The sequence below is a fragment of the Mustela nigripes genome, chromosome 4 (assembly GCF_022355385.1).
Source record: "Mustela nigripes isolate SB6536 chromosome 4, MUSNIG.SB6536, whole genome shotgun sequence".
Taxonomy (NCBI): Eukaryota; Metazoa; Chordata; class Mammalia; order Carnivora; family Mustelidae; genus Mustela; species Mustela nigripes.
The window spans coordinates 178,101,546-178,173,634 of record NC_081560.1 but is presented as its reverse complement, the minus strand read 5'-3'; the positions used below and the strand labels follow the sequence as shown (position 1 = coordinate 178,173,634).

The 72,089-nt window shown below is 41.9% G+C and overlaps 1 protein-coding gene across 1 annotated transcript; it reads right to left on the bottom strand.

Annotated features, from left to right (window-relative positions):
• Window positions 1–28,902: 28,902 nt before the first annotated feature.
• Window positions 28,903–56,170, bottom strand: PNLIPRP3 (pancreatic lipase related protein 3). Its single transcript, XM_059397727.1, has 12 exons — window positions 56,152–56,170; window positions 52,434–52,588; window positions 47,585–47,704; window positions 46,775–46,906; window positions 44,640–44,748; window positions 41,076–41,195; window positions 40,870–40,992; window positions 37,528–37,646; window positions 34,284–34,416; window positions 32,088–32,199; window positions 29,453–29,620; window positions 28,903–28,966 (listed from the first exon to the last, which is right to left on the bottom strand). The coding sequence occupies exons 1-12, from the start codon at window positions 56,168–56,170 to the stop codon at window positions 28,903–28,905; spliced, it is 1,374 nt and encodes a 457-aa protein (XP_059253710.1).
• Window positions 56,171–72,089: the final 15,919 nt, after the last annotated feature.

Genomic DNA, 72,089 nt, shown 5'->3' with positions numbered 1-72,089 from the left:
TGAAACTTGTTTTGTTTCCTCTGTGAAATGGAAACAAGGATGGTAACTTCATTGTGAGAAATATACAAAACAATGCCGGAAAAGTCTTAGCACAATTTTTGGCACAGAGTAAGCTCATCAAACGGCAACTGTTGCAAATACTTCAGGATGCCTGTCTGGGAGGATCCGGGGTTTCCTGGGGGAATTGCTAAGATCCTACAGCTCAGCTGTGATGGGAAACTTCTCTCCAGCAGATAAACCTGGTGGAAATTTCAAATACCAGATTTCTCCTCTAGGACATTTGAATACAACCAGATTTCCTTAAGTATTGATGAAAGCCAAACAAAGAGGAAGTTACAGGGAGATGGTTGGGTGTTTCCTGAGATGCTCCTGGTCTCTCTGGGGATGTGGAACTAGCTAGCACCCATGTGATTGAAATCTACAAAGCTGATGTTGTGCATCATCAAGGTAACAAGAGCATCCCAGCCTTAAGATGCGGCCCACCTGAGGTTTAACTGATTATCCAGCAAATATGACCTGGAGAGTCTGACTTCCTTCTGTGACTACTGTGGGAAAATGCACACTATCTGGGGGCAGGCCTGCCTCAGTGGGGGATTGCAGTGGAACCTGGCAGTCCTTAGTTATGCAGTTTCGAGCTGTGCAAAGTTAACTCCACATGCTTTGCAGTATGAATCTGGGAGATTGGGAATGGCCAACTGAACGAACATGAATGTGAATGAGGACTCTCTGTCAGGTAAATCACTTATCTCTGTTTCATGAAGGTGTATTTCTGGAATTGTATCTTGTTCCTTTGTTTGTAACGGACTCATCTGTTTTTGTTTTATTTTGTTTTAATTTCCTTGACTCTCTGTGTTGGTTTCTGTGCATTAGACAAACAGTTACCTCTTCTGGTCTTTTTTTTTTTTTTTCTTTTATTTTTTTTTAAGATTTTATTTATTTATTTACTTAGCAGGGAGAGAGAAAGAGACACAGGGAGAGAAAGAATACAAGCAGGGGGAGAGGAAGAGGGAGAAGCGGGCTCCCCACTGAGCAGAGAGCCCAATGTGGGGCTCGATCCCAGGACCCGGGGATCATGACCGAGCTGAAGGTGGACACTTGAGGACCGAACCATCCAGACACCCACTCTCCTGGTCTTGACCAGAGCGGAGATAGGCTTTCTCCTTCAGCTGGAACTTCGTTTTGGTTGTCCCTCAAACCTTTGTGCTTATCCAAATTTCTTTTTTGTTCTTAGTGGCCTACAGTCACTGAGGGTGTGCCAGATCCGTCTCCACGTGGGTTTTTCCTCATTTCCCCAATGTGTAGGAGTTGCTCAGCGAGTTTTTGGCTATCTTTCAGAGGGAATTGCTCTGTATGTAGCTGTAGATTTGGTGTGTCCATGACAGGGAGTGGGTTCAAGAGTGTCCTCTGTCACCTTCTTAAACCAGAACCTCCTGAATGAGGTAACAAAAGTGCCTGAGAACTGACTTTTGAGTCTCAGGTAAAACTTACAAGTGGAACATGATCTGCCAACTCCAAGGTTGTATCAGTAAAAATAAAGTCCTACTTACCCCTAACCTCTGTGGAATTTCTAATCATGTGGTTTCAGACTGAAAACCCTTGGGAACTGCTCTCCCAGGCTAATGTGGAACTATTTGAAGTTCTCTCTTAAATGTGTTGCCCATCCTACCAACTTTTGCAGGATAGACAGGCTGTGATTAGCCTTATGGCCCCATCTACCCTCTTCGCAGCCTCCCCAGGGGAGTAGGAGCCCAAGAGTGTCCTCTGATGAGAATCTCAGGAAAGGAATGCCCACTCTGGGAAGACTAAACTGCTTCAGAATGTTCTGGAATGAGTCAGCAATAAAATGTGTATCTAATGGGACTCTTGCCAAGATACCATGACAATAACATCTAAAGAGAGACAGTGGGATTTGGGCCCACTTAGGGAAGATATGAAAGCATTCCAAATTTTTATTAGTCACAACTTTTTTATAGTTATGTAAGAAAATAAGAGTACATCTAACCCTTCAGGTAATTAATTGTCATGAGTCATGATCCTGCCCCTCTATGAAAAGAAACTAAATTTAATGATGAGTCACTTTAGGAGCTTGCAACTAGGAAAAAAATGCATTAAAAATTAATAATGAAAGTAATTACTTAACCTCATGAAAGGTAAGCCTAAGGTGATTTTCATATCTAAGTAAGTTTAGCTGTTCATTCATCCATGAGGTTATCTGTAGATAACCAATTTGATGTTTTAGATGAATTATAGCAATTTCTTAAAATCAAAACTGATGATACTGATGATAGATGAAATTCAGGCCAGAGTAATTGCTTGATTAAATTGTTTCATATATATATATATATATATATATATATATATATTTTTTTTTTTTTTTTAAGGACAGAATTAACCAACAAGTGAAGTCAAGCTGGCTTCTGATGAGGTTGTTTTTTGTTTTTTGCTTTTTTTTTAAAGATTTTATTTATTTGACAGAGAAAGAGAGCACAAGCAGGGGGAATTGCAGGCAGAGAGAGTGAAAAGCAGACTCCCTACTAAGCAAGGAACCAGTTGATCCCAGGACCCCGGGATCATGACCTGAGCCAAAGGCAGAGACACTCAAAACCTGAGCCAACAAGTTACCCCACAGCGAGAAGTTTACTTGTCATTCATAGTGCTTCTCTGTTTAGTTAAAGGGAGAAGCATCTACATCCATTATGCTGATGCCATTGTGTTAAAACAAATTCTGCAGAGCAGAGCCTGTGGGATCCTTTGACTCTGGAGATTTACCTGATCAACACCCACAAAAGGTTTATATCAGCTTCCAAGGCCTCTCTGTGGGACCTGAGTTTATCTCCTTCCTGTGCTTTCTCTGTGGTCAAGACAGATGAAAATGCAGGAGCTCTAGGACAGAGGGAAATCAATCAGGACCCAAGTGCCTTCTCTTTTTAATACATTTTAGAGCATAAAATGATGTTTTTTCTACTTTATAGATCCTCATGCACATTGATAATCTAAAGGCAATAAAAACTCATTGGGATAGAAGAAAATTTAAATGTTATAATCCAATATATGGACTCTCTCCTTGTATTTTAAATTTGAACCCAAACTAGAAGTTTAATCCGGGTGGTAACTTGAATCATGAGAATTTTATTATAGGCATAGATGTTTTATTTTTTAAATATACAAATGCAGTATCATAGGAGGTTATGCAATGTCCAAGCCCTGATTCCTGTAGTGCTATATGCAGAACCTTCCACTAGAGGGCCCCTCAACTAAATATATTGAAGGGAGATGAAAAAGGATTTTTTTCCATGATGAAAAGTCCATTAGAAAAAAATCAAAAGGCTTTTGAATTTCCCATCATTACTGTATATTAATGGAAGGTTATTTTACATGAAAATATACAGATATTCAATGAGAGCTATAAGCTGGGCGTCTATGGTCAGAGGAGAATATCATAAAAAAAATAAAAAAATAGAATCTTAACAATCTTAGTGCCGGATAGCAACTTTTAAATGATAACAAAATAATTATTTTAGAAATACTCTAATTTCATTACAAATATTGTTTTTTTAAAAAGGAAACAATCTTAGAAATAATCTCTAGCATTCTCCATTTTATTGAAATTGGAGAAATCAAGGGCCAGAGTTCAAGTCTGGACAAGATGTCAGAGTCCTGACCCCAGTTCCAGGCGTTTCCCATTCTTCTCCAGTAAATGATATTCTCTATTCAGTCTACCTGTATCTGTATCTGTCTAGAATAAATGTCCTTCTGATTCTCAAGTCCTGGAAAATATTCCCCGATTCCACGACTTTCAGGCTGAGCATTAGGTAATACTGTGGTTAAGTCACTGGCATTGTGGTCCCGTTGCCACATGCCTCTGGTCTTAAATTATACCCAGGCTCTCCACCGGGTTTTGCTGTGTCATTTTCTGGTAATGTAAATTCACTGATTGTAATCACTACAATTTGATTTTAATTTCTCTACTTTTAAAAAAAGATTTATTTATTTGAGAGAGAAAGAGAGAGTGCATGTGAGTGGGAGACACAGGGAGAGAGAGAGTCTCAAGCAGACTCCCCACTAAACACAGACCCTGACCTGGGGCTCCATTCTTGGGACTCCATCCCAGGACCCCTGAGATCATGACCTGAGCTAAAATCAAGAGTCAGAGGCTTAACCGACTGAGCCTCCCAAGCGTCCCTAGTTTCTCTACTGTTTTCTAACTATACTTCTGTACGTTATATTTTTAGTGGTTTTTCTAGGGACATTTGTATCTCAGTGTATATGCATACATACACAATATCCTTATGTATATACTATACCTAGATCGTATATCTTTTATACTCTAGTTGTCCTATCTATTACATCTGTATAACATTACATATCTCACAAGACTATTAAAATTAGGTCACAAAGTTTTAAAAAATGAGAGTAAAAAGTCATCTTTTTTATTTGCCTACATATTTACCATTTGCAATGTGCTTCATTCCCAGTCCCCTTTAGGATCCTTGCCTGATGAACTTTCTTTCAAGATTCTAAAACTATTTTATGAATACAGGTCTCCAAGCAAAAATATTTGGCATATCCCAAATTTTATCTATTGTGTAATTTCAAAGCACATGATTTTATCACTTTACAAAAGTTTCGTATGACATTTCTTTTAACACAGAATTTGTATTTATCTGTCATTACGCCCAAAAACAGCATCTACAAAAAGACCAAAAAAAAAAAAAAAAAAAAGTTGAGTGTAGCTTTAAAAGAATGGGAAAAAACTGAAATAACTTAAAAATCGTGGTAATACACGCATGACATATCATCTATCATCTTAAACATTCTTAAATATACGGTTCAGTGACATGAAATGACATTAAGTGACATTCCCACTGCGCAGCCGTCACTCCCATGCATCCACAGATTTTTTTTCATGTTGCTAAACTGAGACTCTGTGTCTGGTTAATAATAACTCCACACTCTCCCCTCCCACAGTCTCTGGCAGCCACCATTCTACTTCCTATCTCTATGAATTTGACTACTCTAGGGACCTCATATAGATGGAATCATACAATATTTGTTCCTTGGTAACTGGCTTATTTTACTTACTATAACATCCTCGAGTCTTATCCATGTCGCGGCATATTCTAGAATTTCCTCCATTTTTAAGGCTGAGTAATATTCTATAGTGCGTATATGCCACATTCTGCCTATCCATTCATCCCTCAGTGGGCACTTGAGTTCTACCTTTTAACCATCATGAATAGTGCTGTTATGAACGTAGTTTTATAAATTTCCATTCAAGCCCCTTTTCAATTTCTTTGGGTATATAGAAGTGGAGTCACTGAATCATATGGTAATTCTACTTAATAATTCAGTTTTTTAAAAAAATTTTAAAACACTTATAATACTATTGTATGATCCCTATTATAGGAAGGTCAGGAACAGGGAAAACTGTTAAAGTGATAAAGTGGGTGCCTGGGTGGCTTGATGGGTTAAGCCTCTGCCTTCAGCTCAGGTCATGATCTCAGGGTCCTGGGATCGAGTCCCTCATCTGGCACTCTGCCCAGCAGGGAGCCTGCTTCCCCCCACCCCTGCCTACTTGTGATCTCTCTCTGTCAAATAAATAAATAAAATCATTTTAAAAAGTGATAAAGTCACAGAAGTAATTACGTCTATGTGGGGGAAGGCAGAGTGAAAGGACCGGAAGGAAACTCTCTGGGTGATGGAAACATTTTACATTCTGATCTGGGTAAAGGTTACACAGTACACATAAAAATGTATCAAACCATTTAAGATATGTATATTTTGCTAGATGCAAATTATACCTAGAAATCCTCAAAGATGTTTAACAGTGATATTTTTAAGTAAATATGACTCAGTGAACTCAGAGCCATGATATATTTAAATTTGATTTAAATATAGATGGATAGCTAGGAAATCAATTTTACATGTTTAAAAAACCATTTGTAATATCTCATTAAACAGGGCACATTTTCCAAACTCACCAGGCAGTTCTAGGAAATTCTACATGTCATGCTAGAGTATAAATGCCATTTAATAGGTAAATGTTTCCTTTTCCCTAGAGTTCCACAGAAAAATAATAAGAAAAGAGAGGGTTCAAAGGCTATGTTTCCAATTTTAACCATTTTAAAAGCTTACATCAGTAGTACCTGAGGGAAATTCATAAACATACACATAAAATTTATCTTGAAATCTGGGTAATCAATGTTTAAATAAGTCACCCTTTTAATGTTTAAAGAAAATATTTATTTTTTTTTATTTCACAATTCTGAGTAGATATGTGTTTATGGTTGAACAAGCTTTGTTACCATAGAGCTTGTTGCCAAACACTAAAAATTACCTGCCCACATACTTATTTTCTGCGAATAGCTTGTCTAAGTCACTGCAAATTCAGAAACAGAAAATAAAGACACTTCTGCATTGAGCAAGATAATTCACTTTTTCTAGGAAAAGGGGAGTTAGGATATGCATGCCTGGCTGATGGACCACTCAATAATACAGCAGAAAAGTGAGCTAATGGAAGGCGTTGTGGTTAAAGCCTGAGGAAAGAGTAAGTTACAGGGGTACCTCATGAAGTTAGGAGAAAGGAAGCTGAGATTCAATTTGGAAAATTCTATCTAGAGGAAGGAGTCAGGAAAGATCTGTGGGGGAGAATCTGAGATTATGTGTTCAGTGTCTACTGACTCCTAAGCTCCCTGTGGATGGGAGTGGGGTCTCGCTGTACATCACGGAGCTGGTACCACTGAGTCCTGATCACACGTCCCTAGGAAAGATGATTCAGTGCCCAGATGAGGCATGAGGTGTGCAAATAAGAAAGATAGAGGGATAGAAGACCAGAGAACTTTGTATGTAATGAGTGATCAAGAGGCTTGATGAGTGGCCGCTGGCGTCGACAGTGTCGAGGAAAGGACTAGCTCGGATCACATCTGACTTTAAGAACAGAGGGAGTCAGTTATCTGGGACGGTGGGACCAGTCTCAAAGACGCCTGCAAAAATCTTACGCTGGGATTTTAACGAGCTCTTTTTAATCTCAAAACTAGGGTAGAACATCTGAGGACAGAAACTTCTAAGAATCAAATTCCTAATTCTTCAGGGGATTGGGTCATGCGAGGCTCCAGCCAAGCTCTCCACCCAGGCCAGAGCCCAGTCTGCACTGGTCATGAAGGTGAGTCTGCGCCCGTCTCTTGGCTGCCATTTAGAAAACACAGCATCAAATCCCCACGGCAGCCTTTCTTACTTATAACTGTGTTGCAAGCCTATCTACTAACTGAAACATTTAAATATAAATTTTAAATTTAAATATTTAAATATAAATTTAATTTAAATTTATTTAACTAATTTAAATTTATTTAATTTATTAAATTAAATATCAATTTTAAATTTAAACATTTAAATATAAATATATTCACTTATTTCCTTGTGAAACGGAGAGAGAGAGAGAGAGAGAGAGAGAGACTCACTTTGGGCCTTGAATCACTTTTTGAAAAATTAATATTGAATCGTCAGAAGAATGCTTACAGGATGTATGTATGGTATAAACAGTCACGATCAAATGTCTGGTCATTCTTCGCTCAAAAACTCCATTTCGTGTCAGGTCTCCCTCACAGGAAAGCCAGTGTTGACCACTGCCCTCTGACCCTGTCTCCTCCTCCCCGACCGCTGGGCTCCCACCACCCCAGCTGCCCGCTGACTGCTCCCTCTCCGACCTCTGTCCCTCTTCTGCCTGCCACTCACCTTCCCACAGGGCCACAGGACCACAGGGCTGGGCCCAATTTCCTTCCAGGCTTCACCCAGATGCCCCCTCCACAGGGAGCCCGTCCCTGGCCAGCCTGCATATAATTTCAACATCTACCCGAGGCAACACTTCCTCTGTGCTCCATTTAAAAAATCCCTTAGCATTTATCACTATATAACATATATTATTTATTAATCACAGTCATTGCCCATCTCCAAGCATCAGAAATCCAAAGGACAAAATGTCTACTTTGTTCACTGCCGTCTCTGTGATGCACAGAGGACTTCAAAGAAATATTTGTTGAATGTGTGTGTGAGTCAACATGCTTGTATCTACCAGGCAATGGAAGGCCTAGGACGAGTCCCCTGCATGACCCCCCTCTATTCTGTCTTCCTCCCTCCCCGAGCAGAGGTGGCCACACATCTAAACGCATCCCTCCCCTGCTTTGCTTTAAGCCTTGTGTATTTGAAACGTAGTCTGTGTTTGTCTCCCAAAGATTCGCTTTATAGTGTTGCATCGTCTTGACTTCCTGTAAAGGGTGATCATACTATAGGCACTCTTCAGCAATGTGGTTTTTCTTACCCAACATCATGTTTCAAAAATTTGTCTGTGTTTCGTATACCTTTGATTGAGTTTTCATCATCGTATGATAGTCTTTTTTTTTTTTTAAGGATTTCATTCATCCATTTTTGTGAGAGAGGGAAGGGGAGAGAGAGTGAGAGGAGGGGAGGGCCAGAGGGAGAAGCAGGCTCCCCACTGAGCGGGGAGCCCGATGTGGGACTCCATCCTGGGATCCTGGGATCCTGACCTAAGGCAAAGGCTTAACGACTGAGCCACCCGGGCACCCTGTATGATATTCTGTAACATGATTTCACCACAATTAATTTATCCATCTTGCTCTTTATTGATATCTGGATTGTATCTAGTTTTGGTATTACGAAAATTGTCGCTACAAACCTATGCAATTATGCAAATTCTTTCAGATTTCCTATCTAGGAGTGGACTTGATAGGTTGTAAGATCTTTTGTCCTTAATCTTCTTAGCTAGTGTTAATTATTTCCAAAGCAGTTGCTGCAATGTACATTTCCTGCAGGCTACGGTTAACTGTTCTGGTTGTTCAACATCCTCCTGTAATCGGAGGTTATCAGATTTTTACATTGTCGCCAATCCGTTGGCAGTAAAACAGCCCAGTGGTTTCAATAAGCATTTACTCAATTATCAATGACATTGAGCTTTTTTTTTTTTCCTTGTGTTTGAGCTTCTTCTTCTGTAAAGTCTCTCTTGACTGTTTTTATTGGGTTATTTTTCTCTTTTTATTTGCAAACTTCCCTTATATACTCTGGATAGAAATAACTTGTCAGTTTTACATGTTGCAATATATTCCCCTAGTCATGAGATTATGGGCTTTTTATTTTCTTTATGTTTTCTTTTTCATGAATAGGAAATTCTTTCTATTTTAGTGTAATTGAATATATATATGTATTTTCCTTTATGGAGTACTTATTTTTATATTTTTTCAAAGAAATCCTTTTAAATTCAGAAGTTATAAAAATATTTGATACTGTCTTTTGTTTTATAGTACTTCTTTTTACATTTAAGTGTTTAATCCACCTAGAATTGAATTTTTTTGAAACTATGGTATGAAGCTAACTTCAGGTGTGTCCTATTTGTTGAAAAATTCAATCTGTTCCCACTGGTCTGCATCTGCAGTGTTCATATTTGTATGGGTCTCTGCCTTTTGTTCTCTTGGTTTCTTTGTCTTTCCTTTCACTCAGAATTTGTTCTATCTCTCTTTTTAAAGATTTTATTTATTTCAGTCTTCCTACTGTGCGGGGAGCCCCACATGAGGCTTGATCCCAGGACTCTGGGATCATGACCTAAGCCAAAGGCAGACCCAAGCACGCCTCCCCCCCATATTTGTTCTATTACTTTAATTTTTATTTTATTGTGGCAAGAACACTTTATATGAGATCTAAGTGTACAATACAGATGCTTATCTGTAGGCACAAAGTTGTACAGCAGATCTCTAGAACTCACTCATTTTGCATAAGTGAAACTTTATACCTTTTGATTAACAATACCCAATTAAAAACACTTTAGAAAGTACGAATAGAAAGCTACTTCTTTAATGTACCAGGGACACTTCTCAGGAGCCCATGCTTTAATGGTGAAGGGCTACAGATATTCTCATTTGTACTAGATAAGACAAGTCTGTTCATTATTTATTATAATTTATATTGTTTTAAAAGTGCTAAATAATGCGAAAATCTAATAACAAGCAGGATGCCAGTTGGGAAGGAGAGGAGCAATATTCTTTTATTTCCAGATGCTATCACTATAGTTATGAAAAATCACCGAAAACGGCAAGAGAATGTAAGGTGGTCGGTTGGAATTTACATCCAAAGGCAACAAATTCTTTTTAATGGAAACAATATCATGAAAGAAGAGATTTTGCTCACCAAATCAGTAAGATACAACGTATCTAGGAATCCCAATATATCTAAGAACAAAGGCCGGCTGAGGGTGGGGGACTTTTCCTCAAAACAAAATACAAGTAGGCATTGTTGTTGCTGTTGTTATAGCCATCATGTGATGGAAAACACTGAGCTTCAGGAAGGTTCCATAGTTTCCCAAGGTCATTCACAGAATATGGCAGAATCAGGATATTAACTGTTAGGCAAGGTTCTGCCTTTCCAAAGAAAACCATAGGACTCTACTAAGGATTCATAAAACACCCAGCTCAGTAGAGATAAGTCTGGAAGAGGATGGCAGCGTGTCGTGAAGGATGGCCATTCTTACCGGGTCACACTGGAGTTAAAATCACACCCAGTGAAGATCCTGCCAGAATTTTGTTTTTAGGCAACAAACTTATTGATACATAATTAATTTTTCACAGCAGGATTTTTCTGTTAATTCATGAAGCGATTCTAATTTCTGCAGTCTAAACACAGAAATTCTTAAAAAAAAAAAAAAGTGGGGGGCGCCTGGGTGGCTCAGTGGGTTAAGCCGCTGCCTTCGGCTCAGGTCATGATCTCAGAGTCCTGGGATCGAGTCCCGCATCGGGCTCTCTGCTCGGCAGGGAGCCTGCTTCCCTCTCTCTCTCTCTCTGCCTGCCTCTCCATCTACTTGTGATTTCTCTCTGTCAAATAAATAAATAAAATCTTTAAAAAAAAAAAAAAGTGGGGGAGAATTTGCTTTAGCTGAGACTAAAATATATTATAAAGCTCTGGTCATTAAAATAATGAAGTACCGGGATAGAAATAGAGCAGCATTCTCTATCTGGGGCAATTTTGCCCCTCAGAGACCTTTGACAATGTATGGGGACATTTTTGATTGTTATAATTGAGGGATGAATTGTCACTGTCACCTGTGGAGGGCGCGGATGTCATGAAACATTCCCACAATGTACAGAATGCCATATTCCTCCCACCCCCAGCAGTACTCTGGCCCCCAAGATGTCAAAGGTGCCAAGTCTGAGAAACGAAAACAGACAAACAAATAGAACAGAGTAGGGAATGTAGCATAAATCTTGGTATCTATTGAAATATAATTGAATATAACGGTGTCATTAAAGCAATGGAAAATGATGAATTTTAGATAGTGAATGATTTGAGGAACAAAGGGAAAGCTAATTCTAACCTCATTTCTCGTACCAAGTCTGAGAATGCATGAAAATTAAAAGCATGCCCACCGTATACAGAAAAGACAAAATGCAAACCGCAACCTGGGGAAAATATCTGCACTACATTTGTCAGACCAAAACATTACTACCCCTGATATACAAAGAGTTTTTACAAACCAATAAGGAAATGTCAGCCCATACAGATAAAACAGGCAAAGCACACAAACAGGATACTCAGAAGTTAAAACATATATAAAATACAATAATGAAAATTATCTATATAATGCAAAACATATAAAATGTAATGATAAAATAGGATAATGACAAATGCAAATTCAAATGAAATATCATTTTGACAAGAAAAAATATGAAAGCCCTCAGACTCTGAAGGCAGAGTCTTGAGTCCCATCGCCTGGAAATGAATCCTGCCGTGCCTTCCCTTACCGTCAGCGTTAAGTATTACTAGCAATATAAGCTTTCTCCTCTCCACTCTCATCGGAAAGCTACAAAGGGCACTCACCGCAGATGCGGTTACATAATGAATAGTCTAAATTTATGTTGCCCCAATGCTGGCTAAACAGCATTCTTTTATATAGACTGACCTTATTTGACTGTATAAATCTGTACAAATTCAATATTCCTGGTGCAAATCCACTAGAGGCAATATCAGGAAATTTTATTAGCTGTAATGATTTATTCAGGCCTCTCGAGTGTGATTTATTTCCCAGTAGAAAAGTAGTTTGAGTATTTCAGTATTTCATTATTCACTGATTTCCCCTTAAAGTCCATTAAAAAAGTTCAAGTTAAAAAAAAATCTCGTACTGGGCTACAAACATCTCTAATGTTTCAGGCAATAGCTGTGAATATTTCTGAGGAAATAATATTTGTACATAACCCTAGTATCTTGAAAGGAGCTATTCTATATTAGGAAAGAAAATTATTTTCCATTTGCTGTCCCTGACTTGCCTGGAATTCATCATTTGGTACAGCCCTTGAATAGGACTGTCATTATTTATCATGGCTAAGGAAATTGGGATTCCCAGGCAGCCTGAGGTCAAGCAAAACCCCAGCTCCCAGTGCAGCTTTGCCCTGTGCTGCCCGCCTCCCTGGAAACCGTTTCTGTGGCACTGAAGCTCCCATGGGCCAGCCCACAGAGGCACTTGGACGCCACAGGTGGGCGGCTTGGTCTTGCAGCAAAACCTGTCCTTCTGTGGCACATCACGCCTCGGGATCGCCCGGCCATGTCACCCTTGCCCAGCTCAGGTCCCTGCCAGCCACAATTGCTGATGGCGGGGGGCGGGGGCGGGGGGGCGGGGAAGATGGTTCTCCTCACTGAACGCAGGGATCCTACTGAGGCCTGTGGGTTGCGTGGGAAAAAATGACTCAGAACCAAAGTGTTTAGGAAAGGAAAGAAGTTCCACGAAGTCATTCTTCAGAAGGAGAATAAATAAAACACCCAATAGGAATTTAATGGGAAAAAAACCCACGCAAGATTACGAAGCTCGCATCCGTTAATGGCAAGCCCATTCACAAAACTTGGGACATCTTGAGCCAACAGCTCTGCAAACGTGAAGTAAAGTTATTCTGTTAGGCAACTAACTTACGGGAGATGCTCAGAATCTTCCACTGGTTTCTCAGCGTGCTTGGAACGATTTCCCAGGTCTTCTCCATGTCTTTTAGGGCAGGTCTCTGCTCCCTGACATGTCCTCTCACTTTTTGCTTCCGCTCTGGCTCTGATCACACTAGATCCTTTGCTGTCCTCCAAACCCGTCATGCAGGCCGCTGCCTCAGGCAAATATTTATTGAATGAATAAACAAGCCTGAGTCTAAAAGTCTTACAAACGAGGTCATACAGAAGAAAACCCAACAACTCTTCCCGTGTCTTTCCCTGTGGCCGCCAGGAAGGTGCGGTGAGGATGTTGCCACGGGTGCTCGGCCGAGCGGTGGAAATCTCCCAGGGCCGTGTGGACACACGTTGTTCCAGCAGAAGCATCACGTCTTACCTCCTGTAGGCCTGGCAGCACCCGGGAGCCTCCGGTGTCAGGGCCTCACAAGGTGACGTTGGCAGACAGTGGCTTCTGTACAGTAACTATTCTGGGCACAGAATTTTCCCTGGATGTTCCTCCAGCCCAGCACGCTCACCCCACCCCCACCCATGCTATTGCTCCCCACAGACCTCTTTAAAGTTTCCTCTGACCGTTTAGCTGGCTATTTAAGGAGTCTAACATCCTGGCACACTCAGGACTCCCTAGGGCTGGGGTGGGGGGCAGGCAGATCTCAAAGGTCAGCTGCACTTCGATGAAGCTGGTCCATCCAAGCATCCGAGAATGGTGGTCACAAGACTTCGCAGATGTCACTAGGTAGCAGAAAGGATCAAAAAGGAAAGAGGTCAAGTTCCTCTGATTCAGTGAAGGTAACTTGGTTGTTATGAGTTATGAAGAAGAAGAAGGATGAGGAGGAGGAGGAGGAGGAAGAGGAGGAGGAGGGGGCAAGAGGGGGGGCGGGAGGATGGAGGAGCTGGGGAAGGGGAAGGGGAAGCGGAGGAGGAAGAAAAAGAGGAAAAAGAAATCTAAACTAGCTAATAATTTGTGCCAAACTATTTCTTTGGTCCCCTCCCTAAGATAGCCTTGGGATCAAGCTTCGTTTCCCAACCTTGGCTGCCCATAGCAATCACTTGGGGATCCTTGAAGAAAGTATTGATGTCTGGGACCCACCCCCAGTGAGGCTGGTGTAATTGGGCAGGAGGGTGGCCTGGATGTTGGGCTTTTTAAAGTTCCCCACTTGAGATTCTGGTCTCTACTTTTATATCAGCAATTAAAATGATATGTTATCATCATTTACAATGATTTTGGCATCGTGTTTAATTAAATCACTTATCTCTATTAACAAATACAATTGGCAGATATCTTGGGGATCACACAGAACTGCAGGGACATATTGGGCCACTCTGCTGTCGACATCACTTGGTGTGTTTTACAGAGAGAATGCGGAATATCTGGGAATCCAGCCATTCTCACTAAGGTTGAGTAGAGGACGTAAAAGAAGTTTCTTCCTTATTCTTAAAAATGCGTCCGTTTGATGGCAGGAGTCGGGGCCCAGAGGGCGGTGGAGATTAGCAAGTGACGGGAAAGAGTAAAATCTTGGAGAGCAAAATTTTATTGTCAGCATTAAAATTTGTATTTTATCCAAGAAGTGAGAGGTTCAGGCGATTGCAGAAAATGATCATATTGCTAAGGTACCTCCCTTGAAGCCACGAAACAGGTGACATCAGAGCTATTGAAGAGGCTTTTGTCTCCTTCACAGGAATACACTTTCCCTCAGAACTTAAGCTCAGTTCACACGGTGTCCTTGGTGTGCATCCCATAGCCTCAAGACTGTCCCAGTCAAAATGCCACCCCTTGTCCCGCGCCGTGTCAGGATCAGACAGCACTTGAAAGCTGACCAGCTATTCTCTGCAAATTTGGCCAGGCCTTCCCTGGCATCCCGGTGCCACACTTGTCAGCCTCTCTGCTGCGAACACAGCTGGTGCTGTCTGTCGTGGTCCCCGCACACCTTCTCTGGCTTATCTGACAGCTCATGAGCCACTCGTCCAGCTGGATGGAAGTCGTTCCTCCTGCAGCGCCAGCTTTCAGCCTCGCAGGACTAGGTCATCACACGCTTCCCTCACGCATCCTTCCAGAGTCACTGGACCCAGAGCTCGTTTTAAGTTTATTGTATTATTCTGTGCTATGGTATTTGTGCCTGTTGTCATCTCTGATTTTCCATCTCAATGAACGGCTTTTGAGCCATTGATCCTTTTTAGTGAAATTGTGTCCTAACAAATACAGAAGGAAGAGCAAATCATGCAAATTAACAAGTTCGGTTGAAAAGTGGACCCACAGAGGATGTGAGACTGAGAAGAACGTTCTCACAGTTGCAATGTTTGCTGAAACCCAGGGACAGGATCTCTCCTCCTGGTGCATGCTACTATTAGGAAGAAAGCAAGATTTTTGTGGAAATCATAGCCAATGTTCCATTTCCTATGTGTCATATTTTGAAAACAAAATCGTTTCAACCTTATTCTTCTGAAACCTCCAAACCACTGCTAACCCCTGGACAGGTCACCCTCTGAGAAATGTGGGACAAGCAGTTCCCCGCTAACAGGACCATGTCCAGATTTCCCCCTTTGAAGCCCTCCTGGCCAGCCTGGGAGCTGGGCACCCTCAGTTCTGTAGATGCTCTCGAAGAAGCGAGCATTTCCTCCGCCATGAGCCCCGGGAAGCGTTCAGGATTTCTCCTATGTCATCGTCTCTACTCTTAGACCCTCAGGCATGTTAGGCAGCAGATGCAAGCAAATTCTATTTTTCTGTCTACTTAAAGTGCTTGAGGGCTAACAGTCACACCTGGAGCCTGGAATGACAAATTGTTTCTGATTTGTGTGTCAACAGTAATTAACTGGTAGGGACTGCCTGTGCACTGAGGTGGGAGGGATTTGAGGTCCATCTGATTGCAGTGGGAAAGGGGCTGGTGATCAATTAGTCATGCGGTAGTGGGCTGAGAGTGAAAAATGACACCACCCTGGCCATGTATTTCTGTTCCTGTCTTTAACTTCATTATTTTGACAGCAGAAAACGAAACGCTTGAGGTGTTGATGGTGGAATTTAAGGTGCCCGCAATGAGTTGAAGGAAGGATTGAGGAGGTTAGCCTTCTGATGGATTCTCCAAAAATCCCAAGGCTTTACCTGCCTTCAGCCTGCTCCACGAAGGATAGCAGGTGAGGTTTTGGGGACAATCAGTGACACAAAGCAGGGGTTCTCATACTTGTCTGAGCACCTGGAATACCCATGGAAGTTTATAAAAATCAGTTACTTAACTGAAGACTCTAAGATCATATTCTCAGGGCTCTGTATTAAAAAAAAAAAAAATCTTCTGTTGACTCAGCTGCACACAAGTTTGGGAAACAGTGATAAAAATCTGCTAGGGGGAACTGAAATCTGACTTCTTGCCAGCAGGAGGCCTAGGAAGCTGTTTGTCAAACCTGCTGCTCGAGGATTTTACACAGCAATGTGAGGGGAGGTCGTGTATTTCTAGACTTTAATGTCCAGATATCTGATTGTCTCTCTTTTGGGGGTGTTGGTAGTCATTGAAAATCACTGCCTTGATCCTTTAATTCATTAGGGTTTGAAAATAATAGTATTCTAATTATATCATTCCTTTTTCGTATTTCAGCTGGGCTGTTTCTGTAAAGAGATCTTTAGTTCTTTGTTTCTATTACTTGCCTCTTTAGTAACTGTTAATTACCCCCAAGTTACAGTTCATATAGGAAAGGCAAGATAAATGATCGATGTTTCCATTTATATGTCCGTTTTCAAAGTAATGAATTTAGCATCCTCCAAGGTAAACAATGAAATTTTTGCCTTGTTTCTTAGTATCATTTTGGGCTCGTAGCTAAAACCGTATGTAAAGTATTTCGGTGCAGTGACATATACCTATTGTTTACTCATGCTCATCACATCATTCTCTTGGCAACCAGTGGGAACATCTTTAGGTCCATGGCTCCTTAATTTTTTTGACATGACTCTAGTAGCCTCTGACAATTTCCTTGCTTTTTGGTCTGACAAGAGGTTCTAGCTTCTTGTTTTACCTAGAATCAACCATTGCTCCAAGGAGCCTTGTTTCTTTTTGGTTGAAAATGGCATCATGAGGTCACAATCTGGGTTATAGGGGTACTCATCACAACTGAGTTGGTCATTGTTTCTTGACTTTTTTTTTTTTTAAGATTTTATTTATTTATTTGACAGAGATCACAAGTAGGCAGAGAGGCAGACAGAAAGAGAAGGGGAAGCAGGCTCCCTGTGGAGCAGAGAGCCCAATACCGGGCTCAATCCCAGCACTGTGGGATCATGACCTGAGCTGAAGGCAGAGGCTTTAACCCATTGACCCACCCAGATGCCCCTTTTCTTGACCTTTTAAAAACTGATTTGAAAAAATCTTTTTTAAAAAGATAAAATGGAAGATGAGTTCACCTTGGAACTCCCAATTTAAATTCAGAATTTTAGGATTTTACTCAATTTCTTTAATTATGTGTCTGTGTATACATATTTTTCCGCCATGCCCCAACTCTCGGTTGTTGATGACACCAAGCCAAGTTTTCCTCCACTTTATTCTGCCGTGCTCACACGCCTCCTTCCAAATGACAACATCACCATTACCCATAACAGGAGAACACCGAAATAGTTTTCATGTTTTTTAAAAAGATTGTTATTTTTTAAAAATAAAGATTTATTTATTATTATTTTTTTATTGAGAGAAAGAGAGAGAGAGTGAGGTGAGGTGGGGCAGAGGGAGAAGGAGAGAGAGAATCTCAAGCAGACTCCCCACTGAGCAGGGAGCCTGATTTGGGGCTTGATCCCAGGACTCTGGGATCATGACTTGAGTCAAAGGCAGGTGCTTAACTGACTGAGCCACCCAGGAGCCCCTACATGATTTTCTGTTTTCGTTAGTTTTATTTTGTTTTGTTTTGTTTTGTTTTATTTTGTTTTGTTTTAAGTTCTTTATGTTCTTAGGGTTATCCCACTGGGATATGAATCAATTAACTGTTATAAAATCACTTGGAGTGGTTTTTCTTGATGTGATTATGAAAATCAACCAGATACACACTCAAGTTCATTTATTTGATTTTGCTTTCAATATTTAGGGATTGCTTTTCTATTAGTTTATTTTGTTATGTAATCATGGAAAACACTTACATGATTCCAGAACCAAATATACCAACTCAGTTCACTGAGAAAAGTCAAGTTTTGTTTCTGTCTTCTTCACCCGATTTCTCTTCTTGCCACTGGTAATCATTTAATTTTTTAAAAAGTCAATCCTTTTATTTTTTTAAATGCAGTCAAGTAGATATATATCTGTATCCCCCCCTTTCTTATCAATAATGTTTTTAGAAACATTAACCCCTCAACTGAAATATAAGAGGCATTTCTTAAGACAAAATATATGTTTAAAGAATCAGCTTCTTTTCAGAAAATATTTGCCAGTTGGTAGCAAGAGCACACAGCCGTCTGTGGGAGAGGCATCCCAAGCTGCGAGCTCACGACTCCCACCTCCAGTTGGCACAGGCTGTTTGCGGGATAAGTTTTTCAATTATCCTTCCAGCAATGATACGTAGAAAAAAATAAGACACTATAGATTTTTACTTTTTGTCTTTTTTCTTTCTCTCTGTCTCTCTCTTTTTTTAGAGCGAGAGAAAGCAGAGGGGGTGGAGCATTGGAAGAGAGAGAATCTCAAGCAATCTCCACACCCAGCCTGGAGCCTGATACAAGGCTTGATCTCACGACCCTGACATCACGACTGGAGCCCAAACTGAGAGTCTGATGCTTTACTGACTGAGCCACCCAAATGCCCCAGTTTTTACTTTTTGATTTACTGGCTCTTTGTTGATCAAATCAGTGGGAGAAACAACAGATCACATTCACGGCACAATCTTCCCCAAATGCCTCCACATATCTTGCCTTCAACGCCATCTACACCCCCTGTTTCTCTGTTGATTTAACTATTAAGTAAGTAAGTAATTTGCATTTTTTTCCCTTCGTAGTCATCAAACTGGTTCATTGCCAAGGCAACTAGAAATATGAACCCTCATTTCAGGGTTCAGTAGGCCTGTATGCTCTATTGATTAAGTTCCAAACATCTTTTTGGTTTCCGTTGCTCCTATGGTCTAAAACATTTAAGACATTCACCTTTTTGCAATACTGCTGACTGACTTTGGAGCCAGATTTCCTGAGTCTGCTTCCTGTCTCTGCCATTTACTGGCTGTGTAATCTTTGGCCAGTTGCTTAACCTCTCTGTGCTTATATGCCCCATCTGCATAAGTACCTATCTCATAGGGTTGTCCTGAAAATTGAATGAGAAAATGTACAAAGCCCTTGGAATTATAGTTGGCAGACAATGGGTGCCCACTGGATTTTAGTTTTTATTATTATTCTGCTGATCTCTTCCTGATTTAGATTGTTCCTGTAAGAGATCATGTCAACCTGTTTAATCTTCTGTAAATTCCCTAAAGTAATTTATTTTACTTCTACTAATTAAGCCCAACAGTTTTCCCTCCTATAGTGCAAATGATTTGATCAATTTCTCCCACTTAACATATAACTCAGTAATTTAATTCTTATATGACCATATTGCCAAGCTTGAATTTAAAAAATACTGAAAAACACGTGTTTGATATTTTATTTTCAATATTACACTTAAAGATTCTAGACTAGATATGAGACAATTCTTTTTTTTATTTGTATAGATACCACAGTTATGTCTCTAATCATGCAGGTTTATACAAATTTCAGATAAAACTGCTCTCAGGTTAATTCAGTTTAAAAGAGAAGTTTGCCTAAAATGGGCTAAAACTGGTTAGTCACATAACATATTTTTAGTACATTGGGTGATTAGATGAGACTTTAATAGTAATTATGATTAAAACTTTTGAGAGAATGGAATAAAGAGATGGGGTATTTCACCAGGAAACTGGAATTTGTAAAGAGGAACCAAGTAGAAACATGTAGAACAAAGAGGAGATAACTAAAATTGAGTCCAGTGGTTGGGTTTACTAGCATGTCAGAAAGAACAGAAGAGAAAATTAGTATATTGGAAGAAAGAACAGTAAGAAGTATCCAGATTAAAGCACAGAGAAAAAAAAACCTGGTAAATATCAAAAAGGCCATAAACCACATACAGTACACAAAGACAAAATCTAATACATGTGTGTGTGTGATTTCGCAGAGGAGAGGAAAGAAAGAATGAGGAAAAAGCAACATTAGAAAAGGTACTGGCTGACAATTTTTCAAAACTGGTCAAAGACCCTAAATAGCCAAAGTATTTAAAAAAGAAGAACGGAGTTAGAGATATCACACTTCCTGATCTCAAATTATATTATAAAACATAGTCATCCAAACAGTGTGGTCCTGTCATAAAAACAAATAGACCAATGGACCGGAAGAAAGAGTCCAGAAATAAGTCCAAGTGTAAATGATCAAGTAATTTGGACAAGGATGTCGAGAATATAGGATGGGGCAAGGACAGTCTTTTCAGTAAATGGTGCTGGGAAACTGGATATCCACCTGCGAAAGAATGAAGTTGGATTCTTATGCCATAAGCAAACCAACTCAAAATAGATTAAAGACTTAAAGACCTGAAACTGTAAAACCCCTAGAAGAAAGTATAGGCAGTAAGTTGCTTGGCATGGGTCATGGTGATGAGTTTTTGGATATGACACAAAAAGCAAGAAAAGCAGAAATGAACGAATGGGACAACATCAAACTAAAAAGCTTTTGCACCACAAAGGAAGCCATTAACAAAATGAAAAGGCAACCTACAGATTGGAAGAAGATCTTTGCAAATCATATTTCTAATTAGGGGTTAATAGACAAATTATATATGGAACTCATAAAACTCAATGGCAAAACCAAACCAAATCAAACCAATCTGTGTCCTCCCAAAACCCCAAAGAGTCTGACTAAAAGATGGACAAAGGAACCTGAATAGACATTTTCCAAAGATGGCTAACCAACAGCCAATAGTGCATGACAGTGGTGCTCAACATCATTACTCTTCATGGAAATACAAAACAAAACCTCAATGAGATACCTCACGCCTATTAGAACGGCCATTATCAAAGAGAGAAGAGATACAAAGTGTTAGTGAGGATATGGAGGAAAGAAAACCCAGGTGCACTGTTGGTGGTGACTGTTGGACAGTCACTCTGGAAAACAGGATGGAAGTTCCTCAAAAATCTAAAAATAGAACTACCATATAATTGAGCAACCCCTCTTCTGGGTATGCTTGGATACCCAAAGGAAATGAAATTGGTACCTTGGAAGTCAGCATCCATTAAAGTTGAATATATGCCTACTCCATCAGTCTGCAATTCCAGTCCTAGGTTTGTACTCAAAATAAGTGCATACAAAATATATGTTCAAAAATATTTATACATACAAAAATATTCATAAAAGCATTATTTGTAATAGCCTCACACCAGAAAAGTGTCTATCAACTATAGGATGGATAAATAAATTGAATCTACAGGCATAATGTTGGACAAGCCAAGAATGAACACATACCGTACTCGTGTCCAGTTTAAACAACACACCAAAACAGCCTATGGTAAGAGAAATTAAAATGGTGGTTACTTTGGGTGAGTCATGACTGGGAGGGATAGAAAGGAGACTTCTATGATGTCATTAGGATTCTTTTTTTTTTTAAATATTTTACTTATTTATTTGATAGACAGATATCAGAAATAGTCAGAGAGATAGGCAGGGAGAGAGGTGGAAGCAGGCTTCCTGTTGAGCAGAGAGCCCTATGCTGGGCTCCATCTCAGGACCCTGAGATCATGACCTGAGCTGCAGGCAGAGGCTTTAACCCACTGAGCCACCCAGGTGTGCCCTCCATCAGGATTCTTTTTGAAAGAGTTTATGTTGCTGGGCGTCTGGGTGGCTCAGTGGGTTAAGCCGTTGCCTTCGGCTCAGGTCATGATCTCAGGGTCCTGGGATCGTGTCCCGAATCGGGCTCTCTGCTCAGCAGGGAGCCTGCTTCCTCCTCTCTCTCTGCCTGCTTCCCTGCCTACTTGTGATCTCTCTCTGTCAAATAAATAAATAAAATCTTTAAAAAAAAAGAAAAGAGTTTATGTTGCTGAAACACAATGAGCTGCACCTTTATGATTTATGCCCTTTCTTGGATACATTGTTATACTTCAATAAAAAGTTCAAATGAAAGCAAAATGTGGCCGCTCTGTGCTAGGGGCTTCCTTCCTCTCTGGCGCCTGGGTTATACTGTGAACATTCAGCATCGATTTCTAGCATTTGCTCTCTTTACCAGTCTGGAATTCACCCACTGGCCCTAGTTACCCTCTTTCTAAGCCTCCCCAGCAGCGTGGGAGCCCAGCCTCTGCCCATGGAGTGAACAACCGTCGGGGAGAGCATGTGTCAGCATTGAGGAAAGAGCTCTGCAAACGGGGCTTACTCAGATGACAAGATCTACAAAGAAACGGCAGGGTTTTGCCCGATTCAATGCAAAGTATCAGCACCCCAAAGATCCACTAGTCATAGAATTTTTCCGTAGTCACATAAAAATGGAAATGCACCTAACTTTAAATCAGCTGCCGCGGAGCAACTTCTTGTCCTTTTGCTGTGAGGGGTGACCTAAATTAAAATGAAGAACAGTTCTAGAAACTCATGTTGCCTGATAAAATACTGATTTCTTTAACCCCCAACATTTAAGTTGCCGTACCTTTTCCTAGCTTTTTATTTACTCTGTAACACTGTTTATACACTTGAGCAACGTGATATTTCAGATGAACTGGTGTATTGATACCGTATGAAATTGAAATCAATAGCTGGTGAAATTCTGTTAAAAAATAAACTTGGCTGCTTGACTAAAACACTCTTGTCACTTTAAAAAAAAACAAAACCTACCAGTTAATTGTGTTAAATTGGTTTGTCGACAAAGCTTAAATGCTTTCCTCACACTCTGGTGGCTGCTGTTCAATCAAGGGGAAAGTTCGGTCTCTGGAGAGAAATATCTTTATTGATTACTACACCAAGAGCAATTACATCGAAACAGAGGCTAGTGGGTAAGACCTTTCGGTTCTTATATAACCTTATGACAGATGCTGAAGAACACACGCAACCTGTACCCTTTCTGCTCACACGCCCTAGACATTCTGTGAAGTCCGAGGGTCTCTATTATGCTTAGTGTTCGTTCACATGCCTTGTTCCACAGGTGTGGTCCTTGTCCCACCCAAAACACGGGCTAGGGACAATTCTCAGTTCGCTGGCCAAGTGCAGGCCCTCCAGCTTTTCTGGCCTTACTGATTGCAAGTCATACACTTGATGAACACAGTGAAATGTGCTCTGTGTTTTATAGAGTCCAATATACACTGTTATTACTCTGAGAGCAACAATCATTTTTGTTTTGTTCTTAACAATATTCTACCTTTTCACATGCTGTTATTCTTAAATTTCAAGATTGGCTCCAAACCAGAATTTTAGCCAGAATAAGATAGTAAGATCTTGAGAACTGAAAGTTTCTCTGCAACTAGGTGGAGGTTTGATCCGTTAGAAATGCAGACAGTCCTGTGGTTTGTCAATCATTAAGGAGGCGCAGGATGACACAGTGTGCTCGCTCTGCCACTAGAGGGCCCCCTGACAAATATATGAAACCAAGCAAGCAAGGCTTTCCACAATAAAAAGACAAATCAAACTTCAGGAAAACATGAATTTATTGTGTACATCACCAAAGCATAAAAATACCTAATTAGGGCTTTATATGGTTGGAGAGAATTATGAGCACACAAGAAAATCCAAATTTTATTTTTTTATTGATGGATTCACCCACATCATTAATGGATTCTGTGATCAGGCTGAGACCTGAGATCCTCATTCATATTTCCATGCTCTATTCTCCATGTTAAATTTTAAAATATTGCAGAAGTTCAAAAAAGAATAACACCGTGTTTCTGAGATTTCAGAAATCATCATCTTGCACTACTGGTATGAAATAGTGTGTCCCATGTTCCATGTGTCTTCTGCATTTTGCCTTTTCCATGCTGTGTGTTTTGGACTCCTTGGGCCTGTCTCTTCTCTGTGATAACCAGTTTCTGGTCCCAAAATCCACCGGCCTTTGTCAGTGTCGGTAAAAGAAACACGTGTCAATAAGACAGATAATGTTGCATTTTCCTTCAGCTTTACAGAGAAAGCAAATGGCACTGTGCACAGTAAAAACATTGTAAGCGAAACACCTGGGAAAGTAACCCTCTTTGAAAAAGGTCTCATTCTAGCTGGTTGACTTTAAATACGTTTTGTTGTGCGAACAAAATTGAAATTCCTTTCTTTTCTCCAGAAGCAATAAATGCACACGTCTTTGCATTTTTAGGCCAGAAGGGAGTCACTAAATTTCCCTTTTCTTACACTTGCATGTGGAATAATGATTTGGAGGGAGCTCTTACTTAAACAAAGAGCCTGAAAGTCTTACGTCAATGAACGGTGTGCAAAGCGTAGCCTACTGCTGTTTGTGCGATGAGTGTTCAAGTGATAATCTCTTTGCCACATACTCACATATTTCTAATCTTAAATTCTTTGAAGTGTGAGGTTTCCTGTGGTTGTTGAGAAACGATGGGCTGAAGCTTGGTTATTCCATCTGTTTTCATGACCAATGGGCATCGTTCTGCCATTGATTCAGGGCCACTGGAGTGCGTTACAGATGAGCCCGAGGTGAGCGTGTTGGTCACGCTCTGGGTGGTGTCATCTTATATCCACTGGGCTTGGCCTCTGCTCCTTCTGTCTGGGACCCTCCAAAAAATGACTGCTCCTCTGGCCATAGCACACCGTCAACAGATCCGAATTCCAAAATGGAATCACTTATAAGAATGTATGTGGTGACCACAGATTTCAAAGATGGTTTTTTTTTTTTTTTTTTTATTTGACAGACAGAGATCACAAGTAGGCAGAGCACCAGGCAGAGACAGAGGAGAAGCAGGCTCCCCGCTGAGCAGAGAGCCCGATGCGGGGCTCCATCCCAGGACCCTGGGGTCATGACCTGAGCCGAAGGCAGAGGCTTTAACCCACTGAGCCACCCAGGCGCCCCAACCACAGATTTCAGAAATGAAAACTGCCTGAATTCTGTCTGCTAGTATCACTTTCCAACGAGATCAGTGAGCAGAGAGCGAAGAAGGTGTGAAGAGCAGTATTTTCTTTGCTTTTCTCTCTCTGTGCCTGCTTCGATCACAGCGCTTGCCCGGATAGATTCTCAACAAGGATTTCCTTCCCTGCCTTTTTTTCCTGCTCGGTGCTGTGCAGAGTGCAGGAGCAGGGGTAGCTCGTGTTCTGCAGGTAAAACCTCATTACTCCACACAATGCCCAGCACAGGAGGAAAACAGGAGGATAATTCAGTGAATATGTGTTCAATGAATGAATGAAAGAACATCCTACGAAAAGAATCAATCCTACAAAAATAACTGAATCAAACAATCCTACGAAAAGAAAGAAAAAATATGCGACTGAGTCTAGACTAAATGTTTGCAAAATGCAAATATAGAAAATAGGCTGCCCAAGGAAGAAAACATTGGCCTCCAGTCTTTGGCTCAGTCGACCCAGGTATGCAGCCTCTCATATTGGCATGAAATCTAGTAGAAACTCCACTCTCCTAAGACTTAAATCATTCACAGCAGAACTTTTAGAGCCGCACATGTAAACTAAAGAAGCCCATCTGGTGTTATAAGTACGTATTTGGAGGGGGAAGAAAAGCATAACACAAACAAAGCATGCCTATCATTTTTATTACATGATCTACAGAAAGTAAAGATTTACAAAATCTTTTTAGTCAGAAAGTATATGAAAAAAGATTGATTTTTCCCAAGTGGAGTAGAAAAGGCCCCAGGAGAAACATGAGATTTTTATGTTTATTAAACATGAGCTGAGGTTTTAAGAGACTGGGAAACAATAACTCGGCATATGTTTCTGTTCCTGAGGCCCTGGGCTTACTCTGGACGGTTGTAGAGTCAACAAAACCCGGGAGCTCTAGGAAGTGGGGTAATTCCTATTATCCACTCCGATCTGAGAGGAGCCTGGGGAGAGTCACACCGCTCAGCCGGGGATCTGAGTCTTCCTCAGCTTTGCAGGACCCTTTATTGTCTACCCTCTCTAGCTCCAGACAGAACGCAGAGTTCAATGGCTTTTCCATAATGGATATTCACACGCCATTGGCTCTCTTGTCCGTTCTCCCTAGAGCACAAACTCTTGCCAGCAAACTCTTCTGTGGGCACTTTCTCCTCTTAGCCTGACGCGTTAACCAGATTCCGAGCCAGCCAACGTTCTCTTCTACTCACAACTCTCATTGGTATAGCCCTTCCAACTTTATAAGGTGCAAATATATACACTACTCTTTAAGTAGAAAGAGAGCGTGAGTGAGCTCGAGAGACCTACAAGGGGCTCAGTTCCCAATGCCCAGCACGGAGGAACCCGGGTCTCCTCACGTCTCTCCACCAAAGAACTGGTTTACAGGAAATGCACAGGATGGAGAAATGTGTGACGTGAGACCAAGAGGGTTCCAGCAGTTGCATGTGAGGAAATTTCCAGGACGAGTGAGCAGGTTTACCTAATAGCTGGTGTGCAGGAAGGAGCAGAGGGGTTGTCACAGGTGAAAAGAGACTGAGAGACAAGTCAGTCAGAGGCCCGGTAGGGATATTGCTTGGCTCCCACTTTAAAAAAACTCACCGCCAAAAGACATTGTTCAGGCGATCTTGGAAATTTCAAAACTACCTCAATATAAGAGAATATTGAGGAATTATTGTTAATTTTTTTTAGTAGATCTTAAGTTCATTTAAACATGATTATTGTTGGAGGTGCCTGGGGTCGCTCAGTCAGTGAAGTGTCTGACTGTTGATCTCAGCTCAGGCCTTGATCTCAGGGTCGTGAGTTCAGGCCCTGAGTTGGGCTCCACGCTGGGCATGGAACCTACTTAAGAAAATGATTTTTGTTCATCTTTGTACAGCGGATACTGTACGTATGTTCAACAATTTGAAGTATAACTGGGAAGGAGTATGGTAAAACCAAACAGGTTTGGAGGAGAGCATTTGGGGTGACAGGATGACAAGGTGTGGGTGAATCAGTGGCAATGAGGGGTGGAGGAACTCAACAGCCCCCTGGTTGGAAGTCACTCGTCAGCACTAATGGCGGTCCAGGCAAGGAGCAGGACTTGCCCCAACATCTGCTGGTTCAAGATACCAAGTGACCATAATGCAGGGCACGGAGAGAGAAGGGGCATCATTTTTTAGTGCTTTCCCAGGGAACAAACACACGAAAAACAACGTCGTCATTCTATACTTTCGGAATCCCTCTGCTTAGATAGGCCATGCACACTTTTTCATCCTCACGACATTCTTACAATGTGGGGGGAAAAAAAAAAGGACAGTAAGACCTATGGAATAAAAAGCTTGTGTTTTATTAAAATAGGTTGCCAGAAGGTAACTGACTCCCATTTGTCTCTCCAAGCTTAGGAAGAGCTAGCCAAGAGGCCTCTTGGGCGAGGAGGCAGGCCAGGACTCACAGAGCCCGGGGCTGCTGGTGGAGCTTCCTGCTGGTGGCCAAGCCCTTCTCAAAAAAAAAAAAAAAACAGAGAAAGGCTGGGCAGAGAACAATGCAGGGTCAGGACAGCTGCTGGCACAGGAAGGTGTCCTGCCCCCAGAGAGATGGGGCCCTCTCCACTGCCAGGCTGCCGAGGGATTTGGCCTGCCACACTGTTAGTAGGACTCAGAGACTCGGACCCTCCCGCTGGGCTGCTCGTGGCCACCCTGCTCCCGGGCTGGCCTAGGCCTTGGGTGGACACACCCACCAGAGAGTAGACAACCAGCCGGTTCATGCCAAGCGTGTCTGCATCTCCTTTCCTCCTTCACTGAGTCTCGTGCTCCAATCAGTCTTCCATCTCCCACTTGCACGATGGGAAAGAGACACCGCACTTGGTTCTCTGATTTCTGCCCCAACACAAGTTGAAGTACATCCAGGGGCCTCTTCTTGAGGTCCACTTGGCAGCGAGGCACCAAGGAGAATCAAGAAAACTCCTGCTGAGGCTCTTACAGCATTTCCTTTCAACAACATTTACAGTACAGTGCAGTGGGCTAAACACGAAGCCCATTAGAAAACAGAGCAGATAAAAACAGTCGTCTTTGATTTGCACTGGATACAGACAATTGAATTACAAAAAACTGAAGCAAAGCTTTAAAAAAATGGACACACTTAAATATTACAGGATTATTATTACAAACACAAAGGGACAGTCGGGGCATTACAAATGAAACGCTGCCTTTAGGCCAAATGCAAACTTGCAATGGGGCTTTGAAGGCCCAGAGAGGAGGAGTCATTCTCTCCGCGCAGGAGGCCTCCAGAGAAGGGGCTGGTGATTCTCAGGGACTATTGCAAAGTGTTGGACATAGCACAGATCAGCCCCCAAATTTCTTTTACTTCACACACACCTGAAGACAAGGAACACCTTGGAAATACTAATGTACTCTCATCAGTTTTCATTATTAATACATAGACATACCAGCCCACAGGGTTGTCTGTCATCTACATAGCATGAACCATAGCCATACTTTGTCTTAGCAAGATGAGCAACATAATAAATATTCTTTAAATCATTCTAGAATAATGTTTATTCTACCTGGAAATACTCAAAATGTACCTCTAGTACTCAGCAGACAGTGTCTCACTTTTGCCCAGTGAATTTATACCATGATACTTTGGCATCAAGTTATCTCATTCAGGGAAATTCCAACACAGCTTTATTTTGGCACTGATACCTGGGTTCCTGAATATGACCAGACTATACTCTGTCCTAGGACTCAGTCTGTTTTCAAGGCCCTTACAAAGCTTGTCAAGGAGAAAAACATTCTATGTAGAAAACAGCAACAATTGTACTTTTCTACCTCATTCATGATGGTCTACTTTGGTTCAGATACCAACCAGAAGAAGATTCTTTCTTTCATCACTTCCATTAAATAAATCCATCAAGACTGTATCTGAATTTAGCATGGTTTCAGGATCTGGGCAATATTGGGTCCCATGATATCCTGGCTGCAGAAGGTAGATCTGAAAAATTTTCAAGGAAAAAAAAAAAGGATATTAAAATGACTCTATGGGGTAAAAAAAAAAAGACACATGGTAGAGCTAATTGAATGAGTAATTATTATTTTGTAAACACTTTTGCAAATATAATGTTTATTTCTTAAATAAGTTTCCTTTAATTATAAAATGTTAAGATGTACAAATTTTTACACAAGTTGCAAATTTCAAATTCTATGGAGGTTTTAAATACCATTACAAATGTAGACTTTGGGGCACCTGGGTAGCTCAGTGGGTTAAAGCCTCTGCCTTTGGCTCAGGTAATGATCCCAGGGTCCTGGGATCGAGCCCCACATAGGGCTCTCTGCTCAGCAGGGGGCCTGCTTCCTCCTCTCTCTTTGCCTGCCTCTCTGCCTACTTGTGATCTCTCTCTGTGTCAAATAAATAAATAAAAAATCTTTTAAAAAAAATTTAAACTTTGTCTGAAAATTCAAGGGAAAAGGTAATACTTACTCATATCCATATTTTCCAGATATATCTTTCACCATCTCTGCTCCCAACTTATTCTGAGAACGCCCAAACAAATGTTCCTTCCAAATGAACTCAATATTTGTAACATTTCCAACATTAACGTCTGCATCAATTAATTTTGTGTAAGTCATGCCTGGCTTCAGTGTCCCACTGTAAACAGAAAGATAAGACCCATAAGCTCGCCCCGGGGTACCCTCAATGTTCAAGTGGAGCCGCATCTGTGTGTACGATGAAAGAGAAAGTCGTGGCGGCTGGCTTCTGCTCACAGAGATTTATTCTTTTCGCGCACGTCAATCGGCGTCTTGGAATACCAGCGTTCTGAAGCTTGAAAGGAAGGGCGGGGGAAATGGGAAGCTTGACTGGTCGATGTTGGGGAATGCCTAGAGAGGCATTATCTTGATGGGATCTCCGCAATGAAAGGTCTGGTGTTGGCTTTAGAGTCTCAGAAACCAGATTTTATAGACACCAGGAAATGGTCATGCGGTCAACGAAGGGCTGAATTCACAGCAAACGGATTTCCCTGTTCCCAATGGGGAAATGCTTTCTTTTTATTAATCAAAATGTCCTCCAACTCTCTCCCTGGTAACTTCTTTATCCGGATGAAAAGAATCACGTGATCAAGCTAGTCATCCAAAGGTGTTTTCGTGAGCATGGCAACAGAGCAGAGGGAAGTGGATTCTCTTGAGGCATAAGACACATCTTACCCTAGCCCAAATTAGACCAGATGTGATTTCCCTATTCCCGCTGTTTCGTTCTTCCAGTGTTAACGCATTGTCTCTTCTCCCTGGAAGATAAGCCCCACAAGGACAGGACCTGTGGCTGTATTCTCAGCAATCAGAACAATTCCTGGCACACAGTGGGCATTGAAATGTTTGTTAAGTGAATGAATGACTGTTGCTATTCCTAGGGCCTGTCTTCCTCTATTTTATATAGAATTAATTGCTTTAATTATCAGAAGGCAACTTTCCTTCCAGCTTCTTAGGGATAATTTCCCTGTTGCTCTTTGAACTGACTTCGCTCCGTGGACCTACTGTGAGCACCTTCATAGCAGCACCATTAGAAGCCCACAGGACTAACGTAGAAGCCACAGGGTTTACAATAATTTAAGAATTATTCTTAAAAGAAGATTGGGTGACTGTGCAACCAGATGGCAAACTCCTTCTTTAGATATTTGCAAAAGAAATGCAGAGATGTCAAAATAGTCTTACAATTTTTAAAAAATATTTTATTTATTTGAGAGAAAAAGAGTGCTCACAGGCACTAGGGGCAGAGGGAAAGAATCTCAAGCAGACTCCCGCTGAGCACAGAACCCCACGTGGGGCTCTGTCTCGTGACCCTGAGATCATGACCTGAGCCAAAACCGAGTCAGATGCTCAACGAATGGAGCCACCCAGGTGCCCCAAAATATTCTTGCAAATTTTGGGGTGATTGGGAACTGCCCCATCCCAGGTCAGACGCCTTTGTGCAGGGCTCAAACTACCCAGCCTTGCTGTGGGCCTGTGGGCCTCAGAGCCGCAGGCACACAATAGATCGTACTGAACGGCTTCCAGAGAACTAGCTCCATGGAGACATGAAGAACATGGAAAATGAAATAGGATAGGGAAGGGTATCTGAAACAGAGGAACAGCATGAGTGAAGTCAGAAGGAGAGGAAAAGGTGGATCTAGTCAATGCTAAGTACTGCAGTCAGGGTAACCTGACTGAGTTGAAGACCAACGAACCAGACACCAGACAGCGGGAGACGGGCATGGAAAGGTGGGCTGGAGCCTGTGCATTCACCAGGGGCCAGAGGGTCCCCGACTGAACCCATGGCTGCAGGCAGGGCTGCTGAGGCAAGAGGGTGTGCACAAAGGACCAGAATGATTAATCTACTGCATCCTTCGACAGATAAAATAACCACAGAAACCTCTTGTTTTTCATGCCTCTCTGCCCATTCTTTGAAGATGATGGAAAGTAAAGAGGCAAAAATCTAATCCGTTCATTAGTTTGCAAAAAGGTAGCATCTAATTAGTGTGCATAACCTTAATTCTGAAACAGATTGCAGAATTAAACAACGTTAAGTGAAATCTCTAACACAAAAATGCTAAGGCTGACCAAAGAAAAGATGAAAGGAAACTCAAGATAAAAGGGGACTTTAGCCAAAGGTAAAGGCTCAGGGAATGTCTCCGCTGCATTATTCCCACTTTGGACTATTTCAACACTTGTCCTCTATCTGTGGGTGCTACTCAGACAGCTTATTAGGAATCTGGCCATTTATACAAATGTCTTATTCTATAAGTGATTTGAATCTATACAATCAAAACACATGCTCCAATTTGTATAATGTTAATGGACTGGATAATAACTCCTGTTTGTTGTCCAGTTACTCTATTATCTAGATTTTATGCTATTGTTTTCCAACCTCTTCTGTTTGTAGGTGGAACTGCGGAGAAAAGTGCCTATGATTTCTATTTTTATATCTGGAAAGCTGGAAGTGAAAAGAAAAGTCAAATGTGTCAGGACAGCCCATGCTAGTCCCATTCCGCTGTCGGAAAAGAGTGAGCTGCTGACTGAGCCAGTCTGAGCGAGTGCCCAGCACGGTGCCACCTGCTGCTTCCTCGTCCGTGGCCCTTGCCTACCTGGTCATCACGAACTCCTCCACGTTCCCCGTTGTTCCGCCTACACGGAGAAACAGGGTCCCTTGAGTGACGTTGTTTCCATCAAGTTTGACAGACAATTTGTGCCTCCAACCTGGAAATTAAAAAAAAAAAAAAAAAAAAAAAAGAGTGACAATAAAGAGGTGAAAACACACAAAAAGCATGACCTCCCGGGCACTCGGATGTCGATGCAACTCTCAGCCTTGAACGTGGCTGTTCTTGCTGACAAAAAAGCACAACTTTATATAGCTTGAGTGACTTTGGTGAAAAGCTACATTTAAAAAGACATATACATGTACTTGTTTTCATTTTATGAAAGCAAATAGTATCATGATGTTCTTTAAATAAAATCCTTTAATCTTCCGGGCATTTTTAGGACTTTAAAAAATGGAAGCATGAGCTTTCTTTGGTCTGCTACACTTGTATTCTTTAGCATGTGCACTCTTCAGAGCTGGGTTTTGATTGGCCACGGTTTGACAACTCATCCAGAATAAATCTAGAGAACCTAGCGAGCGAGAGGGTCTTGGGAGGTGAAGTGAGTTGTCTCTTCCTGTCCCACCAGGCTCTGCACTCGGAATGTTCAGTTAGCCCAGGTCGGGGGCAGCACAAAGCCTGCCCCCAGGACGAATCCCTTGAAAGTGGCCAAGGGTCACTTTTACAAAACCTGGAACGAAACACATCGTTCATTGTGAATTCTGAAATTGTATGTTTCAGAACACATTGGGGGAAAATGCAATTCTTCCTAAAATTGTTTGAAAAAGGTCTCAAAGGAGAAACATCTCCAGAGAGAATTTTCAATTCCTGAGTTAATTGTTGCCAGATTTCTTCCCTCCTCAGCCCACCCCCCTGCCACCTCCACATGGAAACCCCCCTCCCCAGGCTCCCAGGGACGGCATCGGCACTTCAACCCATGAGCCCTTGGGACCGTCTCATCCGGCCTGTTAGCATGTTTTGTGCCGTGGATCCATGCTCCCTTCCTCATTGTCCGTCTTTCTCTGGCTCCTTGTACTGCTCTCCGCATCGGTTTACCTTCCCTCTCTGAAAGAGCCTGAGATCTTTCTCAGTCTCTTTCCCTGCTCTCTTTCTCTCATCTGACACACTTTCCTTGGGTAATTCTATCACCCGCCTCCACAGCTCTGATGGCTGTCTACACCCAGGGGTACCTCTCAAGTCTCTGGAGATCACATCAGTCGCCCGTATCTCTGGCTGCCTTGTGGGCACATCCTCCCCCGCCATCCCAAGACATCTCAAAACCTGGTGAGTTAGAAACTGGGCCCATTAACTCCTTTAAGCCAGTTTTTCTTCATGTGCCATCAAGCTCAGCGAATAGAGAACATTCAGCGAGCCAGAAGCGTCCTTGACTTCTCGACTCTCTGTATCCCTCACATCCACTCACAGCTTCCTTTGGTTTCTACCTCCCGTCTCCATACTCTTTCCCCATCTCCTACCTTTCTGTCCAGCTTTACTGAGATATAAACATTGCGGATATGCACACCGCGACCGCGATACACACTTAATGATGTATTGTGAAATGATTAGCACACGAAGTTAGTTTCCATCCATCACCTTCCATGGCGGTGAGGCAACACGTGTCCTAACCGGTTATTCTGCCTCCGTCTTGTCTCCCTCTAATCCATGCAGCAACTAGAATGACTTTTTAAGAAACCAGTCTGATCATCTTAACACCCTTTGGTGGCCTTCCAGGAGCTATGGATCAAGTCCAATCTCCCTATATGGCACATGTTTCATCATTTGACTTAATTTACGTCTCCTGCCTCATCTCGTATTACTCTCCTCGGGGTCTCCATGGGGCTTCTTCTTTCTCTCACTCTCTTTCACCTCCAAACATTGACCCATGCTGTTCCTTCTGCTTGGATGTTCCCACTTCCTACTCCCTCTGACTCCTCTCTCGGGAATCCGCTTGGAAATCACCTTCCCTCAGAAAGCTCTGTTGATTTGGTTATGGACGTCCCTCCTTTGCACGTCTTTTATTAGAATGCTTATTACCCAGGATTAAAACTCCGCACTAGTCTGTCCTCACTGTTTTGCTGCCTCACGCAGCCTCAGCTTCTGGCCCGGTGCCCAGTGATTTAGTAGACACTCAGTAAAAACTGTTGAATTTTTAACGATAAGTACCTTAAAGCATTACAATAAAAAAACCTGAGCTACGATACTTACGGGCAAATGGGGAAAGAGACCCAGTGTTTAAAAAATAATATGATCTATTAGGCTGCATATTTTTGAGGTGAAATCTATCAGCAAAATGACCCATTGTGGGGCAACCTTCTTTGGGACAATGGAAGCAATCTCCCTGGGGACAGAAAAGAAGAGGTAGGTTAGAAATGTAATTAGAAATGTTGGCCTTCCGGGACGCCTGGGTGGCTCAGTTGGTTAAGCAGCTGCCTTCAGCTCAGGTCATGATCCCAGTGTCCTGGGATCGAGTCCCATGTCGGGCTCCTTGCTCAGCAGGGAGCCTGCTTCTCCCTCTGCCTCTGCCTGCCTCTCTATCTACCTGTGCTCACTCTCTCTGACAAATAAATAAAATCTTAAAAAAAAAAAAGAAATGTTGGCCTTCCATAAACTCTATATACGTTATTAAACTATAATAAATCTTTGAAATTTAAATAAAGCATATGCATTTAAAAATGACTAAGTTGCCCAAAAGGCTACCCTGTCTTCCAAAAACAAAACAAAATAAAACAAAAACAACCGAGGGGAGGAAAAATGGCCTCTTAGAAAAATGAGTAAATGCTATGAATAGATAACCCCCAGAAGAGGATAACTATGTAAAAAGCTGCTCAATCTTGCTGGTTGTCAGTGATGCACTAATGAAAATAATATACAATTTCCTACTCAGCAGAACTGCAGAAATTAAAACAATGTGCAACACCAAGTAGTGGTGAAGACATGTGTGGAACTCTCGCTTGGTCCTGATGAGAATGTAAATGGACAGACATTGCAGAACAGCAATTTGGACATGTCTAATAGAGACAGAAATGTGGGGTGCCTGGGTGGCTCCGTTGGGTGTCTGCCTCCTGATTTCAGCTCAGGTCATGATCTGGGGTGGGGGGAATCAAGCCCCTTGTGGGGCTCTGCTTGTCCTTCTCCCTCTGCTCCTTCCCCTGTTTGCTCTCTCTCTCTCAAATAGATAAATAAGATCTTTTAAACAAGACAGAAATGTACATATGCTTTGACAATTTCACTTGTATTACACCCCATAAGGAAGCTTCCACACAAGCACACTAGCACACCTACGGAAGTGTTTACTGCAGAACTGCTTTTAATAGCGAACCCTGGAAGCCACCAACATGCCTGCTGGTAGGGGAGTGAAGAAATAAATTGTGACTGATTCCTAGAAAATAAATACATCAGATCTCTCTATATCAATGTAGATCTCAATTCTAAAATTTAACAACAACAAAAAAGCAAATCGAGAAAGATACAGTGTGATGCTATTAATCTCATACATATGGGATTCACCTCAAACCCTGCTTCAGGGGAGGGCGTGAAGGGAATGAAAGGGAATTAAATTTTGTCTGTGCATTTTAAGATCTAAAGCAAAACTAACAAAATGGGGATGCCTAGGTGGCTCAGTTGATTAAGCAACTGCCTTCAGCACAGGTCATGATCCTGGAGTCCCGGGATCGAGTCCCGCATCAGGCTCCCTGCTTGGCAACGAGTCTGCTGCTCCCTCTGACCCTCCCACTTTTTCATGCGCGCTCTCTCTCTCTCATTCTCTCTCTCTCAAATAAATAAATAAATCTTAAAACAACAACAACAACAAAATGTTAACTTAAAAAAAATCTGGGTAGCAGTGTTTTAATATTTGTTATTTGAGGTCTTGAACTTACGGATATATAAACCATGGACATTTAGGCTAGGATTATAGTAAACATCCCATGTAAAACTCTATTTTTAATAAATAAAACGTATCACAATAATAAAAGGGCTCATATTTATTAGGTGCTTACCATGTCCCAGGCACTTTTTAAGCATGTTGTATGTGTTTAACTAATTAGTACTGATAAGCCTCTTTATTATTACAGTGTTTTCAGCCTCCCTATCGAACAGATGCAGAAACCAAAGTGCAGAGAATATGTCCAATGATGCATGTCTAGTAAGTGAGGGAGCAAGGGTGTGAACCCGACAGCCCAGTACTTGAACTCCTCCTTCATTTTATTTTATTTTATTTCATTTCATCTCATTTTATTCTATTTCATTCTGTTCTGTTCTATTTGTTTCGTTTCACTTCCTTTTTACGACTGTTTGGGTAGAAGCACAATAAAACATGTCAAGGAAATTGACTCCGTGTCCTCCAGTTTATAGCCATAATTAGCATCCATGTGGCCCAGGAATCTAAGTTTCTCCCATCTTGCAAATTGTAGTCCATTCTATCTGACCATCCTGTGACTCTGAGGGCTTCTACCTGCCTTCAGTATAGTAAGTGCCAAGATCCCTTTAGCTACTCAGAGCAGCATCTGGGGCCAGAAGAAAGAGGAGGCAGAGCAGAAGAAGGTTACTGGGGAAATGCCAGGTTTGGCTGGCAAGCTTCCTGAGCAGTTCACCAGGGCGTGCCATGGGTAAGAGCAGTTGGCTCCGGAGATGAGGAAGGTGGCCGCAGGGTATCCAGTCACCTTGCTCTGGTTAAAAAGACAGAAACAGCTTATTCCTATCCCAACAGCACTTAGTCTCAAAGTGCTATTACTTACAATAAACTCCAGCTGGAAACCCCACATTTTCTACCCTGATCAAACAGGGAATTCGGTCTCTGAAGCATAAGAAGGAAAATCTTTCCACTTCCCACTACAAAATAGATTTTCTTTCTCCTTTTCATAGTGATAACCAAATGAAAAATACATTTAGTTCAGATCTGGCACCATGCGCTTTATGACTCAAGCAAAATCAGATTTAGTATTTTGTCCCTTATTGATCTGTGTGGAGCTCCTGTGAGATATCTGTGCCTTAGTTCAGCTCTGTATAAATAATTAAATTTTAATAAAATAATTTTCACGTTCCAAGTAAATAGTAATATGTTCGGTTGTAGCTATTGATTGGTTCAGCCTTCTCGGGGCATCTTTGAAGATGACATTTAAAATATGTACACAGAAAAACGTTTGCCCTGGACTTAAGCCCGTTACACAGTAGCATCTAATTACTGCATAACAAATGGCCCCAAACGCAAAATTGGATATAATCTTCAAAAGAGCTGAAACAACCAGAATACAAATAGTTGGTTTAGTTATTTAAGCCCTTCAGCAATCCTGCTACCGTTCAGTACTCTGCCCAGAGAAAGAAATCTATTACTTCCCAAAATGGCAGATGCATTGTTTGCCACATACTCAAAGCACTAATTTTTTGTTGGCTGATCACGGTTCAAAAAATGACTTGCTAATTCAACTCCACTGCAAGATACTTAACTTACCGCTTTAAAAGAGTTGTAGGATCTACAAGGATAAGCAATAAATGCATCCGGATTGAGAACGCTCTCAATGTAGAAGCGATGACTGCGGGCGTGGTTGCATTCAAAGAAGGAAGCCACTTCTGCGAAGACAATTTCTAATTAATAGATAGCAATAAACGGATTAACTGAGAACTAATAGTACGAACCATTTCTTAGAAAAGTAACTTTAAAAAACATATGCCTGATGTGGGAGGTCCAGACAGCCAGACCTTGTATGTAGGCTGGATACAGCACAAGCTTTATCTCAATAGCACATACCGTTTTCTTTGTATCAAAGAATTCTTTGTGTGACCCTCAAGGGACATTCAAGCAGGGTAAATAAACAATGCAAATGCAAATGACTCTGTGTTCTGTTATCTTCAATACTTTCTGAATCTTGGACTTAGAGCTTTAAAGCACCTAGAGCTTTCAGTAAACTTGTGCGTACAGCATTCCCCACGTTAGATCAATTCCTTCTCTGCCTGCCTGTTTGCAGGAAGGCTCAACTCCCTCTTACTCAATCACAAAACAGCCAGCAATGTGAACCAGTGCACACCTTCAACTGAACATCGAGATATGATAAGTGAGAGGTGTTATAATGAATGCTAAAGACAACTTAGTTTTGTCATTGTCAGGCATGACATTATGGCCACTAATATTTATTATTATTGCAATAATAAGTAAGATAGATCTAAATACATTCGTGCATTCTGAAGTTAGCATTCTAGTCCTTTATGCTCTCTAACTTACAGCAAGATCTCTAGCATCTGCCGTGGACTATTCTTCCAATGATCTGCACAACTTGGTTGATCTCTGAGAAACTAGATTTAGTTATAGTATATGTGGTAGATCGTTATACTTCAATAGTGGCCTCCAGTGAGTCACTATTTTTTAGATCCTCACCTCTTTGGAACAATAGATTACCATTCTTCCCTCCAAGAGCAAGGAGTTTATCTTTTTTTCCCCCCACTTTCCCCACCCCACCCTGGATTGTAAGCTAGTCCTCTGACTTGCTTTGACCAGCAGAACGTGGAGGAATTGACCCCGTACAAATTCAGGTCCTCAGTCTTAAAAAAGTTCTAGTACCTACTCTTGCTTTCTTAGAACCCAGCTTTTCTGTTAAGAAATCCTCGTTAACTGGCTGGGAAGAAAGGCCCTTAAGAGGAACAGACCAGGGGCACCTGGGTGGCTCAGTGTGTTAAGCCTCTGCCTTCAGCTCAGGTCATGATCTCAGGGTCCTGGGATCGAGTCCCACATCAGGCTCTCTGCTGCGCAGAACCAGTACCAAGACCCCAGACATGGAAGACCATGTTGAACCTTCCCACCTAGCTTAACCCAGTGCAGCCCCCAACCAGATGCAATCATGTGACTCACTGCAAATCAAAGTGTCTGCCTAACTCTGCCTGAATCTTGACCCTCAGAAAAATGGGCAACAAAACCATTGTTCTTTTAAGCCATTCTGGTTTGTCATGCAATAGTTAGCTGAGACAGGGTAACTTCAGAAAGCCGAGATCAATAATGGGCATCATCTTTTTTTTTTTTTTTAAACAAGGATGTCTCTTACATCAGGTCTTTTATATTCAGATTTATATTCACAATTAATTGTGATGTAGACAAGACAGTTCATTAGCATTTGGGAAATATAAATTTTAAAATAAGTGATTTTTTAAGTAATAAATATAATGTAAAATCGAATATTTTCATGTTTTCAAACTTTTCTAAATCATACCATGAAGGATACAACTTTAAATAAAGTTGTAGGGAATTTTATAACATCTTAAAATGGTCGCTTGTAATAAATGTGTTTTACTTGAATTAATTCTTTACAGAATTTCAAAAGTTCTGTGTATATATACAGTTGTATAAAGAAATATTATGATCTATATTTTATTTTATCCTAATAGAAGGGATTTTAAGTCATAATATGGAAAATAAGAAGAGAAATAAGTTTTATAATAGGCCTTATTTGAATGAATTTTGCTTATCTTTTCTTGTTGGAATTGGCTTTCTCACTGAGTGTCTGTAACTCACCAGTTTTTGTTTCTTTTCTTCAGTAGGCATTGCAAATAGACACTTCTAATCACATTTACTCTTCAGAACAGATATTAAAACTTTGCAATTTGTCTCTAGAGAGGAGGACACTCCGGCTACTCTCAATGTCATGATCTGTGTATCTTTCCACTCCAGTAGCCAATTGGAAGATCAAATAATTAGATCATCGGGAAAAAAAATTAGATCATTGAGATATTCTGACCATGTGAAATCCGATGGTGAGATATTTAGTCATCATTTATTATCATATCATCATACATTATATTATTATGTATTTTATATATTATGTATGATACATTTCATTATTTACATGATGATGATAGGTAGATCCAGAGAATAATAAAATTCCCAAATAATAGCTTTTGGTGCCTTATTACCAGACGCTCTATGGATACTATTCTTATCGGAAACTACTATAAAGGGTTAAATACTATTTGTTTAATTTGTGATTGATGTGTGATCCATAGTGATTCTGTTAATAAGTGAGCCCAATCCTATCTCCTGCTCCAAATCCTCCCATATCTCCCAATTCACTGGAGTAAGAGCTGAAATCTTTGCAATGGTCCAGAAGCCCAGTATTCTCTCCCTCTGTCCCTTCTCTAACTTCATGTCCACTACTCTCATCTTTCAATTCCTTCTAACCACAGTAGGCTCCTCACTGCCATGAACTTCCCAGGCAGGTTCCTGCCCCAGGCCCTTTACACTGGCTGCCTCCCACCCACTGGCTTGGGTTGCCTTTCTTTCTCCCAGATATCCTCATGGCTAAGTCCTTTAGGTCGTCTCTGGCCACCCTATCAAAAATCTCCTTTCCCCACTCGGCCCCCACCAACACCAACACCTCATATTTAATTCTATGCTTTATTTTGTCTCCTTACTCTATTACTGTTTTTCTAGCAAATTAGAATATTAGCTCCATCACGGAGGAGTTTTAGTCTTTTGCATTCCTTCCTACATCTGCTGTTCCTAAAATAATGCCTGGCACGTAGGGGACACTCAGTACATCCTGCTGAATGAATAAACTTATTCTCCTGTTTACATGGAGTGACTACAATATGCTAGACATTCTGATAGGCCCTGGGGATACAAAGATAACTAAGACACGGACCGTGACCTTGTGGATCTCACAGCTAGTAGGAGCTTCATACATGTGACTGTGTTTTGGGCCAAAGTATATTTTCATATTATGTTATGTGCAAAAGGGTGTGCATCCTGTCCAAGGAGGGAGCTGAGTGAATGTATAATAGCTAGCTTCATATTTTAAGAAGTATTTACCTTCCTTGTAAATGTTGAAGTCAAAGGTAAATAAAGGTGTAATTAAGTCTTCACATCCTGGCATGTGCTTCCCTCCATTTGGGTAAAAGTCAAGGTGACCACAAGCATTAATAGTTCCAGCACCTGAGATCGATAAAAGCAGGATAAATGCTTCTAAGATTCTTTTCCATGCTTCAGTGTAGTTTCTGTTTGTATCAAAAACTTACCAAACTCAAAGAGCAAGCGAACTCCGTTTGTATGGATGACGTCGACAAAGTCAGCATCCGAGGGGTCCAGCCTAACCTCATTTGGAGTGTTGTGGAAATATGGCCCGGCTGGGTCCAACCCTGTGGAAAAGCACGAAAGGCCATTAGACCAACACACGTTCTCTCCAAGAGCACATTAATAGTGTTGTTGTTATTTTGGAGGGATAGATTTACACAGGTCGAACACCCCCCAAGACAAAGTACTGATCCCTAAATTGAGTACATACATGCAGGTCTCTATACAATGTCAGATTCCTATGCACAAGCAAGGCTGTGTCCAGACAATGCCAAGCAACAAAGTCGGAAGAATCAAATGCTAGGGTCTGTACAGGGATTACCATCTATGTAACTAAGGTTATGGATCGCAGATGACCTTAAAAGCAACATCTGTATGCAAAAATACAGATAAAAAGAAAAGATAAGAGCTCTTCACTCTAAACATGAATCTATAAAGCAACATGCTTCAGCTTAGTTTTCAGCTGTGGCTCATTATTTCCACCTCATTATATTACAAATGAAAAGCCTGACATTCGGTGACATGAAGTGATTCAACAAAGTCATCATACACTGGAGGCAAAACGGATGAAGAGCCCAAGTGTCTAGACCCTCAGCCCACTGTGTCCTGTTCAAGTATCTAGGAGGGATAAAGGTAAACTATGTAGAGGTCTCTACGATGTTATGACCATTCACGGATCTATTCATTTACACATTTGACACTTATTATCAAGCACTTACTATGGGCCAGGAGCTAGGTTCAGCACTTGAGTACAAGGAATGAGGCCTGGCTTTGTCCTCAAGGAGCTTTCTGTTGGACGGGGAAGACACCTCCATCCAGAGCTCTCAGTCCAGAGACCGAGGGGAGCCTAGGTTTTATGCGAGCACAGGGAAGGGACACACAAACCAGACTTGGGAAGTTGGGACACGCTTCTGCGGGACATGGAAATACAAGCAGAGATCTGAGGGACCAGGACACTCGGCCAGGGTAAAGAGAGGACAGCCGCACCCCAGGGGTAAGAAAGAGACTCTTCATGGCCTGCAGGTGAAACAGTTAACACATTTGGGAAACTATAACCGGTTTTTGAGGGCTGGGGTACAAAATTTTTGAACTGGGTGAAAGACAAAGCTAACATTGTAAGCAGGGGCCAGGTGTAGTCTGAACCACGCAAAAGGGTTGGGGCACCATCTGGTTGGCAATGGGAAGGTCTGCCAAAGGGGAGATTTACATTTTAGCAAAAGTCTCTGCGGTAAAGTGGACACTGGGTCCCGGAGTGGAGAGGACTTGGAGTGGAGCTGCAGCTGACCCGTGGAAATACGGCAGGAGTGAGCAGTAAATGTTTGGGCCCCGCGCCTGTAAGACACAACAGGCTCAGGATCGATCTTCAACTCTAGGAAGTTTGTTTGATTATTTTGTGTGCGATCACCGAACAGCGGCAAATTTCTGATGAAGTCAAGAACTCTGCAGAGATGCCTCCAAAAATAGGAGGCGCCCATCAGACTCTGCGGATCAGAGAACAGGCAAGTAGCAGGGGAGCCAGGAACCTGCATTTGGGGGGTTCCAGGTGGTCTCGGGGAAAGACAGCAGAAGGTTCAACTTATACATGTCTTAAAATCTGTCACTTAATTCTGCTTTGAACTGGTTTTATGGTAAAGTTCCTATCTTTCTTGACGTTTTGGTTCTTTTGTTACACAAGGAACACGATTGTTCCCAAACTAACCACTTGCAAGGACTATAGATTCCAACATCTAAATTATAGCAATTTTCGGATTTTCAGAGAGCTTTTAAAAATGTATTATTTTCTACTTACTCAACGGGATAATTCACTTGGCAGGAAGAATTAGGAGTTAAATAGTATCTGATTTTTGAAATCAAAATTGAGAAAAACAAAATCTTCACAAATCTATGGTGACCCCATGTGATTGCAAACACGTGAATAGTGAAGTTCCTCCCTCTGATTTAGGGCTGAAATGTCCACAGGCTGTGTAGGCCCCAGGATGTTCCCTCTTCACAAACTCTGCCCACTTCTTCACTCTCCCGGGCCTGAAAACTTAGAGCAAAGGGGGATTTTTGCTACACGATGACTTCAGAATAAAAATACAATTTTATTATCTCCAAGAAGAAAGGCGGCCATGGGCTGATGTTGGCATTGGTGTTGGGATTTGGGAGCTGGAAGAAAGAGGAAGTTTTCAAGCAGGAAAAGTCTGCTATACCGGGAAGCTGCAGCGACCATACACTATACACGTAATCTGGAGTTCTTAACTATTTTTAGGAAAAGATACTTAAAGTTCAAGTTTGAATTTAAAGCATAAGTATGTGTGTGTATATATGTACACACACAGAACTATAGTTTATTGTTTTAACCAACAGGAAATGTACACATACTATATGTTGGGCCTGGGGAGGGGCGGGGGTAAGAGAGACTTTCTTAGTAGTTAAGAGTGTCTCAAAATAAACAGGTGAATGAATAATTATATATGTGTATATATAGAACCATGCAACACAGAAGTTGCATTTTGGAATATAATAGAGGAGTATTTGAAAGGAGTTGGGAAGTAGAGAGAATTAACTCTGCTGCAGGACGGCGCACTTGAAATGAATCTTGAAAGGTGAATAGTGGCCATTTAGGGCAAAGGATAATAGCACAAAAATATGAAAAGCCACGATGATACATGAACCATTATGTGGCAAGCTAAGAGGCTTTGGGCGACAGAAAGTTCTGGCAGCGAGCGGCAGCTCGTATTTGGAAACATGATGCCTTGGCAGCACTTGTGGGGGACTGGGCTGGGGGACCTGTCACAAGTGGCCAAATCCAGGCGAGCGATGTAGAGGGCCTGAGCCGGGATAGTGGCGAGGACGCGCAAAGCAGCTGAGGAGACCAGCACCTGCTGCCTGAATGTCGCTTGGGGATGCAGAGGAGAGAGAGGCCAGGCCAGTTTGTGGATACTGGAGCTGACACTTTGATCTCCCTCCATCTGACTCGATTAGTTTGGAAGTCGCAGTGCCGGAAAGGGAGATGATGATCGTCCTCGAAAATCTAATTCGCAGTATATCCTAAACCGTGCTAATTCATCGTGTATGCATACCCGAGTCTGCAACTTATTCTTAGACTTGACAGTATGTCCAGGGGTAAGAGTCAGCATTCTAGCAACTGGAACGGCGTAGGCACAGTTCACACAGCCAGCGTCCACGCTGAGCTGTGACCCCGATGTGTCCCGGACGTCCTACCAGAACCGTCAGTGAGGCTCTGGCTCATTCCGGAGTGGCACGGCGCATGTCGTAACTCATAAGCCACCCTCGACTGCTGGGTGGGCAGCTCCCGATACTTTGCCGCCGCAGGTGACCCCCAGGGAACATTCTCGAACGTGGACTTCCACCCTCCTGCTTTGAAAGCGCTGTCATGTGAGTTGAGCCCCGTTCCCTCCTATCTTATATCTGCTTCCTCTACTCCCGCTGGTGTCTCAGACACTGATTTTGTGTGTAGACAAACATGGAAGCAGATTCCAGGCCCACCCCCACGGCAGGCTTACCTGTTATCCTTCCCAGGCCTGGGACCCTGGACCCAGCTTCCCCAGCCAGATGTGCTCCCACGCTGTGGCCAATCAAGTGAACTTTAGAAGGAGAGTATCCAAATTTTTTCTGATTGGGTTTTCAAAGGAAAACAGAACACAGGTTTTTAAGAGACCAGGCAGAATGGCTTCCCTGTGCCTGACATATCTTATTTGTCCCTCTCACACACAGGCTGGCGACTAGTCAAAGGACAAAGTGACCCCCTGCCTCCTTGTCTGGCTGAAAAAGAAAGGACAGGACAGGCCTGCAGGAATGACCTCGGTCAGGTTCTTCTCCCTGTGCTAAGGGGTCTCATGGTCCTCGGGAAAAGAACAGCCCAGCAGCCACAGTGATGGCTTCCGGCCCATCCCTGAGACCCAACCCTGCCAGCACACTCCCATCGTGGCTCAAACGCGGTCATTCCGGGGCTGTTACACACCTTCCCTGAGTCTGTCTCCTCCCGCTGAAGGACACTCTAGCAAATGTGTGTGCTGAGTTTGGTCTTCAACGAGGAGTTTTAACGACTATTCCCAAAGTGACTGTATGCCTAAGAGTCCACACACACACACCCCCACACCCACACACACATGCACACTCAACAGGGAACAAAGGAGCAAGCCCTTTCAGTTTCATCTGAGCTTCAAGTTCTCTTCACGGTAACAGTGAAAATCAAGCAATCGCCTTCGTGTGGATAAATTTGTCATTTGATCAAATGTTCCACTTTTTACCCACCAGTAATGACAATATTACGTGCTGCCTTATAAAAGTATTTTCTCCGTCCGTCACATGTGAACGTGCATCCAAGGATGTCTCCTGATCATTAGGGGGCCCCTTCCTCCACCGCGGTCACCCTTTCAAATCTCGGGTTTCTCTCTGTCTTCCTCTACAGCCTGGTATCGGATCAGCCCTCCTCCCCCTGCAGACATCCCCTTCTCTGTCCCCATCAATTCACCGAACATGGACCACAGCAAATGCTTTCCCCTTCCGCTCAGCAAACATTTCCTCTCCGACAAGTCACTGCCATTTATTTCCTGGACCAAGAAGAGCCCACAGCGCAGGTCCCAGGATCCACAAGAAATTCACAAAAGGTTAGGACAGGTATTTCTCCGAAGAGATGAACCGGATTTCATCTTTTGGATGCAAGGACCCATTCTAAGTACCTCCTTGTGCCCTGGTCTCCCTCAAAGGCAAGACGAGAGGACAAGCCGTGTGGGGGCAGAGGTGAGGACTTGGCCCCATGAGTCCCCTCCAGCGGGTTCCTCATTGAGCTCAGGTGCAAGCATCACCTCCCTGGGCTGCCCACCTAGGTTAGCCTCTGCTCCAGTATCTCTCCGTCCCACTGCCTTGGACTTCATAGTACTGTCCTCATGCTTTGTGAGACCAGAAACACTGTCTCACTCGCCCTGTATCTTCAGTGACTAGAACAGCGCCTAGCCCACAGCGGCGCAGAGAAAAATATTTGTTGAATGAATGAGTGAACCCACCTTAAGAGTCTGAAAGGGTCATAAATCTTTAGATTTTACTTAGCTGCATTTTATGTTGGGAAATTACTTTCTATAATGGTAGGGCATATGGAGATTTATAAATGTCTCAGGGTGTAACCCTCCTATATAGCAAAAGACTTGGCTATTTTATTCTTTTAGAAAATGTAGGTGTTATTGTGCCTGGGCTGGACCACAGACCTGACTAATTCACTGCCACAGAACCCAGTTTCTGTGGGACCATGTAGTTCACATTCCCAACAAATGGCATTCATAAGATGGGAATAGTTTATAATCATTAAGGATAGGTTTACCATGGGACAAAAACTAACTGGCAGGAGCCAGTCTTACAAGCCAACCCAGGACATGACCTTGGGGGTGGGGTCAGGGGTGGGGAAGCCTTGGATGAGGAGCCTGTGAAGGGACACTGCCACCAAGTGGCGCTTTGTAGAATCACAGGCACTTCTTTTCCAAGAAGTCCCTTCCCTTTCCTGGTCACCATACCGAATGCTTAGTATCTCACAACGCGCTTAGAAGTTGTGTAAGCAATAAAAAAGCCATAAAATCGACGCAAATCCTCAGTGTTATGATGCAAAACCAATTAAACATAATTTTAAAAAATCAACTTTTCTTACCGTGAGAACATCAATAAAATACGCCACCTCAGCCCCAACAACGCGCAGGTTGTTGACGGCGTCGATGTATTCCAGCGAACCGTTAATCCAGTCTATGTTAATGCAATTCACGTCTTCCGCTTTCAGTAACACCTGGCACAAAGATTTATTATGTATGTAAGAAAGAGGAATTAAAGAAAGCCAAAGTGACTGAGCAATGGATTCCAGAATAAGAAATAACACTGGGGAGGAGGGAGAAATAACACTACCAGGTATCGAGAACAGAGTACACATTAGGTTCTGCCCTAAACCTTTTGCATATATCATCTTATTTAAACCCTTTTACAGATAAAGAATCCAAAGCGCAGACAAGTTAATTAAACTTAGCCATGATCGTGGTACATAGAACCACGGTATGAATTCAGGCAGCCTGACTCTACTATACTATATGGCCTTATAAATAATTAATTGCTTACGATGTTAGCAGTCTATTAATCTTGAGTGTAAGGGAGGAAAATTAATTTCTTAGAGTGAACCTGGAAAATTTTTTCCCTTAAGTGAGAAATTTATCATCTCGTTCAATCTTTTGTCAAAAGTGAGACTTTATCAAAGAATAATTACAAAGAAATATGCTCCCATTATAATCTATGCAATTCATAATAAGTGGGTATAAATGGGAAATGGATAATTCATTTGGGGCCTCGGGACAGGGACAATGTGAGTAACTGAATGGAGGATTTTTCATGAATATGCATTAATATATGCAAAGTACATTCCCATTAAACATACAGCTTTTATACCAGTATAAAGAAGAGTCTATTCATATCATACATTGCACATGTCTTGCTGCCATTTTCCATCTGATTTCCATCCAGGGATGTTAATACGGGTCATCTTGTCTGTTCCGAAGTGCGAGGTTTGGATAGTTAGATAATTAATTGCACTGATCTCCTGTTTCAAGTGAAAAGAGATTAAGGCAAAATAACAATTCAAAATTATTTGACACTTAGTAGAATTATTCCAAGTCTGCTCAAAAGTCTTCCACTACATTTTGATTTTTAACAATTTCTTTAATACATTTTTACCAAAGAAATAGTTACTGCTACACACGGCAAAGTACCAAGAAATTATTAATGCATTATCAAATACAATATATAAAAGTAATCACAAGGAAGGGAAAGAAAAACGTTTGGTTTTAGGGCAAGGTTTGTAAGACAATGCTGGGTCCCTTGTACTCAGGGCTCCCGTCAGCCTCACTTTTTCTAGCACTTACTTCTCTGCTGCCCGTGGAATCCATGAGCCGTGTGCTGCTTGAGGCTTAGGAAATGCTGACAAGGAGACAAAAGAGTCTGTTCACCCCACTTTATGGGGGAGGGAATAAAGTTTAGGATCTCGCCACATGCAGCACAATAGCGTATTAATGATCATCTTATGTAATTACCTTAAATGTTCTTTCGTATTTCTTGTATTTTGTTGGATTGTTTTTATAACCAACTAAACTCAATTAAAGTGATACTAGGCATTGAAGTGATTTCGTTCTTAAAAGAAACGTGAAAAGGCACACTCTAAGAAATGCTCAAAATACTATTTTGAGAAAAAAAAAGATGAGCCCTCTAATCAGCGAGTTGCAAGTTGGACCATGGCAAATCCCACAGCAAAGATCCTTCAAAGGAAGGGCCTGTTCTTGGCTCTGTGTTTAACAGTAACATACAAGTTGATCATACAACTTGCGGGCTAGTTAAAATATCTCCAGGATGGTAAGCAAGCAGTTAGGAGAATCCTAAATTAACTTACGTAGTCATTATAATATAGCTACACTCGTATGTGTCAGGAATTGTTCTAAGCACTTTGTAGTGTAGCTCATTCACCCTCCATGACACTGTGGGGTAGGTACTAACTTTACAGATTAGGAAAGGGCACAATGAGAAGTCACTTGTCCAAAGGCCCTTCAGCTAACAAGTCCTGGTGTAGGGGTTGAAACCCACATGGTCGTTCCCTGAAGTCACATGTTCTACCACTGAGCTCTCAAGTTGGGGTCTGATCATACTGTTCTTCACTGATATGGCCCAGAGCAGATGTGGGATTTGTTGAGACAGATAAGAAAATCAAACATATCTGGGCTTTTTTTTTTTTTTTTTTTTTTTTTGGGAAGTGCTGCTGTACTGAATCATGGAATCCAAACACAAAAACATTTGTCCATCTACATATTTAAAAGAATCCAGATGTTAATTCCAACTCCAACTGGAGCTCCTTAAACAACCAACCATATTTTTATTTCTGTGTCAAAAAAGAAAAGAAAAGAAAAAAACACCTCAATCCTATTTGAGAAAGGGGATTTGGTAGAAAAAGTTTGTTTAATCTTTCTACGTCATGAGAAGAGCTGGAGGCTGGATGTGGGGCCTTGTGAAAGCTTCAAAGTGTCCATGCGGCAAGTCTTATGGGACCCCAGCATCCTCTACTGTCACAAAAGCCTTCAAGAATTCAATAAAGTAGGAAAGGTGGAAAAACACGTTTGTTCTCTTCGTATTCAATCTGGCACACCCCTGTGAAATGACATACTAACCTAGAAAACAGGAAACAACACCATGGAATCAACTCAAAGAGAACACCTCAGCTTCTGCTGCCGTGAGGGCAGAGCCATAAAAGGGTGTCAAGACAGAAGGGGTTATCCCAAGAAAGGGCGAGGTAAAGTTTCCGTGGTGAGCTGGGAGCTCAGACCTTTACTTTTAACGTTCTTATCGTTGAAGAATCACAGAGCCTGACTGGTATGAGATCGACCCATTCCACAGAGCATGGCTACTCTCTCAGTGATCTCATCTGCAGTCAGTCAAAAGTAGTCACCAGTTAGGCATGTCCCAGCCTTGAGAAAAGCTGCAGGCCCAGAAACCACCGTAATTGCGCAAAATGTGCATCACCACCAGTGACTAACTGTATGAGCCACTGTGGGGGATGGCAGATTGGATTCATTCTTACAGAAGTGTAGCTGTGAAGACCTGGGACTCTCTGAAGAGTCCAGGTTATTGCACCACGGTTAGCTTTAAAAGCCCTCCCTCTGGGAAAAGAGAACATTAAACCATTGCGCGGTTAACTTCTGCTTTCTCATACACCAAGTGTAGCATATGGGCCAAGCCTGGGGCCATTGAGGTTTTTAGTATTGGACGTTGACCCAACCTGTATCCTGACTGTTGGTGTAAAAACACTTGAACACCAAACCCTCAGGCTTCCATCCACTGCGAAATTCAAGGGCAGATCTGGTTTGTCACAGGGTTTTTTCCAAATGGAAGGGAGTAGAAAAGACATGAGGAATGTTGCCTTTATGGTCCCTTTATTAGGAGAGGACTCAGTGTCTGACAGCCTCTTCATTGCCTTTAGGGTCCACATTCTCCCAAAGACTGACCTTTATCACCTGTTTTGGTGCCTGTGCTCTGTGGAAGTTCAAGTACATGGCCACTATGTAGAGGGACTAAGGACCAATGAGTCCTATGAGGACTGAGGGACAAGACCAGGGGTTCAGTTAGTCCTGAATACACACATGTACCCTAAAGTTCTAACCAGACAGCAGAGGTGCTCCAAAACTTTTATATTCAACAGATTCACAATAGATAGAACACAAAAATTACCATCTTAACCATTTTGAAGTATACAATTTAGTAAGACGAAGTTATCAGCATTGTTGTGTAACTATCAGTACTGTCCCTCTCAAGGAATTTTTAATCATCCCAAACTGAAATCCTGTACCCTGAAATAGTAACTCCCCAATGTCCCCTCCCCCAGGCCCTGGTAACTATTATCCTACTTTTCCATCTCTACGAATTCGGCTATTCTAGGGGTTTCACATAAGGGGAATTTCATGGAACGGACAATGCTTGTCCTTTTGCGTCTTTGCTTATTTAAGTTTGTAAAATGTCTTGAAGGTTCATCCATGTTGTGGCATCTACTGCGATGCCATTTCTTTTTAAAGCTGTGGAACATCCCTCCCTTGGTTTTTTGATAGTTACGGAAATCACATTTTTGAGTACACTTTCTTGGTAAATTTCTCTCTACCCAAATAAAGGCTTTTCCTCTTTGTTTTGGATAAAGCTGTCATCAACAGAGCAAAGGGCAGATTTCAGTGAAGAGCCGTGTGCCCCTACGTACGTGTGCGTCTGGTCTGTGGAGAGCTACACATCAGGTTCTGTTGGTGTGGTGCCTTGGCTGGGTCTGATGGAAAGGGAGGCTCAGGGAGACACAGGGGCGGGTAGAGACGGGAAGTTATCTTGCACCGTGGAGTGCTTGTTCTCTGGCCTTCGTTCCACTTAGGTCTAGTATCATGCTTTTTTTCTCTGCCCCTAAGATCACATCACTCTTTGGGTTTCAACTCTTACCTCGGGGTAAAAGACTTTGGCATCTCTTTTTCCAGACTGCCCACTGAGCTCTAAGATGCAAATACCCGATAGCCGGACCAAACCTCACTGGTCCAAAATGTAACTCATTCTCCAGCATCCCCATTCAAGTTTTCTTGACAAGAGGGTCATTATTCTTCCTGTGACTCATATGTGATATCTCAGGACAGTTTAGGATGTTCATCATGTCGGTCTTCTGTTCTCATACTTGTGCCCTTGCTCTGGCTCAGGCTAGTTCCCTGAGTCTGGTTTTCTAGCACTCTCAAATAGAACTTTCTGAGATAGTGGAAATAGCCTACATTTGCATGGTTCAAAATGGTAGCCACTAGACACAGAGGGCTACTGAGCACATGATATGTGGCTGGTGCAGCTGAAAAATGGTATTTTTCATTTTATTTAGTTTTAATACCCATGTAGCTCATGATTAGTGTGTTGGGCAGCTCAGAACTACACGCTCTGGCAATCACCTGCAGGCTCTCCCAGCTCCAGTCTACGAAGGTTCACTGCAGCCAGAGTAAAAAACCTATAGCCTCATTAAAAACTCCCACTGGGGCCTCATGGCTCACAGAATAAAACCCAGAGTCCCCAGGAAGATTCTAGTCCCCTAGAATTCATCTCTAAACTACTTTTCTAACTAACTCCATACTCTAGCACTTCCTCTCTGTCCTCCGTTCAACTCGACATGACATCAGACATACTCTGCAGGCTCTCTTTTGTCCACACCACTTCATTTGTCACTTCCCTGTGTGTCTCTGCTTACACAAACCCTGCCCATTCTGCGGGACACACCTCAAACAGGTGTCTTCCTCAAAGCCTTTCCTGGTTCCTGTCCCACCCCCAAGGGGAAGGTAAGCTTTTCCTCACCACGCCCCCAGATTCCTTTTTTTGTATCTTACGTAACAGATTATAATTGGTTCTGCAACAGAAGTTAATTGTTTACATACCCCATTTTCCCTAATACAATAAACAGGATACTGTCTTATTTAATCAATTTGAGACATGATAGATACTGTTGCTTGTCCCTACTCTTACCTGTGGAAAGTTCTCAATTAGTATATTAATCAAATGGAGTATCAAATTCATTTCATATGAAACAAGAGATGCAGAACAATCTTTATATTTAAGTCCTAGAACAAATAATATGACAAGAAAATATGGCTCACAATACTAAAAAGAAATATTGGCCTTGAAATCAGTAGTTTGTGCCAGAGTCAGTTACTGAACCTAGGCCTTCTGTATCTATAGCTACATCTTCTGATGTAGAATAACTGATGTGTGAAGGCAGCAAATTAGCTTACCTGATAGACTTTGGGATTACGTCTAGTGTAGAGCAGAAAGCGAGTGTTTATCTCCTCTGGAGACCAGGGCAAACCTGCAAACTGTCTTGACAAAGTCCCAGTCCATGGTAAACCGTCTTTAAAGCACCCCACCCTTTCATAGCAAACTTCTTTTCCTGCAGCAAAAAGATGGAGTGTTAGTATTATAGGAGCCAGGCCCAGAGAGAGGCTGGGTTTCCCACCACAATGGTTCATTGAAATAGGGCTTCAAGTCAAACAAATTCAGCTCAGGGAGACTCTCTTTACAGAGTGCTCTCCACTCCCCTTCTGCCAGCACCCTCCTCCTGTTACTTATGACTATGACTTTGTAGATCACAGTGCCACAAGGGAGAGCATAGGGGCTTCGGAATCAGACATTCCTGGCTTTGGACAATTCTTTTTTCTTTTATGAGTCTCGGTTTCCTCCTCTTCAAAGTAGAGTTAATCCCACTTATCTTACAGCCTTGAGAGGAAGATTACCCATCACCCAGGACAGTCCTTGTGAATGGGCCTGGACATAAGAGGGATGCTGAGTGTTCCCTGAATTCCTGCCTCTTCTGATGAGAGTGAAAGTTTTTGCTGAAAGGGACCTTGGAGTCCCTAGAGCCTAACACTATACCTGACGGCATAGGTCTCCTTAGAGCACGGGGACAGCAAAATTTCATTCAGTTGTAACCAAGTCTCTTCTGTCTGGAGCTCTCCTCACTCATCTCTACAATGAGAAGCTTTGGGGAAAACGAGTCTTAATATTTCTGCCATCCACTGACTTTCCTTTGTCTTTTCAACAAGGCTTTTCTTTTTCATTTAATAGTCAAAACAACTTCATTTCCTGTTGTTTAATGGAGGAATAATTTAATTTATTCAATTATAATTGTTATTATTTGTTCAACTTATTAATGAATTATGTATTCAATTTATTATTACTTATTACATTGGTTTTCATTTGTTCATTTTAGGATTATTTGTTATTAGTGACTAGAGCTGTTTGAAGACTTGAATTTGAGGGCTTTTTTCCATTTACCAAAATATGGCAAATCAGACTTTGACTTTCAAGTCCACCAGATTTTACTTTAAAATTTTAGGAGATACTGTATTTTCTCCATTCCCTACCAATGAGTTTCCACAATAAATATAAAGAGAGAGGATAGAGAATTAAAATTTTTAAAAGAAATTATACAGGTGAGCAACAATCCACTCCTCACCCCCAAACCCAGCCCTGACCCCAGAGGCGACAGTTATTCTGGTGGTCACCCCCATCTCTCTATATAACACGCTTACCCTGCTAAGTTTTGATATATTAACTTTAGTCACACATGATCTATTAACTCGCTGCAGTAATAAATGAGAATTTAACCCACCTATTCTTGGGATCAGCCAGGATCAGGGCAAGAAACAAATCACACCGCTTATTTTTAACTGTGAGAGTTTAATACAAAGAATCGTCATTAATCAGATATTGGCGAACCAAAGGCAAAAAGGGGACCAGATAGCAGCTCCCAGGTGACAACTGCAGGGAGCAGCCACTGGCAGGGGGCTGGTGGGGGACACAGAAGAGGCTTGTTAATTCAAATGAGGAAACTCGGAGGAAGGGCTGCTAGACCCGGGCCAGGGTGCTGTCTCCAGAGCTGGGGTTCAGTCCCTGAAGAGGGGTGCTAGCCAGATAGTGCTGGCATCTTTGAGTGGGCACCAGGTGACCCTGGTACCCCATGCACCAGGGGTTTTAGAACAGCTGCAAACCAGAGCCTTTGGCTGCTACTGGACAATTGTTCATGCAGAGGTGACAAGTCATTGCTGGAAAAACACTGACAGGAACCAGGAGCCAACAGGAAGGAGCACCTCCTTTTTTCATCCTGGAGCCTCAGCGTCCCTCTAGTGTCCCTGCTGACAGTGCTTCTCTGGGAGTGGCTGAACAGGGGACACTGTGGTTGAGCATCCCAGTGCTGGCCGGGCAAGGGCTGACATGAAGCTGGGGGGCAAGAGCTCCTACAGGACAATTCTCTCCACATTGTTTCAAGTCCTCCTCCTCTACAGTCAGTAACATTGTTTTTAGCTCATCTAATGGCTTCCACTATAAACTTATTTGACAGACAGAGATCACAAGTAAGCAGAGAGAGAGAGGTGGGGAGAAACAGGCTCCCCGCTGAGCAGAGAGCCCAATGTGGGACTCGATCCCAGGACCCTGGGATCATGACCTGAGCCAAAGGCAGAGGCTTAACCCACTGAGCCAACCAGGTGCCCCGGTTTCCACTATAAACTTAAATAGTAATCATCATCATCATCTTCTTCTTCTTCTTTTTTTTTTTTTCTTTTTGAGAGAGAGAGAGAGAGAACATGGGGGCTGGAGGGGCGGAGGGAGAGGGAGAGAGAGAATCTTAAGCAGACCATTGGGCTCGATCTTATGACCCTGAGATCATGACCTGAGCCAAAATCAAGAGTCAGATGCTTAACCGAGTGAGGCACCCCAGATGCCCCAGTATTTTTTTTTTTTTTTGATCCATACCTCCTACTCCTCATAACCTGACTCCCTACCTTTGCAAGACAAGGTTTAAGCTATGTTGCCTGTCTTCTTCCCTTCCATCTTCCAAAGGCTGCCGGCCATACTTTGACTTTCATTCCGTCAAAGTTGATAACAATCAGACTTTGCTCTATAATCATAATTAAGTCTTTCGTGTTTTATCTGTAGGCTGGCTCCAAAAAATTGAATATCAATAAACAGAAACATATTATTATGACTAGATAAATATTTTTCCTTTCAGAGCCAGTTAGTGTGCTATAATTACATTTCCTTGTCTGCACCTCATTATTCAGTTACCCATTCCCTTCAGAGGAGAAAATTCAAATGAATGATCTTTTCATAGACACGAACTGCTCAACATGAGTGTCCTTTTAGTTTCCTCCATATTTGGATTATGCTTTACTTGTGCCATCTCATTTTCCTGGATTCTCTGGTTGCCTTTGTTTTCTCTTGTTGCAAGAGTAAACATGTGCCCTCTTCCATATATCCCTAGTACAGTACAGCTCCTCAATCAACATTTCTCCTGCCTGGAATCTACTTTGGTTTTTTCCGTTGAATCATACATACATCCAGTTCTGATTTGGACCAATGAGTTTACATTTGGATTGTGTATTTTTTTTTAAAGATTTTATTTATTTATTTGACAGAGAGAAATCACAAGCAGGCAGAGAGGCAGGCAGAGAGAGAGAGAGGAGGAAGCAGGCTCCTCGCTGAGCAGAGAGCCCGATGCGGGACTCGATCCCAGGACCCTGAGATCATGACCTGAGCCGAAGGCAGCGGCTTAACCCACTGAGCCACCCAGGCGCCCCTGTATTTTTTTTTTTTTAAAGATACATGTATTTGAGAGAGAGCGCATGGTGGGGAGGGGCAGAGGGAGAGAGAGAATCTCAAGCAGTCTCTGTGCTGAGCATAAACCTGACTCATGGCTCCATCTCAGGACTCCGAGATCATGACCTGAGCTGAAATCAAGAGTCAGATGGCCTAGCCACCCAGATGCCCCTAGATCATGCTTTTCTAATAGAACCTTCTGTTTTTTTCCTAGAATGTCCAGTTGCCTTGTTTTTTGGGTTACATGCCCCCCCCCACACAAATTCTTTACCAGATCATTCAATCTATGGAAGTGAGTCTGGATTTTGAAATGAAGGTTGTTATAAATACTGTCCATTTTCAATGTTTGTAACTTACCAGGGTTATTGGTCACCATGTCCTTTTTCATAAGGAAATGCCCACTGAAAGAGCATAAAGTTAGAAGAAACTACATGTGATGAAGGAGACTGGTCAACATCATAAGGTACTAAAGCCGTTTAGATTGAAAGATTAATAGTTCTTTAAAAATAACATGTTTTCTATAAAATCAGTAAGTTGGTATTGGGCCAATAACTTAAATGGCCAATATAAAACAAGGAATATAGTTTTAAAATGGTAGCCTTGAAGATATGCAGCTATTGAAAATGTTTACAGAATCTGTAATGCAGATAGTAATGAAAGTGAGAATAATACAGGGCTGGGGGTGGGGAAGGCAGGCAGGTAGCAGAACTATGTATGGTTTTATTTAAAATGCATGGGGGAAAATAAAATTTAAAGGAAGTGCTTCAAAATATTAACAGTGATGAGAACGCATAGTTTTTATTTTCTTTATCCTTATCTATGGTCTTCAGTTTTCAATGATTAATAATGATTACTTTAATAATAAAATAAATTATAACAGAAAAAAAAGCGCACTACTTCTCCAAATGATGTTCAGTGTGACTTCTTTATCTTACTAATAATAATTAAAACAGCAAAAACAGACTGAGCCCTAAGTGTCACGTGGGTGAGGAAGTGGACACTTAGAAAAAGCAATCACTCTTGCCCAATGAGTCCCTGCTGTTAAGTGGTAAAATAGGGACCATCAGGCAGCTCATTCGATCACTAAGTAGAACCCAGAGGAATATTAATTAATTAGCTTTTGCCTGTGGTAAGCAAGAGCCTCCAAAACTCCTTGTCTTACCAAAATTAGGGTTTATTTCTCATTTATGTTACATTTTGGCTGCAACAGTTTTAGGTTCGCTGTGGCTCTGAATTACGGTCCTCTTCACTCCAGGATCTAAGCTCAAGAGACAACTTGTTCAGAACATGCTGCTCTTGGGGCAGAGAGAAAGCGGGTAAAGGCTCTTCACACAGGCATTGAGACTTGGACTGTCTTTGCACATCCTGTGGCCAAAGGTGGGGCTGAGGTTGCAGAGTCCGCTTCCGGGGACAGGGAGTAAATAATGGGGGACAATAATACAGTCTGCCATGGAAGGGTACCGGGTACACCGGAAGGAAAAGCCTTTTGTCATTTAATTGTGCATTTCTTGAATTACCCACACACCTGAATATCTTGTGCATTTCTGCCCCTTTGCACATCTGTGGGTGAGATCTTTGTGTCCTATGCACTTTTTCTAACGTTCGCTTTTTTCCTATTTGTAAAAACTCTTCAAATACGATTTGCTGCTTTCCAGTCAGATATTGAGAAAAGATATTCTAGTTTGCTGTTTGTATTTTTGTTTTACAGAAGTTTCACATTTTATTCAAAAAAACGAGTAATCTTTTCCTTTACGGTTTTGGGGTTTCACCTTACTTAGAAAAGTATTCCTTCCTTCAAGTTAATTCACAATTCCACTCTGTTTTCTTTTATATGTTTCTTATTTCAGTTTCACTATAAATGTTCACCGATCTGAGATTTATTTTGGTCTAAAAAGTAAGATTTTCATATAAAATTTCATTTCTCTTGGCCTGAATTTATACATAGTATAATCATTTTAATTTCTTTCACACCTGTGGTTATTTCCCTTTGTTTATTTAAATCTGTCAGCATGGTTTTCTATTTCTTAAGTTTTATTAAGCAACCACCATACGTATCTATCAATTATATTGCCGCCTTTCTCCTGTTTTTCTAATGCATTAACCTCTACATTTATTTTAATTAATGAAATTCTTCCTTCAATATTACTTGTTCTTTTTCTAATTTCTTCAATTCTTAAGTCATTACATTTTGATATATTCTGCAATTGAAGTGCTTTATTTCCTTTTTGACCTAAAAGTTCTTTAAAAGAGCACTTGAAATATAGCATAATACAGGAAGCTAGGTTTAATTGGTTAAGAAATCATATAAAGTTGGCATATCAGTTCATATTTTCTTAATTTCCACTTTTCTAAATGAGTCATTTCTCTATCTTACTGTGAGCAGCCTTTTCCAATGACGAAAAAATCTTGAAAATTGATTCATTAATCTATTCAAGAAATATTTATTTGAGTGTCTATTATGCACCCGACACTGTTCTCAGCACTGGGGATTCAACAGTGGAAGAAATAATCCTAATCTTCATGGAGTAGAGGCTAGAGGGGTTGTGGGGACAATGAATAAGAACACATAAATTAACTGAAAGTGTATGTATATTCAGGCGAGGAGGGGTTTCTATTCAAATAGGGTGGCCAGGGAAGATCTAACTAAAGTAGGTGGCATTTTTTTCTTTTCTTAAGTAAGCTCCACGCCCAGTGTGGAGCTCAACATGGGGCTTGAACTCATGACCCTGAGTGCCAGACCTGAGCTGAGATCAAGAGTCAGATGCTTAACAACTGAGCCACCCAGGTGCCCCTAAAATGGGAGGCATTTGAATCCATAGTCGAAGGGGATGAGGAACACACTGTGGGGATTTCTGGTGGAGGGCAGCATTCTAGGCAGAGGGAAGGGAACATACCAGCCTCTGGGGGAAGGAGCATGCTCAGTGTGACAGAGGAATTACAAGGAGTTCACCCTGACCAGAGATGAGGGGTCAGTGGGGAGAGAGAGACAGGTCCACAACCCCTGATTCTGCAGTTTCAAAATCTAAAAATCTCTGGGGAAAAGAAGTGGGGTGTTGACTTTTTCATTTGTTTTTCAATTTGCAGCAGATTCATTAGGCAACAGAAACTGACCTAACTGTGCTTGTGTATGTGTGTGTGTGTGTGTGTGTGTGTGTGTGTATTCACTATCCCACTTAATAGAAGTATTCATAGATTTTACTACAAAAATATCTGCATGGCTGTTTACAGGTTGCTGCCCTGGAATTCCTCTTGAGGTTTTGTATTTTACAGTGTACTTACCACAGTCTCTTTCTAAAATAAAATATAATTGGAGTGCCAGAACACATGTAGTCTCAGGGGGTTGAATAAGGGATGGTAGAGAAGTAGCAGGGAGGGTGTTTAGAAAGCTTACAGAGGACTACAGCATCCAGTGCTTGGCAGATCATTGGAAGGATGTTGGCGCTTCCTCCGAGGTGAGGGGGAGAGCCTTTGGAGGGCCTTGAGCAGAAAAGTGATGCAGACTGACTGAGTCTGGCTCTTGTTTTGAGAACTGATTGAAGCAGCAGAAGGGGAGAGGCAGAGAGACCAGCTGAGAGGCCACTGTAGTCAACTAGACAAGAGAGAATGGTGTCCAGAAGGTTAAGGTGATAGCAGGGTGGGTGGTGAGAAGGGGTCAGCTTCTGGATAAATTGTGAGGAGGATTCAAAGGAACTCACTGATTAATTAGCAGAGACATGTCATAGAAAAGTGGAGGATGATGTTGAGGTTTTCAGATGAAGTTCCTGGAAGACTGGAGTTGTCATTAATTGTGTAGGAAAAACTCTAGAAGGGACAGATTTTGAGAGTGAATCAAGAGCTCCGCTCTGGATATGTAGCTTTTATGTGAATTAGACACATGGTGGAGATGCCACAGAAACAGCAGGACTGAGGACGTGAGACGGGACTTCCCGGGAGAAGTTCAGCTGGAGACAGGAACTTGGAAGGCTTGAACATAAAGTTGGTATTTGACGTCATGAATATGGATAAGATCCCCAAGGGAGTGATGACAGGTAAAGGAGAGGGATGATCTCAGGATGGAATCCAAGGACACTCCATCATTAAAACATCGGGAAGATGAGAGGCAAAGAGCAAACAAGACTGCCAAGAAGTCATTGAAGAAATAGAGGAAATCTGGAAGAGTGTGGCATTCTAGAAGCCAACTTAAAAACTTAAACACACACACACGCACACATGCACACACACGCACACACAAAACAAAAGCAACCCTGTTACCAGGGGAGGGGACAATCAAAAATACCAAATACTGCCAGGTCGAAACAGATAAGGATGCAGAATTCACCATGGGCTTGTCACCACAGGAGTGACTGGTGACCATGACAAGCTGTAGTTTCTGAGGTGAGAGCCTGACTGGAGTGAGTTCAAGAAATAAGGGGAGGAGAAATAAGAAACCCTATGTACACACCTCAGAAGTGGGAGTTTTAAAGATGGGTGAAACAACACGTTTGTGTCCTGTTGGGAATGTCCTGGAAGGGAGGAAGAACATTGGTGAGACAGGAGAGACAGAAGACCGCGGAGTAGGATCCTTGAGCACATGAGAGGACACAGACTCTAAAACATACATAGGGGAAGGGCTGGCCTTTGTTGGGGCCAAACACCGTCTCTCTTGTGTGAGAGAGAGAAGGGGAGAAAGTATGGGCAGGTGTACCCATGTAGCTGGTGCTGGGAGCTCCAGGAAGGCCTCTTTGTTTCCATTTTCTTGCTGAAATAGGAATCCAGGCCATCAGCCGAGTGGGGGTGAGCAGGAAAGTGTTGGAGGTTTGAGGAGGGGGGAAGAATGAAACCACTCAGGAGCAAAATGAATGACGACAGAAGAGGAGTGAGATGGCCTGGCGGCTTTAGGGTCTTCCGCGGTACCCACGAATTCGCAGCGAGACAAGCAGCGGGCTATGTGCTTTTCTCCCGGCACATTCAGCTGCACAAAGCAGATGAAGTGTTGGATTTAACCAGGGTTGTGGGGACGCCTGGGTGGCTCAGTTGGTTGAGCGGCTGCCTTTGGCTCAGGTCCTGGGATCAAGTCCCACATCGGGCTCCTTGCTCAGCCCGGAGCCTGCTTCTCCCTCTGCCTCTGCCTGCCTCTCTGTCTGCCTGTGCTCACTCCCTCTGACAAATAAAAAAAAAATCTTTAAAAAAAAACAAAAATAAAACAGGTTTAACCAGGGTTGTGGTTAAGCCAAGTGAAGCAAAAGTTAACAGAGAGAAGTCCAATGTGCATGATAAGAAGTGATCGTGATGGACCATGGGATTTAAACAAAGTAAGGAGGGAACTGAGGAGAGAGTTAGCTGCCAAACAATTTTTTTTAAAAAATAGGTAATTATATGAAATTCAGATTATTTAATATAAACATTGTATGTGTATATATACACATATATTTATTTATTTCCATGGCACCTATACATTCATTACAGAGGTGCTATAATTTAAAATTTGACTTTCCATCGCATCTGTATTACTACCTATACTGGCATCTATTAAATTTGTAACAAGGTCCATTTGGGGGCAGCTCTCTGGCAGCTGCCATTTTACAATTTGTGATTAATTCGATAAAGCCTTCAAACAGAAATCACTCCCTGCTGAGAAGCAAACATTTCTGACATAGGGAAGCCTTGTCAATCACCGCTGCGTGCCCGGAGCTGAACTCAGTACCCGGCACACAGCAGGTGATTGTATTTGTTGGTTGAAATAAAACAGAAGAGCATCCTTGTTGGGGGAGGGTTTTGAGGAGTGGGCTGTGTGTAGAGATGGCAAAGAGGCTGTGAACTCTGGAAGGAGGAGACACCACTTGAGAAAAGGAGGTGGCAGAGAAGGGAAAAGAGACCAGGGCCGACTCCTCTCGCTCAGTTCTGCTTTGGAGCTCATCAGTCTAACGGCTTCCAACATTCAAATCAGGCCTGTTTCCTGCCCCTTCTTGGGACATCCTACAACAAACAACAGCTCCATCCACTTTCATCCCGTAGTAAAGAGCTGGAGGGCAGGGACTGAAGACATTGAAATTCTTTGATTCTATTTTGGTTAAAACATATCAGCTAACTTTTGTTGTGCTTCAGGAGGTAAAAACAAACAAACAGGAGGCGGAGGCGCTTGGGTGGCTCAGTGGGTTAAAGCCTCTGCCTTCAGCTCAGGTCAGGATCCCAGGGTCCTGGGATCAAGCCCTGAGTGAGGCTCCCTGCTGAGCAGAGCCTGCTTCCTCCTCTCTCTCTGCCTACTTGTGATCTCTGTCTGTCAAATAAACAATAAAATCTTTTTAAAAAAAATTAAAACAAACAAACAAACAAAAATCCAAAACAAAGTAAAAGGAAGTAAAAACAGAGAAAAACCAACTAGTACATAGGAGATACATAAGGACAGAAAAAGCACAAGACATGAGTGTGGAATTAGTGTGTAAGAAATGTTCACAGATCAAAAACCCTTCCCAAAAACATGATCCAAATACAAAAAAATCAACCTGGAAGTTCTAATCAGCATTAATTATGCATTCATTCATTCATTCAGCATGTACAGTGAATCAGGTACTGAAATTAAAAATATGAATGTATTTTCTCATTTACTGCTCTATACCTATTTTAGAAGTGAAGAAATTAAGACTAACAGAGAAGTTACTCGACCAAGTCCATAAGGCTGGTAAGTGCAGAGCTGGGAGTCCAGTAGGAGACCACCCAGCAACTTTTAACTTATTGGAAATAGATGCTTACATACTCATCAGACTTAGTATTACTAAGTTGAGGCATTTCCCTTATGACAAGTAAATCAAAATATAAAGAAAGCCAGTATTTCAAAGCCCATGTCAGCCACATTTGGGATGTGACGATATCCCCATTTTCAAGGACTAATAAATGAGGAGTCTTACCTGTGGATGTGCCGAAGAGTAAGAGGGCAGCAATCCAAAGTGGGAGCATCTAAGTTGATTTTAAGAATCACATCAACTCTTCTTGAAGGTTTTTACTGGTAAAGTCACTTCACTATAAAATATTAAGCAATTTTCTTCAAAGTGATACCTCTCAACATTTAAGTTCTAGGTCCAGAAGCGCATGGAGCTCACACGACCTTTAATCCCTGTGTCCTGCAGAGAAATGTGCCAGAGCCTACGCTCCTAGCTCCACGTTGAGAGATTTAATGAGCAGGGCGTGCCTTCCATTAGGTGATTGGTAATTAAAACTTCTGAGGTTTTGCTGTTTCATCATTAGCAATATTTTGATTAAGCACAGACTGAGTCACTCTTGAAAGTTATTTTAAGGCTTTGGGATAACATTTAAAAGGCACAATTTTTCCAAGTCAGGATTATGCACTTTGAGTATTCTTTCCCTAACCCATTTCTGAGGGCAAACATTGGCTTACTACAAATAGACCCTCGTAAAATATTATGAATTGAACAATGAACGTAGCTAGTAATGGCTAATCTGCCCATTATAATGGGGCAATAAAATGTAGCATTGTCATCTAGAGCCCAATCATCTGGGTTGCCCAAATTCTGGCTCTGCTACTTATTTGAGATGACCTCGGGCTAGTAAGCCTCAGCTGCACCTTTCCATACTTGTAAAATGGGGATCATCATGGGTCACTGGGGTGATCGAATTCCTTATTATATGAATAGCACCTGGTAGATAGTACTATATTAAGAGTTAATTTTATTAGTTATTTTTCCACTACGCTAATGGTTATGAGAACAAATTTATGTCCACATATAGCTAAATACACCCTGATGTCATGGTACATAGGCTTCATAATGACATTTAATGTCCTGCAAACCTGCCTTGTTGGCGACTACATTCACTTCAAGTGATTGAGTTCACAGATACCCTCAGTCAGTTTCTCCATTTTTAAATCCTCATAGATGATGGCTCAAAGTATTTCTTGCTTTTTCTTAATTTTTTTCCTCTCAGCAAAACAACATTAAGATGTTCAAGTATTTATGAAGCAGTCAGCCCTTCCATACAAATCTTGTTGTATTATGATATGATATTTGTTGATAGAAAAAAAAAGTAGCATTAAATGTCGTTGACCTCACATCCTTTGAGGAAATTCTTACTCTAGAGAGAATATGATTCCAAGAGTGGAAGACTCATTACACTTTAACAATTATATTTGACAACCATCAGATATTGGTGACGCCATAGCTGCTTGCTGAAATCACAGCTGTTCTGCCTGAAAAAATGTTGCATAGAGCAGTTAACAATAGCTCTTAAAAGTTCATCAAGAAATCAAAGTTCCACTTATAGATGTCAGCACACCAAAATGAGGAAAAACAGCAAATCTGTTGAGTTCTTGATTCAAGAATAGAGAATAATTTAATTAATTTTGTCCCTGATATGAAAAATTATTTTTAGGATTTAGTACGGCAGAGAGCCTTTAAAGATGTCATGACGGATATTTCAGTATTAATGTCAGAACCCTAAAGAATATGGCTGTAATTTAAAAATATCACTTTTTAGGCTCTTTTTTATGCATGGCATTTTAAATTATCCAAGATCTCAAGGAGGCCAAGGATTTCGTCATGGCCGTTTCGTTGGTGAGGCAAAGCAAGAGTGAAGTACAAAGACAAACACCGAAGTAATCTCAGCAAACCAAATACTTGAGTGGCTACTACATGCCCGGCACAATTAGAGTTTCCAGTGATACATCCATGAATAAAAGACAATAAAGACCTTGCCCTCTTGAATAGGACATTGGGGAAGGCAGCCAATAAGCACAGTAAATAAGTAAATTGTAGAGTATGGGGAAAGGTGGTTTGAGTACTATGGGGGGGGGGGGAGCAGAGTAAAGCAGATCCGGCAATCTGGGATTTGGTTAGAGGAGAGAGCTGCTATTAAGTCTGAATGGTCCAGGGAGGTCTCACTGAGAAGGTGATGTTTGGGCAAAGACTACTGGCAGAGGTGAGGGAGGTAAGTACGTGACTCTCCAGAGAGAGGGACAGGTGGTCGCTCCTGTCTTTGAGGAAGAGCAAAAAGGTCAGTATGGCAGGAGCAGAGGAAGAGGAGTAGGGGATGAAGTCACAGAGACACTTAGGGGCCAGAGTGGGTAAGGCTTTACTGGTCATTGTAACAACTTCAGATTTTCCTCTCAGGAAAATGGAAACCACTGGAGGGCTCTGAACAGAGGACACCTGGTCTGACAATGTTTAGAACAGGGTCTTTCTGGCTGCTCTCCTGCCAAGAGATTGAAGTCGGGCAAAAGTAGAAGCACCTTTTCCCCGTCCTTTCTGTTCTTGTTCTTTTATTTTTGTAGTAAACTCTCTAGAGGTGCTGGTGGGGGTTTGGGGGAGCTGGGGGGAGGCGGGTCCTCCTGCGTGGGGGCTGGGGCTGGGGTTATTGCACTGAGCTCCCTGTCCTAGAGGGTCTGTGTGGAGCGTGGGTCAGGAATGGTGCTGGCACAAAGGGAGACACAGCTGCACAAACACACAGGTCGCAGCATGGGGGTGTGGGTAGGCAGGAGAGGCTGGGGGCCATATTGCACTTTGGGAGTGGGGCCAGCCTCCCAGCTAGGAGGCTATTTCAGGAATCCAGGTGATGGAGGATGATGGTTTGGACCAAAAGGGTGCCAAGGGAGGTGGTGGGAAGTGGATCAACTCAGGATCCAGTCTGAAGGTAGAGCCAATGGATCAACTCAGGATCCAGTCTGAAGGTAGAGCCAATGGATCAACTCAGGATCCAGTCTGAAGGTAGAGCCAATTGGGTTCCCTTTCTTACCATGTCTATTCTTTGGCTTAGTTCTGGAAGGATGCAATGGTTAAGGAAGTTCTTCAGTGTGTTTTGCAGATCTACTCCCTTTTTCCCCCTTCTCTATTCTTTTTTTTAATTTGACAGAGAGAGATCACAAGTAGGCAGAGAGGCAGGCAGAGAGAGAGAAAGAGGAGGAAGCAGGCTCCCTGCCGAGCAGAGAGCCCGATGCAGGACTCGATCCCGGGACCCCGAGATCATGACCTGAGCCGAAGGCAGCAGCTTAACCCACAGAGCCACCCAGGTGCCCCCTCCTTCTCTATTCTTGAATAACAGATTTTCTCTTATGAGTATCATCAGAATAATTCTTATGATATTTGAAAGGACAAAAAATATTTTAATGAATGTGTTTAGCTTGATTGGTTTAAGGAATGTAATTTTTCTGAAAATTTTTAGAAATGTGCTTCTAAAACAGATGATGCTTCTGGGGTCTATCTCTGTAGTAAGACTTTATTTGTATGTACATTTTATAGTAATACAGCACTTGCAGGCAGACGTAAAACAAGCACCTCATGGGGTGCCTCGTGGCTCAGTGGGTTAAAGCCTCTGCCTTTGTCTCAGGTCATGATTCCAGAGTCCTGGGCTCAAGCCCCGCATCGGGCTCTCTGCTCGGCAGGGAGCCTGCTTCCTCCTCTCTCTCTGCCGGCTTCTCTGCCTAGTTGTGATCTCTGTCTCTCAAGTAAATAAATAAAATCTTAAAAAAAAAAAAAAACTCATGTGAAAGAATAACCTCTACCAAGTAAATATTGTAAACTATTACTTTGTGAACTATAGACTGTAATTAGATAGTCATCACATACTTGTTAAATTATACACAGTAAAAATATACATTGCATCAACACAATTCACTATAATTACAAGTTATTCTGGAAAGCTACTTGAAGTCTCCAAGTAGTACACTTTTCATAATAGTAATGTACTATCTTAGGATGTGTATTAAAATTACACTTGAAAAATTAAAATTAAAATTCTCCACATTCAGGAAAGAAACTGGAATATATAGAAAAAAAATCACTGTCAAAGAGGCAAGGGAAGGAGAAGTAGGAGGATTTATATTAGCAGTTCATGTCTGAGACTTCAGCACAGTTTGAAAAGGCCTGGATTCTAGAAACGGACGCTCACCAAAGGGAGAGAGCAGCACGGTGAATTGGAGTCTGGATTTCAGAGCTGGATCTGGGTTCATGGCCAGCCAGGACCTGTTTAGCTGTGCAATTGCTGGCAACTTAACCTCTCTGAGCCTCAGATTGCCTGTGCACATTGGTTAAATAATTCAGTCCCATGAGCTTACCTGCACCAATTTTATTTTGAATATTAGTAAGTTTGCCTTTTCTTTATCCAACTATTCATTTTTTTCCTTTCCTGCCCCCACCAGTTTTATGAACGTATCATTGACAAATAAAACCATATATGTTTAAAGTGTACAGCGTGATGATTTGCTGTACATACATTGTGGCATGACTACCGACTCAAGGGATGTTGGAGTGCTGTTGGGAAGACGGAGTGAGCCCACACGCATAAACAACTTGGCCTACACGACACGTCCACACAGAGCCGATGGCAGCTGTAACAACAATTACTATCTTCTTGGGTCCAACCCAGTCTCCCGTTTTGGGTATGGTGGTATGTAACAAATGCTACTTGTCCAAACTAGCCCAGGAGAAAGGCAGGACTGGAAGGGAGGGTCATCCACGGGTAAGTCTTCCTTCCGTGGGTGCCTAGTGACAACAGGGAAATCTGTATGGGGACAGCTTGTGTAATTGTGAAGGAACTGTGGGCCCAACAGCAATGAACCTCAGGGAGAGAGAGAGTCATGGAAAACAGGCTCATTAGGAGGCGTGATGAAGGAGCTAGATACCGTGAGGAGAGGAATGACTGTTGAGTGACGAAGGCAGGAAGAGGAACAAGTATGCCCAAGGACAGGGATGAGGAAGGTGACTTGCAGGTTAGAGAGCAGAGGGAAGAGACGTGATTTGCTTCAGCAGGGACTGAATGTGCTCCTGGGACAATCTCTTTCCACGATCGACAGCATTCCTCACTTCTGTCATATGCTTCCACCCGGCACAAGGAAAACCAGAGCTTAAGTAGATTAGTGTTAATCCAGCCAAACGCATTTTAAAACAACTCAAAGGCTCATCTGTGAAGGATTTACCCCGAGTTTCTGGGCTCCCTGCGAGTAGGACAGGTGCTCTCAGGGTCCCGGCAGGGGGAGTCACAGCTGTTTCGCCTTGCTAAGTATTTAGACCCCATGTGTCGACCTCTCTTTCTACTCTGGCTCCCCTTCCATCAACCTTCCCCAGGCATGGGTGGTGCTGGAGTGGCTGTGGGCACTTTTGGGGCCCAGCTAAGGGAGATTCAGGGAAATACTTTGTAAGGGCCTGACTCTGCTGTTTGATGCTTGACTGTTGACAGCTTTCAAGGCTCGCCCTAACCTCCTTCCTTTCTGCCCAGCGTCTGTTAACCTGGTAAGAAAGTTGAGGCCTCCGTTTTGGCGGGGGGTGGGGGGGCTGGGGGGGGTGGGGGGGGGGGGGGGGGAGTTCAAACGGGGAATCCCCTGCGCATGCGTGTGGGAGCCCTCGCCTCAACCCCGCCTCCTAAGCTCCCTAAAACCCCCAAGCCAGCGTCCTGTCTCTGGTCGTTTTTAAACCATCATGGGTGCCTGTCCCACTTTCCCAGAAATGCATGAGGTAAGTAATACAAGCTCATTTTGTTCTCACGAGTACCCTACAAGGTTGATATTTTATTCCAGTTTCTATGCAGGTTAAGAAAGTTAGAGGTTAAAAAAGTACACCCCAAGATAATTATGAAAATTGAACTCCGATTTGAATGCAGTAAAACCTCTAAACTTTGCACCGTCTCCCAGTAGCCTCCTAAATGGTGGGTCCTCCCTGACCCCTCTGCTGTATTGCCTTCTTCCTGGCTCTGGAAACACACATCCCATATTCTAGGTCCCTGAAATAACCTGTTTTTATGGATTCTTGGGTTCAATGTCTGGTGGCTTTTTCAATTTTTTTTTTTTCTTATTCTTCAAAAACAATCATTCCCCAACATTCTTCTCCCTTCCTTACACCGTAGATTCCTAGATATTTCCACTTATGGCAAGAGCCTTCCCTCCTATGACTTCACCTTTTGTCTCTAGGTGAGAAACTTCCTTCCGTCCTCTTTCTGAAGCGTTTGGCAAGACCAGCTGTCTTCTGGACCTTTCTAGCTGGGTGTTTTAAGGAAATCATGAAGTTGTCTCATTCAAATTCTAAGAAACTCTTCTCTCTAGGGAGCCTTTCCTCACGCCTTCCATGCTCCTATTGTAGGAGCTTCTACTCTTTGAGTCATGAGTGGAAACGCCCACAGCATCTCTGCAGCTCTCAGGGGCCCTCAAGAATATTGATTCCTTGGTGTCTCCTTTGTTCATTTCCTGTGAGACTCACTGCCATGGTCACTGTCATGATCAGGACTTCATCTCTTGCCTGAAATATTGCTCCTCTTTCTCCAGCCATGTATCCTAGACGTTATTGATAGACCGACCCTCTTGAGCCATATCTCTGATCATTCTCCCCAAATGTCTCTGTTGAATGAAGCTCAAATATTTAACTTGGATAAAGGACCTCCTTGTCCTTTCCTCAATTTACCCTCATATCCATTGCTCTTGTTGACTTGCTGAGGTTTTTGGTTCCCTCTGGTTCTTTCCCCTCAATGGCCCTTCCCCACCCTTCTCTACATGCTAAACTCTCCTCATAATTCAAGGCCCAGTTCAAGTATGAGGGTCTCTTTCCTGAATATTTCTCCCAATTCCCCTCAGTCATTGAAGATTTCCTGTTTCTGAATACCCACTTAACTTGTATTATTTTTATTCTTCTTATAACTTTTAATTTTATTATTCCATTTTTAATTTTTTTTCTTTTGTCTGTTCACTTTTGATCCCCCTTCACCCATTTCTCCCATCCCCCACCCTCCATTTCTGGCAACCATCAGTCTATTCTCTACATCCACAAATTTGATTTTTTCTTCTTTTTCTTGATTCCCCATATAAAAGAGATCATAAAGTATTTGTCTTTCTCTGACTTATTTCACTAAGTGTATTGCCTCCATGGCCCGTCCATGTTCTGCAAATGGCAAGGTTTCATTCTTTTTTTGGCTTAACGGTAATGCCTTGTGTGTGCGCACAGGTGTGTATGACACGATTTCTCTATTCATTTATCCCGTGATGGATATTAGGTTGTTTCCATATCTTGGTTACTGCAAAAAATACAAACATTTTTATCATTTTTATCCTTCTTATAACCTTTTTTAAAATTTAATTTAATCTGATTTTTTTCCAGTGTTCCAAAATTCATTGTTTAGGCACCATACCCAGTACTCCATGCAATACATGCCCTCCATAATACCAACCACCAGGCTCACCCAACACCCTACCCTCCTACGAAACCTCATTTATTTTTTCACCCCCATGATTAAATTGTAATGAGCTACATTGCAATGTATTAATTCAAGGCCAAAGATACATATTTGTATGCTTGTCATGGTATCTGATGAGCAGTTTTTTCCTAAAACACAAATCTGATCATTTTATTCTTCTGCTTTGTCTATGAGATAAAGTCTGAACTCATCAGCATGTGATGCATGGCCTTCCTCACATCACCCCCTTGGGCTTGTCCCACCACTCCTCACTCAGTGCCCATCAAACAGAACCACTTACAGCATTAGAACAAACTCAAGCTCATTGTGCCTATGCCTCTGTGCCTTCATCTGAGCTATTTCTGCAGCATTATTCCCTTCCCTCCTTTACAGGGTAAAATCATAATCTTTCATCTAGATCCAACTTAGGTATTACTTACTCTGTGAAGTCATCCTCAACCTTTAAATTGGAAATTATTATTTATTCTGGACTCCCCCATACTTTAGACACATATCTAATTCTGATGCTATTGCATTATATTAGTGACATGTTGGACTGTCTCACCTGATCGCTCCTTGAAATTAAGGAAATCAATGCCTCATAGTTATCTTTGTGTTCCTCAGTATCAGGTAAGGGGCCTGTCACTTGTTGAACAGTCAGTACTTCTAGAACAGATACTTGAGTAAATAAATGAGTGAAAGAATGAAGGAAGGAAGGAAGGAAAGAAGTAACCTAAATCAATATTGAATGGACTCATCTTAATTTTGTGATATATACTAAAAAAATAGAATTCTTGTCATGGTCCAAATTTCTATTATAGCCTTCAACAACTTATTGGAAAGGAAGCAACTCTATGAGTTTATTCATTCCATTCTTCATGTTTTCTAGTACAGGTAGGCTCTTAAAAAAAAAAAATCAATTGCAGATCTGGTTTCCATCCTCCAAAATCCAAGGATCTCTGTTATGTATTGTTCTCTCTGATATACTAAAACAGGTAGATGTATCCTAACACAACAAATGTATATATATTCCCACAGCAGATAGTTCCAAGAATTCAACTTTGGTACTGATAATCATTTATCTTTAATTGGGCTAAATCTTGACTATTTCATTAAATTGCTCAATATTATTTATGCTTCCATATTTCCACAATGTCTAGTTGCCATCTTAATGAATTTAAATTTTCTGAGGAAAAGGTGACTTGGGGTTAACTTGAAGACAATTGAGTTTTCTCTTTTCACAAGAAATCCAGTATTGGGGCTGTTATAGACAGAATGGCATGTAGCTATCTGAAGTTTATTGAATACATACCCTTAAGCTTCTTATGTGATAAATCACAGAACACATTTTAGCCAAAGCACTTATTCCCCTCTGGAAGACTTTATATTTAAGCTTTCCATGACAGTATGTGATACAGAAAAGACAACGCAATCTGAAGAAAGTTGTGTGAGGAGGCTCTCTGGACACAGAGGGATACATAGAAACAAAGGGTCTTGGTCTCTACTTCTGATATGACCACTAGGTAGCTATGATCTAGGCCAATAGACACCTTCTGAGTTTAATCCCCTTGTCTATAAAATGAGGAATTTGTGATCTAAGGTCCTCTGCAGCTCTAAAGCGGTCTAAGCTTTGAATTTTAAGGAGAACATTCATAGATCCTTGAGTAAGCTCATCTTGTGGAGGTCGGGGGAGGGGAAACTTGACAAATTTGTCTTCCTCTCTCACAGTAATGCTTTGACCATAAAAACCATCCTAAAGTGTGATTATTTCTTGCCGTCTACGCTGACTCAGTGTTTATCATTGTCAGGTGGTGTGACTTTTGGCACCACCCAGAAAGAAACTCCTCTCTTGGAGTAGGATATCATTAAGTAATTTTAGGAATAAAGAATGAATGACTTGAATTTCAATTAAAAAAAAAAAAAAACAAAGACTCAGGATGTCTTGATGAATAAAACAATTGATTTAGGTTCAGTCAAACCTGAGACCTTGCCAGTGGCATAAGGAAAAATAACACCACTGGATTTTAAAAGAACAGGAACTGAAATCAGTTTTTCCTCCATTGTGGAAGAGGATAAGGGAAGCCAGAACACGGAGCCAAGTACTTTTAAGCTCCACAGGAAGGGTGAAGCCCCACTCTTGTGCTGGGTCTCCAAAA

Bases quoted from the DNA above. Each gene is read 5' to 3' on its own strand.
- PNLIPRP3 (XM_059397727.1), bottom strand. The intron at 29,621-32,087 runs GTAGGCAAGGGC...TTCTGTTTACAG, and splicing joins GAGGAGTTCGTGATGACCAG to TGGGACACTGAAGCCAGGCA. The intron at 28,967-29,452 runs GTAAGTATTACC...AAAATTTTTCAG, and splicing joins TCTGGAAAATATGGATATGA to ATCTACCTTCTGCAGCCAGG.